Consider the following 68,915-nt stretch of genomic DNA (forward strand, 5'->3'; position numbering starts at 1 on the left):
ATTAAAGCAAACGAGAACCTTCTTCTTAGTAAGGATTCAACTGAGCCCGCTGTGTATCTCTGTCTCCTGAGAGCTGAACATAGACACACACCAACACAATGCTCTTTTTCATTGCTTTTCACAGCCTTGGTGATCCCTGTCCCCTTCCCCTTTGGCTGGGTGCTAGGCAAGTTACATTCTCTCCTGACAGCCTACTTTTCTGTCCCCTCTCCTCTTCTCCTACCTCTCTTTTATTCTGGTGTTCAACCCTGCCCCTATTCCAACTCACAGCAACACCCAAGAAATGAACTGGAACAAATGCAAACCAGAACTAACACCACCTAGCACCAACAGCTTTCATTCTTTTTTCTAATAACCTTTTGGCTGCAGCAAAACATTATCTCCTAGTCCCTGAGGGAATCACGAGCCTAATTTCAACATGTTTTTGGGATGATGATGCATCTTCAGTGAATAGGTTTTCTTTTGGGAAGGGTATAAGCACATGAGTTCAAGACTGCAGGGCAAACCAGTTTTTGTTAGTTAGAAATTTTCGTTATGACCTTCCCATGCATAGTTTTTTAACCTTTCTGTAATATCAAATGACCTCAGTTCTGTGATTATTACATCTGCAATGGCCAAGAGTGTTGAAACACACAGACCCTGGGGGAGGCATCAGGGTATTTATTGTAGCAGCTTCTCCCTGTAAATAACCCCCTGCCAGGCTCAACTTGAGAGAAATTCTCAAATAATAGCCAACCATCAGCTTCTTTTTGGGTGGGATGAGGAACACCCATTAGCCCACTCCAGCACTGGAAATATTTCAATGCAATGAAGAAGCAGTGCCTACAGGAGAGAGACTCTTTGGCTCTGGGCTCTCTCTGGCACTTTCTGCTGCAAGGACATTCCCCTCTGCAGCATTCCTACCCACAGCAGCCCACAGGGGCTGGGGGGCAGAGGCACAGGCTGGGGGTGCTCCCCTCTGGCCAGCCCTGCGGGAAGTAGGCATGGGAAAGGCCCAAACCCAGCCAAGTGCTGCTTCTGGAGGTGCTGGGAGCAGCCAGGGAGCCGGCACCAAATGGACACATCTGAAGGTCTCTTCTGCCCCGGATGAATCCGGGACTCAGGAATTGCTCCGGGCCAGGTGCAGCACCTGGTGCTTGGCCTTGTGGGACCTCATGAAGCTGTCCGATGAGGTTGTCTCCCACTTCTCAAGCTTGTCCAGGTTCCTGTGCATGGCCATATCCTGCCATGGTGCCCCTGCCCGTCTCAGCTCCCCCATCCCCTGCAAACGTGCTGAGGGGGAGATTGATCCACTGCCTGTGCCATTGGGGAAGCCACAAAAGAGCCCCAGGGCCAAGGCAGAGCCCTGAGGGACACCCTCCATCCCCAGCCTGCAGCTGCACATGGAGCCACTGCCCACAAGTCCCTGGCTGTGTCCATCTGGCCAATGGCTGGTGCCCAGAGCAGCCCACTCTCCAAAGCCAGGGCTCTGCAGGGGGCACGTCAGGCTGTCAAGTGGGACCATGGCACAGTGGGCACACTGTGGGACTGCGGGAGGGGCCTGGGCACACCAAGGACTACAAGTGCCCAAGTCCGGGGGCTCCTCCATGCAGTTTCCAGTGGGCTCCGCTGCGGATGGGGCGCTGGGTGTGACCCTTTGTGACACAGGGCCCTTGATGATGCTGAACATAACGGTGCCCACAGACCTTTGTGACATCAGAGGGCCCTTGATGATGCGGAACATGACGGTGCCCACAGACCATTGTGACATCAGAGGGCCCTTGATGATGTGGGACATGACGGTGCCCACAGACCATTGTGACATCAGAGGGCCCTTGATGATGCGGGACATGACGGTGCCCACAGACCATTGTGGCATCAGAGGGCCCTTGATGATGCGGAACATGACGGTGCCCACAGACCATTGTGACATCAGAGGGCCCTTGATGATGTGGGACATGACGGTGCCCACAGACCATTGTGACATCAGAGGGCCCTTGATGATGCAGGACATGACAGTGCCCCCAGACCATTGTGACATCAGAGGGCCCCACCATAGCTGGGGGTATATAAGGGGTGCAGAGCCCTGGGGTGCCCAGTCCCGTGAGAGCCACTCTTGAAGAAGGAAGCGGCTCCCGGGATCTGTCCGTACTACAGGACTGCAGAGATGGAAGTGAACAAGATAAACCTCAACTGCTTCCCCTCACCCAGCCCCCTGCCCAGCTGGGGGCAAGACCAGGCCCTCAGCGGGCACCTGGTGGGGGCAGTGGGTGCCTCAGCCTGGCCACAGTCAGGCACTGAGGAGGAGGAGAAGCCCTTTGTCATCATGGAAGACGAGAACAAACCTGACACAGATGACAACTGGGGAGACACTGGGGCTCGAGAGTATCGCCTTTGGGAAGGAGCGACAGGCTGTGAATTGTACCCGTTGGTACAAGTAATGGCAGCGAAGGCAGCGTCGCCACGCAGAGCTGGGAGTCCCCAAGAGTTGCACCAGTGGGAGGGGGCTGTGAGGGCGGCCTGGGGAGACAGGGCACAGCAAGAGCTGTACCGTGAGGACTGGACCTCAGCTGGGGATGATGAAGACTGGGAATACTACCCCCAGACTGAGCTTTCCCAAGAATATCTAGGTGAGGCAGAGCCAGAGCTGTCCCAAGGAGAGGTCAGCAGCTCTTCCGAATGGGAAGACTGTAGCGAGCCAGAGCTCAAAGCCCTCCAAGACGTTTCCACAGAGGAAGACAACAGCAGCGGCGCAGACCTCACCCAGGACAGCCATGAAAGCACGAGCAACTTTAGCTTCAGGCCCACTCCCTTCCTGAGGGAGGACTACGAGGACGACTGGGACGAAGTCAGCGTCCTCGAGCCGTATGAAGCAGAAGGCAGCGCCCAAAGGCTGTCAGCTTCTGAGGCAGACGAGCTGCCAGTGCCCCTCCCTCTGGAGGCCTGGGTTGAGAGCCGGGCACCGGAGTCTCTGTGCGCCTCGCTTCCCTCCCTGTACAGCGAAGCCTCCGAGGGCCAGCAGGGCTCCGAGGCAGGGCCGCAGAGCCCGGAGCCTGCCCCGCTCAGCCCTCTCGAGGCCTCAGCTCCCCAGCCGGGAGCGCAGGCCCCCAGGCCGCAGCCGGCTGCCCTCAGCAAGCGGTCCGGCCGCCTCAGGCGGGCGCTGCAGGCGCTGTGGGCGCTGTTCCGCTGCCGCTGCCTGGCGCCGCAGCCGCAGGAGTAGCGCCCGCGCCTGCCCAGCCCAGGGCTGCAGATGGCGGCCGGCCCGGGGCCCAGGGAGCCCTGGACATGGCCCCGCAGCCTCAGCTGCCCCGGCAGCCCTGGAGCGGCCTGGGGGCATCTCCCCAACACCCACAGTCACCACAGTGGCCAGCCCCACACAGCACGCGTGGGACACGACTGGAGCCAGGGCGCTCAGCAGTGAATCCCACAGAGTCATCAAGGTGGGAAGAGACCCTGACGGTCACCCAGGGCCACTGGCACCCTGGCAGCACCACCATCGCCGCAAAACCACGTCCCCAAGGGCCACATCTGCACAACTCTTCAACGCCTCAGAGACAGTGGCTCCTCCACCTCCCTGGGCAGCTTCTTCCAATGCCCCTCTGTCAGAGAAAAATTGCTTCAGATATTGAATTGGAACCTCCCCTGGAAATCAATGGCCATTTCCTCTCACCCCGAAAGGACTCCATGCTGGTCTTTTGGGATTGTATCCCTGAAGAATGCCACAAACAAGAGATGTTGCTCCATGGATGTGACTGCAGGACTTGGACTGATACCATTATTCCCATTTAAGAAATAGTTTAAGAGTTTAATAAATAGTAGTAGTAAAAAAAAAAAAAAAAAAAGGGATAAGAAGATGAAGAAGAAGTAGTAGTAGTAGATAAGAGGAAGACAAAGGAGCAGGATAAAAATAATAAGTTTAATAAGAAGAATGAGAATAGGAATAAGAAGATGAAGATGAAAAAATAGTAATTAATATAAGAATATTAAAACATAAGAATTATAGTAAGCATAAGAAGTGAATAAGATTAATTAGAATGAGAATAAGAAGAATATTATAAAGAAGATGAAGAAGAAGAAAGAAGAGTAGCATTTAAGAAGAAGGGGAAGAAGAAAGAAGGGAAAGAAGAAGGAATAGTAATAAGAATATGAAATAAAAATATACATCCGCACATCTTCTAGAATCTCAGAAGGCAGGAGAGGACTTCAAAAAGTATCTACTTCCAACTGATCATCTTCTCAGCTCTCGCTCTCCAAGACCTCTTTCTGATTTCTAGCTCCCTAACTCCCATTTCTTGTTCAATAAAATCCATGTCAAATAAAATCTGGTTTTGTTCTCCTATGGTCTCATTTGTGCCTTCACTGGGGGACAGACACCTCTCCCTCATGGCATCTTAACCCTGGATGGAACCACGGGCAGGGTCCCTTCCAGCCACAAGCCTTCCAGAATTCAGGGACTCCCTTCCCTTCTTCCTTCTGCTTCCAGCTGGAGAATGTGCAGCAAAGCCACCTTTCCTTTGCTGTCTGCTCTGGGAGCCCCCTGCTGCTGGAGCTTGACTCTGCCAAAATGCACAGACCCACCTGGGGATACTGCTGTCAGCCCCTATGCTCTGCAGAACCTCTTCTACCCATTTCAGGCTTCAATATTAAACACTAAGCAAAAGCAAATGTGCCAGATACTGCAAAGGCCATCTCTTGCTATTTCTCCTTGGCTGACGTTTGTGCAGGTGCTTCATCCTGGTGGAGGGGAGGCTGTTGCTGAGTATTCTTCCTCCTGAGCCCCTCAAGTGACAGGAATTTCAGTTGGGTTCACAGCTGTTCACAGCTACCAAATCGGCTGTCACAGACCTGACAAAGTATTGGGGCAGGACACAGCAAGTTTCACACAAAAGACATTACAATCTCACAACATAAGAAGCCACATATGGACAAAAAAAAAAATAAAAATCAAATTTAAACACTGTAATGAGCTTTAAAATAACAAAGTTGCGACAGATGCTCATTTAATGAAATAGCAGCAATCTTGCACATTTTCAAGTGTCTATTTAATAATAACACAGGTTCATCCTCACCACCATCCACTAGATTTCCACAGACATATTGCAGCTTCCTGCAAACGTCATCTAATCACTTCCTCCTCAATTCCAATTAATTTGCCATAGCAAAGCACGAGGAAGCTGTGGCTGCTGCTTTGTTTGCTGAAGTTCAAATGTATCCAACTCTGCCCATGGTTACAGGTGTTGTTTGTCACTGAATTACAGAACCAGGGACTGGGTTAGGGGGACCTTAAAGCCCATCCCGTGCCACCCCTGTCATGGAAGGGACACCTTCCACTGTCCCAGGTTGCTCCAAGCCCCATCCAAACTGGCCTTGGACACTGCCAGGGATCCAGGGGTAGCCACAGCTTCTCTGGACAAAGCATAAGGAAAGTGGTTGTGCTTCTCCACAGATGTAAGTCAACCACAGTGGCAATAAAACCCTGGGCATAAGGATATACTTAAAAACATCAGAGATGGTCCTTGTGCTTTTATAGGTAAAAGAAATCAAATGTTATATGAAAACAGTTGAAGGAGTGTAGGGGGATGCCCCCAATGAGAGAGGGACAAACTAGCCTTTGTCCCCAAAAAAAGGAAGGAAGCCCAGAAGTTTCTGCCAACGATCAGGTGAAAAGACACCTTATAGGACCCCAGAGACTTCACTAAAACCTTGGGGTCACCTAATTGGATGGAAGCCAAAAGGTCCTGCCTGGGCCATAAGGTAGAAAAGGAGAGGACAAAGAAACCACGAGGCTTTTGTGAAGGTGTTTTTACCAGGGGCAAACCACTGTACCTGGATCGGGTTTTCTGTTTATTGTTTTTCCTTTTATTAAACCTTTTTGTTTCTAACACTGCAGCAGAAGCCATCCTGCTCATTATTTGCCTCCAAAGGTAATAGCTAAGCTATCCTTGGGTGTATTAAGTTCCCTTTTAAGGGCTCCTAAAACCCTGGCCCGATAAAACAGAACTTAATAAACAGTCAGGACTTTAATGCGTTCAGAAAGGCCTTTCATGAATGTTAGGCAAGAGGACAGGAATTAGAAAATACCTTCAGCCAAGTAAAACTGGCTCCATTCACTGAAACGATAGTAACCATTGGCTTTTTGTTGCCTCTGTGCTCTTACAATACTGTCCAGAATGACCATGTTCAGAGAAAGTGAACACAGAGCAGGGGGGGGGGGGGGGGGGGGGGAAGAATTATTGACAGCAGTTCTACAACCCTCCTTTTACTTTGATGCTCTATTTAAATATTCTGGCTGTTTCAAGGGCTTGGTAAAACTGGCTTTTGTAGACTGAACACAAAAAACAAACAGGAGAAAAATGCAGCATTTTCCCTCCTCAGCCAGAATACAGTCAAAGCACAGTGGTTAAGCAAAAGCAGAGTAAGTTAATTACCAAGTATACAGCTGCTGCTACCTGGCAGAAAGCAAAGGAAAAAAAAAATCCTATCAGTCATCAAATGCAGTTCCTAAATCTGGAAAAGCCTTACAAAAATAAACTTCCACGAAGAAGGGACCAGCTTCAGAGAAAAAAAGAATGATGCAGATAATAAAGATCATTATTTCAGAACAAAAAACTATTTCCAGTTTGAAAGGAAAAACAATTGTTGGCAAGGCAACTACTAAATATGTCATCTAGTTAAAAACAGCTTCTCTTCTTGTGGTTTGTTGGGGCAGAATGAGCAAAGAGATCTTCTACCAGATTCTTTTTTGATACCAAACACTGAAAGGGGGTGGGAAGGAGTCATTTCTAACCCCAATTTAGAACAACTTTATTCCTCTGCATGATCATCAGCACTTCTTATATCCACTGTCAACACATACAGAGGTCCAGATATTGACTAAGAACTCAGGGTAAGTTTTATGTCCTGCTTGAAACAGGCATGATAATCCTGACTCCCCAGTTTTGCAGACACACAGGGATATAAATACACAACTGTTGATGCTTTGGCAGAACTTCCATTTTGCAAAGCCCTTACTTGTGTAGTTTCTCATATATTTTAGAAAACAGCAAATGAGTCTCTAAATTACTAGTAGCAAAACAAGAGAATTTGTAGCAAGCATTGCTTGAAATTTTTATTTTTCAGTTTTGTGGCTAACTTTAAAGTTTCCCTGAGTTCTTTTGGGAGTTCTTTCTTGCACTCATGCATGGCTACTGCTGAAATTTTATTACATTGGCCAATACATTTCAAGATATTTAATTTTAAAATTAAATTTAAAAAGAGAGGAGCTGTAAACTTCAAATCAGTGAGCTGTTGGGGGAGAAGGGTGTTGTGAGCTTTCTGTGTGTTGGGTGCCAGAGGAAGCAAGTTCTGACCCACCTGTACTCACACGCTAAATGAGCACTGATTGACACAAGAGACACTGCTGCCCACACATTCCCCCACCAAACTCAGGAAGCCAAAACTGCATTTCCTTCAGTTCTCCAAATAGATTTTTTGATTCAAAATTCAAACAGCTTAATTAAAATTATTTTTGAGAAATGCATCAGCTTCACAATCTGATCCCATGAGCTGTTCCATTAGAAGCTGCAAAATATCCTGATCTCAGAAGTCTTTTTCAGCCTAAATTGTTGAGATCGGAAGAAGAAATGCGGCACTCAATATGAGTGATCAGCAAATCTCAAAACTTTATTGATAGGCACACACATTTATATTGGTGTTAATGAGGCTAATACATATTGCAAAAGACAAGCTCAATATTGGTTAGTTACTTATCAGCTAACTACGCCTACCTTAGCATTCTTGTGGCTACTATGTTGCAGCTGTTCTCATCTTTTCTTCATATTTCTAACTAACGATCCTCTCCCCCATCCTGATGTTGCACCAAGGGCACAGTGCCCTTGCCTGATTTAGACACTGACTGCTGGCTCCTATACCTGTCTCCTTCTTGCTTAACTAACGCTATTATGTCAGTGTGACCTTTGTCAGCTAGCTGTCTACAAAATCCTCCACACTTCCCCTGTCTTTCTGTTGCACAAGCATGGTCTGATTAGATGTAGCAAATATCATCCTGAACATGGATGCCAGGGAGAAGAAAGAAGAAGGACAGGGCATGCCCAAATCCTTCCATCTTGGAACCCCTGACCCCCACATACAGAATTCCAAACCCCCTGTACAAGAATCAAAACCCCCCTGTACAGTGCTCCAAAATTTTTCCCTTCACCCTGTGATTGCTACTTAAATTTTGTGACCTGTAATTCTTCATATAAGGTTGGCAATTTGCTCCATGAATAAAGACTGAATTTCCACGGGTCTTTGCCTTCCTGCCAGGGTCTCTGAGCTCCTGTAAGGGCTTTGAGACATCCAGGGCATCCAGAGAGATGTCCTGGGTTCCGACAGCACCAGGAGGCTGGCTCTGTCCAAGGGCCCATTCCACATTTCCTGCACTGCAGAACCGCAAGGACTCCTGCCGCTGCCACTCCTCTGGCTCTGAGAGGAGCTAGAGCCGGCAAATAGTTCCGTGCAGAACCAAGTGCAAAGCTTTCTCTCCAAGTGGCGGCATTCATCCTGCCCCCTTTCTCAATTGTCTGGTGCCCAATAATGTCACTTGATGTTTTCCCTCCTTTGGCCTGCTGAGCTGGTCTCTCACCTCAACACTCCTTCCCTGAAACTTGGAGAAACGGGATGTTTCTCAGGGCAGCTGATGGGGACACACACACTGGGGCAGCCCACCAGCATTGCTGTAGTCAACAGGTCATGCAGAATTTCTAGGTCTCTCTTCCAGCTTCCTTGAAGAAGGGAGAATGTTCATCTCTACTACTCTGGCATTCCTCTACGGAAGGAACACCAAGAGAATTTCTTTTCCACACTAATGGCCTTCAGCTTGGTTTCAATACTTAGGTGCCAGATATGGCAAAACCCAGCCACTTGTACTGCTTTCCTGCCTAAGGTTTAAGCAAAAGCAAATCTTGCTTCCTTCCCAGCCTGCATGTTACACCCACGCCAGCCACCTGCTGGGAAAACATCTGGAACGAGGCCCACTGCAAGGCAGATACTTTGTAGGTTCCAGATCCCACCTGCACTGGCTCCAGCAGGCAAGGGCAAGCTTTGGTCACTTCCCAGAAGCAGCTTGGCCATTCCCCCCTGCCTCGCCACCTCGCCATCTTCCACAGCCCCTGCTGCCAAAGCCTTGCTAGGCAGAGCCATTTGCTGGGCTCGGTAAAAGAGTGACTTGGATTCTTCTTTGGTGCAAATACCAAAGCTGTGAGAAGTGAGAGGATCAGGTTCACAGCTGCTCTGCTTTAGCTAAGGACATTACTGGAGGCTCAGAGCCTGGTCCTTTAAAGCGAAACTGAATCTGAACTCCTGGTGTCTTTGTGGTGCATGTGGATATTTCTTTTCTAGAATCAGAGAGGTTAGAAAAGTCCTCCAAGGTGCTCAAGTCCATCTGTCCCCCAAAATGAAACAAAGTTATGTTGCTGGGCAACAAAAAGGCCTCAAGCCCCTACTTTTATCCCAGCAAGTACAGTGAGACAAGGGCACTCCTTTAGATCCAATGCACTGAATTCAGCAAAGCCTCCCCAGCCACTCCCAGCTGAGATGTTCAGGAATCAAAGGAGGAAGCTCCACCATGATTTCATTGGCAGTAATGGGGACACGCCTCTGGAAGTGCTGCCAGCTGAGCCAGGGGCTGGGCCTGGGGGGGACTCCTGTGCCCCCATTGCTCTCTCAGGGCAAATGCCGTGCATGCAACACCAAGGAAATGTAACGAGCACTGCCTCAGGGATTTCATACAGACAAAAAGGCAAAATGGAACAAACTTTGGTTTAATGATAAACACAGATGATATCTCAACAAAGGCAAAATGTGAAAAGTTGAAGCATAGCAAACACCAAACCTCTTACATTTACCGCTAAATCTAATACTACTAATACATCTTTGTTAATACTAATGTATCTTAACTAATAAACTGGGAGATTCCTATCAGGTAAACTAATAGAAGAATAAACAATCCTAAATCTAACAAAGCAATCTTATTTCTGTGTAGTCCTCCAGACACCTAACTCTTGCTAGTCCTGGACAATTGCTGGGCTAATTTGGTCATTTCTTTTTGGGGAGAGGCTGTGCATCCTTGCGTGGGCGATGTCTTCTCCTGTGCGTGTTCCTCCCCTTGATGGTTGCAAACTCCCTGGAAGACAGGAAACAAACCATCCATTGTTAACTTCATGCACACCGAGATCAAGTGTGTATGAAGTGCATACAAGTGTTGAGATCTCCATTTTTTGATGAATTTCTGTCTTTTCAGGCTGACACATTTATTAAGTGATCAGCACCATGAGTCTGATCTTGCTGGTTTTAATTCTTTGAAATGTCTTCCTCCTTTTGCTTGATCCTAGGTTTAATTGGATCAGCAGCATCAAAGCAAGCTTTCATGCATGTGTTCCTGCTTGTATGAACTGTGTCTTGTTGGGGCATGGCAAGGTTGCACTGGGAATGCTGGGTTTGAACGAAGCTGTTTGGGTTCCAAGTGGGCTGTAAGCTTGAGCAGGGCTGCCAGGGGCCATCCTGCAAGTGGCTTCAGCTTGCCCTGTGGTGCCTTTGGAAAGGGTCAGCGTGCTTTAGGCCAAAGGGGCAGCTGGGAGCAGAAGGAGGAGGAGCTTGCGCACCGTTGGCACTGCCCGCACGGAAAGGGGCCTCCCGCCGGCTGGGGCGGCTGGCGCGGTTGGCAGCAGGGACACTCCGCGCTGCCAGCCCGCTTGCGGCTTCTCTTCCCGGTCTCCCCAGTCTCCTTCCTGGGAGGGCTTTTCCTCCTCTTCCGTTTGCCTGCAGTCTGGAAATCAAAGAATGCTTATCAGTGCTTCCTTCCTCTCAGAAAGTTGGAATTCGCAGCGTCCACCCCAAAAATCTATTGGCCTAAGCAAATTCTTCCAAACCCCGCGGAGCTGAGAAAAGGGCTGGATATGGCAGTGGGCTGCGGCAGGCTGCCAACCATGGAGGTTGGAGGAAAACACTCCCCTTCACTACAGCTCTAAGGGGGTGGGATAAATACGTGGCTATCCATAGTTCTACATGTCTGATTTCTACCTCTCTGCCTAACATCTATTTATCTCTGGTTTTCCTCCCCACATGTCTAGGGCATGGCTTTTACGTTCAGTCACACTAGTGAAGACACATGGTTACCCATTTTCTCCTACCCAAAATAATCTCTCTCTCTCCCTCTCTAAGTTACTCTCTGTGAAACAAATTGCTCTCTGCCGGTAAGGAAAGTATTAAAGGTGCCATAGCAGCGGCAGCTCCTTCTTGGGGATATGCTGGGGTGCTACAAAAGATCCCTGAAAATCTGCAGCATCTCCATGAAGGCGGCTCAGATGGCTGATGTTAGTAAGCAGTGGGGAATGAAGGGTCTGATTGGAATCTGAGGGTGCCAGCCGTTGAGAAACCGATCTGTAGAGAGTCAAAGCCCATTTTGGTGGTGGTGCTGCTTTGTTGGGTCAAAGTTGTGCTCCAGAATTACGTATTTTAGGGTAGCAGCACAACAAAAGTCAGGGCAGCACCTGCTGCGCCTCTCCCAGTGCGTGGGACCAAGGGACCCTGGCAAAGCGGCGTCTGGCGTGGCTTGTCAGCAGGGTTTGTGCCCTTCTGCCAGTTTCTTGACCCTGCTGGCATGTCTGGATTTTCTTCCCACTCACCTGAGCAAGAGTGCTGCTGGCAAGTTTCTGCTCTTTTTTCCAGCAGTAGTAATACTCCACACACTGTGCCACGGTCTTACTCGGGATCTGTTGTGAAGACAAAAAGAAGGAATCTGAAACAGCCATCCTATAGGGTGCATTGGAGAACAATGATAATACAGAGTAAAGTAGGAATTAAAATGATGGAGAAAATTGAGGAGGGTGTAAAATGAAATCAATATGCAGGAGTCAGAGAGGCATTATGCAATGTAATAAACCGAGTATTGTGCTACGTGGCACCACGTGTAATGCACAGATCAACACCAAGTCCCTCTAGCAGAGTTCTTCTTTGCCCCGTTCACTGCAGTTATCCCAGCACAAGGTGTTGTGGAAGCAGCAGCACACCTGGGAGACAAGTCTGACAGAACAGAGCTTTGTCTTCCAAAACAGCCTGGAGAGAAGGGTTGCAGAGGCAGGATCATCATTTTCACACAGGCCTTCCATGTCCTATTTTGTGACTACTTTAACAGTTTTGAGAAAAGAGGGACATAGGTGCAGTATTTGGTACCAGCAATAATTAACATGTCCCTTCTGATGATCTGCCAAGGTGAGGTATGTCCTGTGGCTTTACCTGCTTCTGGATGAGATGGAAATCCTTGCCGTAGGTGTGGAAAGCCTTTTGGAAGGCCTCCTTCTCCTCAGCTGTCCATCTATCAGAGCCTGGCAAGAAAAAGCAGCAGCTGAATTGATCCCTCTAGCCACTTGAAGCAGATCCCACTGGCTGCTGAAAGCAAGCTGGCACCAGCCATCATTCACGTGTGTGCATGTCTGCTCCCTCAGAAGGTGATGAAGACGAGAGCAGGCATTCCCCAGGGAAAAAAGCATGGAAAACGAGTCAAGCTGAAGGAGTAGATGCTGGTGCTTTCCCCATCCCCAGAGAAGGCGAGATCTTGTGCTAGTTTAAAGCACAACTAATTGAAGCAGAAATGCTTGACACGGCCATTAAGGGCACGGCAGCATGTGTCAGTGAAGGAAGAAGCTGGGCTTAGGTTACCTGCATAATGATAATCAGCCAAGGGATGGTCTTGAGCTGTTGGAGGCCCCCCCAAGAGCAACATCTCCAGAGCCTCCTGCAAGATGCAAGGGAAAAAGGCTTGAGCTGCCCCACAACACAAAAAAGGAGCCAAACCCCACCCATGCTGCTTTCAGCCACTTTGCCTCTTCAGCTGAGGATTCAGGCCACTGGCTCTCATATGGGTCAAAGATTGTGCTTTGCTCCCAGTCCCTCATTTCTGCTGCCCATCCCTTGGCTCCTGCTCCCCAAGGGTAGCATTTTCCTCTCCAACTCCATGATTTTGCTCCTGCTGCACCCCAAATTGCCTCAGCTGACTGCGGCTTCTGGGAATTGTGCCTCAAAATGTCTTCAAGAACACAGATCTCCAGGAGGTTTTCAAGGCAGCAGGCTGCAGGACCCTGCGGCGCTGCCTCCAGGAGAGATCTTGTCCCTGCTGGAGCCATTTGGGCTCAGCCCTGCCGCAGCTGGACGAGACACAGCAGGCAGCGAGTGCTCTGCTGCTTGTGAACTCCCTTCTTCAAGGAGCAGCCAGGAAAGGCTGTCCCGCTGCCCGGGTCTTATCAATTCCCTGCCCACTCTTGCCCGCGCTGACACGATCCGTCCTAAGGACGTGATTCTTGGAGGTTCTTTTTCACTGATCTCAGGGTGCAAAACTGACATGACAAGGGGATTTGCAGTAAAATCAAAATACATGTACTTTTATTAAATAGCCATAGAGAAGATGCATTAGAGAGAGGGGAACGAAGAAAGGGAAAAGAATAAGGAAAAGAAAAAAGAAGAGAGGGAGGGCAAGGAGGTATATAGCTATCAGACGTGCAGATGAAAAAGTCCCTCGAAGTCCGGTCGACGAAGAGGCCTGTCGTCTTCACGTCAGGGGAGATCTCAAAGGTATCAGTCAGGTCTAACCTTTTTTATAGTCCTTTTGAAATGGGGGAAGGGGACCCATTTCAAAATAGCCTATTGATAAAGGGTACAAGGAGTCCATCAGTAGTCCACCAGGAACAGGTGTCGTCAGCAGCAGATGTCGTAGGCAGGAACCATTGTGTTCTCGGTCCCGTGGTCGCTTGCAAAACTTGCTTTGGTCCCCACGCACGCCTTCCCTCACCCTACGGTAGGGATTTCAGTCTCAGTCCTTTTGGGAAGAAGAGGGGAGCTTTTCCATGTAGGGGTCGCATGTCCCAGTCCTTGAGGGGAGAGCCCTCTCCCGTCTCAGTCCATCTGTCACGGTGGTTGATGTACGGTGAGTGGAGGGTCCTTTTGTGGTGACCTCCGGGAAGGTCATTCCAGAGAGAAAGTCCAGCCAAGTCAGAAGGGTGGAGAAATTCCAGCACTAGCGTTGCTAGGTGATGCAGGCGAAGGAGAGCACACTGCCCCTTCTTGGGTGCAGTGTTGTTCCATGAGTTGAGCAAACACACCCGTAGGCAATAATCTGGCTTGGTGGACCAGACAGACCTGGATTTTCAGAACAGGATCTTTCCCTTTCCCCGGTGGTCTTGGCTTTCATGACGATCGAGAGGCAAAAAATGAGGGAAGTTTTGGACAGACTCTCACAATAGCAAGAAGCTTCAGAAATTTGCATTTTCCTATGCCCTTTGTACCTTGGCAGAGGTTTCTTAAGTAAAAGGTTAAAATTCAACACATAATTCTACAATTTAAAATTTAAATGCTTAGTCCACATATTGCTAACTTAATTGAACCCCCCAAAACCTCCATTTCAACAGCAGCCCCTGCCTGGCTTCTGCCTGCCCACACCGTGGGCATCCACGGCTCCTCCTGGGCATGGAGCTCAGTCAGTGCTGGTGCTGGGTGGCTTTGCTGCTGCTGCCACCTGGACACTGGGGTGACTTCTTGTTCTAGGTTACAGTATAAACATGTATTCTATTCCCATCCTCAAGAGCTGCTGAAACCAGGAGGGGCATAGTTTTCTTCCTTATCTCCTGTTAATCAACAAGATCACCGCTCTGTCTCCACCTACCAAGGAGAAGAAAACACAAGCTTTCCTAGGTGCCGTAGGCTTTTGGAGAATGCACATTCCCGAGGACAGGCAGATTGTGAGCCCTCTCTACCTTGTCACCCACAAGAAGAACGATTTCCACTGGTGTCCTGAACAGCAACAAGCCCTTGCCCAGATTAAGCAGGCAATCGCTCATGCGGTAGCCTTTGGCCCAGTCAGGATAGGACCAGAGGTGAAGAATGCTCTACTCTGCAGCTGGGAACCATGGTTTGTCCTGGACTCTTTGGTAGAGGTGCCTGGTGAGACTCAAGGCTGACCAGTAGGATTCTGGAGATGGAGCTATGAAGGCTCTGAAGCAAACTACATTCCCAGAGAGAAGGAAATCTTGGCTGCCTACGAAGGAGTTCAAGCTGCCTCAGAAGTAACTGGCACCAAAACGCAGCTGCTTCTGGCACCCCAGCTACCAGTGCTGGGCTGGATGTTTAAAGGAAATGTTCCTTCCACACATCACGCCACCGACACCACATGGAGCAAATGGATTGCCCTCATCACCCAGCGCACCCAGATTGGAAATGCGAATGGCCCTGGCATTCTGGAAATTCTATCAAACTGGCCTGAAGGGGAGATTTTTGGATTGTCTTCTGAAGAAGAAGAGGAGCAAGTGGCACGTGCCAAGGAAGCCCCACCATATAGTGAGCTACCGGAGCCTGACAGACAATATGCCCTCTTCACTAATGGTTCCTGCTGAATTATAGGCACTAACCGGAAATAGAAAGCTGCAGCATGGAACCCCACAGGACAAGTTGCACAAGCTACTGAGGGACAAGCTGGATCGAGTCAGGTTGCAGAGCTTAAAGCCGTCCAGCTGGCTTTGGCTATTGCCAAACGAGAGAAGTGGCCGAGGCTCTATCTCTACGCCGATTCATGGATGGCAGCTAATGCTCTGTGGGGATGGCTGCATTGCTGGAAAAAGGCCAACTGGCAGCGCAGAGGGAAACCCATCTGGGCCACCAAGATTTGGCAGGACATTGCCACCCAAGTAGAGAGGCTGACTGTGAGATTCGACATGTGGATGTGTATGTACCCGAGAGTCGGGCTAATGAAGAGCATCACAACAACAAACAGGTGGACCAAGCTGCCAAGGTGAAAGTATCACAGGTGGATCTAGACTGGCAGCACAAGGGAGAATCATTCCTAGCTCTCTCGTTGGGCCCACGGTGCCTCTGGTCGTCAGGGGAGAGATGCAACATAGCGATGGGCCCGTGACCGAAGGGTGGGCCTTGCTATGGACAACATCTCACAGGTCATCCACAACTGCGAGAGCTGCGCTGCAATCAAACAGGCCAAGCGGGTGAAGCCTCTGTGGTACGGTGGGCGATGGTTGAAGTACAGGTATGGGGAAGCCTGGCAAATTGACTTCATCACGCTTCTCCAAACCTGCCAAGGCAAGCGCTACATGCTGACCATGGTAGAACCTACCACAGAGTGGTTGGAAACCTACCCTGTGCCTCATGCTACTGCCTGGAACACCATCTTGGGCCTAGAAAAGCAAATCCTGTGGAGACAAGGCACCCCTGAGAGAATTGAGTCGGACAATGGAATTCATTTCAAGAACGGCCTTATCAACACCTGGGCCAGAGAACATGGCATTGAAAGGACATATCATATCCCCTATCACACACAAGCTGGCGGGAAAGTTGAACGATGCAACAGACTACTTAATACTATCCTGAAGGCACTTGGTGGAGGAGCCTTCAGGAACTGGGAACTGAACTTAGCAAAAGCCATCTGGGTGGTCAACACCCGAGGACCTATCAATCCTGGTGCTGCCCAGTCTGAACCCCTGCACACAGGGGATGGAGACAAAGTTCCTGTGATACACATGAAAGGTATTTTAGGAAAGACTGTTTGGATTAATCCCACCGCAAGCAGGGGCAAACCCATCTGTGGGAATTTTTGCTCAAGGACCTGGTTGCACTGGCTGGGTAATGCAGAAGGACAGGGAAAGCCATTGTGTACCACAAGGAAATCTAACCTAATTTGAAGCGAGAATTGTGTGTAAAGTTTCATTTTATATTATACATATATATATAGATAGATACATATCTATAGTAAGAGGATATTGGTTTGGGTACAGATGGTAATAGAATAAGGGTTAGATTATGTCCTAGGTTATAATATAAAATTATGTTCTATTCCCATCCTCAAGAGCTGCTGAAACCAGGAGGGGCATTGTTTCTTCCTTATCTCCTGTTAATGGGCCCATCAATGTCTTGCCACATGACTCAGAGATAACTCCCTCCCAGAGCCATTTCTGTTTCATGGCTAATCAAGGACCCACAGCATGAGGCAGAATGATATCAGCCCACTGTGAGATGCTCTGCCCATGGGGGAGGAGCTAAGCATCCCCAGCTGGATATAATCTGGGTTTTGGGACACAACAAGCAGTCTTTCCACTGGATTCCCAGAGGAACCGCTGCCCTTACCCACTGCTTTTCCAGAGGATGAGAGCTACCAGATTGTTTCGACAGGATCACCACTTCCACAAGTCCATTTCAGCTGGACTGCTACCACCACCCTAACTAGCAGGGTGTCAGGCTGTATTCTGACCCTGTCAGTGGTTTTTCTTTTGTATTATTGCATGTATTTTGGTTTTTTTTCCCTTTTCCTAATAAATTGTATTTCTGACTTGGAGTCTCTCACTGGTTTTGCTTTCAAACCACAACAGAGATCCATCTCTTTATTTGAACAGAGGAATGGGCCATTGCCTACCCTGCAAGCGGGGGGGTGGTGGGGGTGGGGTGTCACCTTCAGTGTTGCCTAGAGGGCAAGGCCAGAGGGCTCAGGGGCAGAGGGAGGGATGTGTTGGTCTGAGGAGGGGCTGGAGGTTGCTGGGCTGGTCCTGGGGTCTCTAGAGGAATTCGGATAGGCTGGGATGGGAGAGACTGAGATAAAAAAAGGGATGAAGGCAGCTTGGGGAGGCCAATGGGGAGAGCAGGTGGCAGTGGGATCTACAGTGTAAGAGGAGGCTTCGTCGTAGACGGTTATTCTGGAGTCCTCTTCACAGAACACTTGAGAGGGCTGTCCAGGCCGTTCCTGCTGCTGGAGGGGCTGCTCACGCTGTCTGGGTGTGAGGTGCAGCCACCGTCTTCCAACTCCTGTCCCGAGGTGCTCCTGTGCAGAGAGGAGGTGGCTGAGGCCCCAGCTGCCAGTGGCACACAGGGACCCTCGTGCACAGCAGGGCCCAGAGCTGGCAAGGCTCCCCAGCACGGCTGGAGCTGCTGGCACAGCTGGGCCCAGCTGGACAGCTGCCCCTCAAGGCCCCGGCCAGCAGGGCACGGCTCTGGGCAGGCTCCCTGGCCAGGAGTGGGCCCCAGAGCGCCTCTGCCTTTCAAGGGCAATCTCGGCCCTGCTCTTTCTCCTCCCCACCTCCCTCTGCCTCTGCCCCGTGCCCCTGGGGCTGCTCTTGGCCAGGCAGTCTCAGTGGGAGCCAGCTCTGGCTGCAGCCCCAGCGGGGCCCCCAGGACAAGGCCCAGCAATTGAGAGGCCAATGGAAGCACTGGGCAGCAGCAGAACCCTCAGCAGAGTTATTTGGACAATCATGGACTGGCCACAACCCCACTGCAGTCTCAATGGGAATGTTTCCTGACCACGTTAGACTTTCAAAAGAAGCTGTTTGAGGGGGAGAGCAACAAAACACTCACTGTTTTCTCTTCCAGGAATACCCGATTCCAAAGCAGCACAACATGAAGACAAGCTCCAAAGAAAGCACGCCTCCCAGTAACCCTAGCCAGCAGCCTGTTCCCTGACAGAAACCCCTTCCGAGGCCATCCTGGGCATTGGGAACAGGTCTTGTGGTGCTGGCTGCATCTGTGGGAGTGATGGGGAGCGTGAGCCCATGCTGTGCTGCACTGCTGAGCTGGCAGCACGGTGGATACGGGCAGGACGTTCTCTGTTTCCCCCAGAGCTGGGGCCTGCAGGCACCTTGCCAGCCCTGGGCACAGGCTGTGCCAGCCAACAAAGCCCAGCAGGCCGGGAGGAGAGCCCGGGGGCAGCGCAGCTGCTTGGGCAGTGGCTGCTGCCAGGGACACAGGCCAAAGCCATCCCTGAGCAGCCACTGCCAGCCCTGGCCTTCCCTGCCCCGTGACAGCTCCCCCAGCCCCAGGGGACAGGCTCAGGCCCTGTCAGGACCCAGCGCAGCCCCTGCCCAGTCGGGAGCCAGGGCTGGCTCTGGCCCTGGGCTGGTAGCAGGGCTCCCGCTCGGGGCTGCTCCTGTGCCTTGGGCCTCTGGGCACTCAGGGCCAGCTCCACAGCAGCTGCAGCGCCAGGGACGTTGCTGCACCCGTCCCGTTTCCCCGGGGCTCTGAACAAGCTCCAGAGGCCTGGAAGCCGAGGCGCCTCCAGCTTTGGCTGCTGCCGGGCCAGGCAAGGGCAGGCCCTGGGGGAAGAGCTGCTGCCACACAGCCCCGGCCAGGGCTGAGCCTGGCACAGCAATTACCTGCTGTGCCTGTGCCCGTGTCTGGCATCGCCTTCCTTCCTGCAGCTAGGGCTGCCAATGAGCCACTGCTTCTCCCTGAGTGTTCCTCCTCCTGAACAGCCTTTTGGTCCATCACTTGAAAAAGGAAAAAAGGGACAACTCGATCAAATGGAAATATTCCCCACTGGGGAGGTGGCACCTTCAGGAGGCAATGCTTGCCAAAGTCAAAGGTAAAGATCAGGAAAAAGCCCAGGTAATTGGGGCTGGGCCAGTGCACTCCCTTGTGCAAACAGCTGCACCGCCTGATCTTCTCAGAGACTGGGAAATGGCAGGGGATCTCAGGCCCACAGTACAGTGGGGGCACCCTATCAGCTACTGCCAAATTCCATCCTGCAGAGGCTGGGGAGGAATTGCAGCCAGGCCAGGCTGGGAAACAGCCCTGCAGGGCGTGAAAGCAGCAGCGGGGCAGTGAGGCTGCCATGGATCCCTTCCCGCTGTGCCGGGCACGGCGTGTCCAGATGTGCAGCCAAAGCCCCCGGCTGCTGAGTCCCAGGGGAAGCATGAGGGAAAGGCACCCACCTTGTCCTCCGGGTGCTTCCTTCTGTGTTTGTCTCAGGAATTCATCTGAGTCATGAGACTTTTTGGCTGCAAAAACTTGGGTCTTTCCTTTTGGAGGACCTTAAGAGAAAGTAGTTCCATTTCCCAGGAATGGATCCCACAAAAGCGGGGCTCAGCCTGTGGGGTCAGCAGGGTCACACTACTCACCCCTGCCATGGGAGCTGGGTTGGGGCCAAGCATCCAGCCCTGGAGCTTGAGAAGTCCTCCCCGCAGACACACCTGTAACTCAACAGCCACAGAAGCTTCTGCCATCTCTGCTGATCTGCACGGGCACCACTGAGCCGCAGCAGCGGTGAGGGGATCGTGCAGGGCGCGGGCACACACGTGCATGGTTCTGTGCTGGCACCTGCAGTGCTGCCTCCCTGGCCCAGCTTTGGGCTCTGAGCTGGCAGCTCTCCCAGGGGAAAGGCCTTGACCTACCCTCAGCATCTCCCAGAGCCTCAGTCCTGGATGTGGGACCTTCACCGGCAGGTTCAGCTGCAAAAAAGGCAGGACAGAAGAGCTCCTGTGGCACTGCAGGAGATCCTCAGGCTGCCCACAAGGCTCAGCCCCGGGGCACAGCCCTGGGCCCGGCCCCTTCCCTCTCTGCTCTTCTGTGTGACTGCACAGAGCACACGGAAGGACACACTGGCACAGCACACGGGAGGAGGACTGAAAGATCAATGCTCCTTCCTCCCACTGACAGCGATCCTGTGGGATCCCTCAGGGCTCCAGAAGGGAGCAGGGAAAGATTCTCAGAATCCTTCAGCCCTTACATAATGTTAAGGGAAATGGTTTGTAAGTGACCTTTTGTTGCATTGATCCTGATTATTCACTCAGGAAAGGCAGAATGAAAACTTGCCTCCAGCATCCTCCAGGAACTTCAAACCATCCTTCATCAGGACTTCCTGAAAACCCATGTCACGATTCCAGTCTAAAAGGGAGCAGAGATCAGAACCATATCTGTGGCATGCTGGGATCCCCTAATGCTACAGGGAAAAGGGCACTGCCAGGGGGTCGGGTAAGGCTATGGGACCCAGATGGGAATGGACATGGCCAAAGGTGCACAGGGGCCTGGGGAGCTCTGGGCTGGCTCCTGATCACTCTCCACACTCTTTCCCTGCCCTCAGCAACACCCCTGGGAGGGGTGGCTGGAGTAGCCCAGGGCCCTGGGGCTCTCTCCCTCAAACTCACAGAGAATCCTCCCTAAAGCCCTGGGGAAAACTGCAGCAGGCAGTGCCACAGCTATCCCTCCCTCCTACACTCCCTCCTGCCCTCCTTCTGCTGGGACAGCTCCCAGATCCCAAGGGCAAACAGCCAGGCTCTCTCAGGACACACTGGAGCCTTGCTCTCCCCCTCTGTCCTTTCCCCACCGTGGGCACCCCGTGCAGTCACTGCCAGGTTTCAGGACATGTCTCCCATGGAGGGACCCCAGCAGGACTGCTCAGGGCCCGAGTGCCCTGAGCCTGCTCGGGATAATTCCCCTGGGCTGTGCCGCTCTAGTCCAGGCTGTGCCCGCACTGCCAAGCAGCAGAGAGGGCAGCTCAAGCCTCAGCAGGGCTCAGGCCCAGAGGCACAGCAATTACCTCCTGTGTCTGTGCCTGGCATGGCCTCCCTTCCTGCAGCAGAGGCTGGCACGGAACCACTGCTTCCTCCGGGAAATGCTTCCTTCTGCACAGGCTCTCCTTTCATTTCTGGAAAATGGAAAAGAGACAGCTGGATCAGATGGAAACATTCCTCACTGGGAATGGGAAAGGTGAGACATCACTTGTGAAAGGAATGGATAAGGATCAGAAAACACCCAGGATTTTGGGACAACCCAAGGCTGCTTCCTTCCCCAAACAGCCCCAACATCTGATCTGCCTGGACACCAGGAAATTGCAGGGGATCTGAGGGTGGGCATGGACTGTGGTGCAATTGGGGCTGCCTGTCAGCTGATGCCAAATGCCTTCCTGCAGAGGCTGGGCAGAAGCTGCAGCCAGGCCAGGCTGGGAAACAGCTCTGCAGGGCGTGAAAGCAGCAGCGGGGCAGTGAGGCTGCCATGGATCCCTTCCCGCTGTGCCGGGCACGGCGTGTCCAGATGTGCAGCCAAAGCCCCCGGCTGCTGAGTCCCAGGGGAAGCATGAGGGAAATGCACCCACCTTGTCTTCTCTGCAGACATTCCTTCAGCATTTGCCACATGATTTCTAATGGGTCCTGGAATTTCTTGCCTGCCATGTCTTTGGTTTCTCCTGTCGTAGGACCTTAAGAGAAAGTAGTTCCATTTCCCAGGAATGGACCCCACAAAAGCAAGGCTCAGCCTGAGAGGTCAGCAGGGACACACTACTCACCCCTGCCATGGGAGCTGGGCTTTTGTGCAGCATCCAAGGTAGGAGTTGGTGAAGTCGTCCCTGCAGACACATCTGTAACACAACAGCCACAGAAGCTTCTGTCACCTGGTCCTGACCAGTCAGTCAAACATTACGCCTTGTTGGGATAGTGAGAACATACCTGCAGAATGCTCGGACGGCTTCACAACTTCAGAGCGCCAGGCTAATGGAGAATCCTTCCAGCCTCCCAGTCTGGAAGCAAACCAAGATGAGAACTGTTTCCATTGTGTGCCAGGGCTGGCTCTGGCCCTGGGCTGGCAGCAGGGCTCCCGCTCGGGGCTGCTCCTGTGCCTTGGGCCTCTGGGCACTCAGGGCCAGCTCCGCAGCAGCTGCAGCGCCAGGGACGTTGCTGCACCCGTCCCGTTTCCCCGGGCCTCTGAACCAGCTCCAGAGGCCTGGAAGCCGAGGCACCTCCAGCTTTGGCTGCTGCCGGGCTGGGCAAGGGCAGGCCCTGGGGGAAGAGCTGCTGCCACACAGCCCCGGCCAGGGCTGAGCCCGGCACAGCAATTACCTGCTGTGCCTGTGCCCGTGTCTGGCTTTGCCTTCCTTCCTGCAGCAGGGGCTCGCACCGAAGATGGAGTGCTTCCTTCAAGAAATGCCAACTTCCACTGAAGCACTATGTCCATCTCTTGACAAAAGAAGGGAGACAGCTGCATCAGATGGAGCTGTTCCCCACTTGGGCGGTGGCATCAGAGGTAATATTTGTGAAATTTATGGAGCAGGAAAATGGCCAGATTACAGTGGCATGATGTGAGCACTTCCACCTCCAAACAGCCACCCTTTTCCTAATCTGCAGGGCTGGATATAGTGGGGGATCTCAGGGTGTGTTACAGTTTGGGCTGCCTGTCAGCTGATGCCAAATGCCTTCCGGCAGAGGCTGGGCAGAAGCTGCAGCCAGGCCAGGCTGGGAAACAGCCCTGCAGGGCGTGAAAGCAGCAGCGGGGCAGTGAGGCTGCCATGGATCCCTTCCCGCTGTGCCAGGCACGGCGTGTCCAGATGTGCAGCCAAAGCCCCCGGCTCCTGAGTCCCAGGGGAAGCATGAGAGAAATGTACCCACCTTCTCTTGTCTGCAGGGGTTCCTTCAGCTCTTGCCTAATCTGTTTGGAAGTTTGCAGGGACATCTTATCTGTTGTATCTTGGACTTTCCCTGTTGGAGTACCTTAGAGAAAAATATTTCCATTTCCCAGGAATGGATCCTACAAAGGCAAGGCTCAGCCTTTGAGGTCAGCAGGGACACACTACTCACCACTGTGATGGGAGCTGGGCTTGCGTATAGCATCCAAGGTAGGAGCTGGAGAAGCTGGAGAAGTCCTCCCCGTAGATACATCTGTAACACAACAGCCACAGAAGCTTCTGTCACCTGGTTCCTGCTCGCTTGTCTACAATTCTTCCATGGTGGCACACTGAGAACATACCTGCAGGAGGCTCCAAGGGCTTCAAAACTTTATTCATCCAAGCTGATGGAGAAGCCTTCCCAGCAACCTCATCTAGAACGGAGCACAGCTGAGAACACTTTCCAGAGTGTGCTGGGATCCCCTTCTGCCACAGGGAACTGGGCACTGCAAGGGGGTCGGCTAAGGCCGTGGGAGCCAGATGTGAATAGACATGGCCAAAGGTGCACAGGGGCCTGGGGAGCTCTGGGCTGGCTCCTGGTCACTCTCCACACTCTTTCCCTGCCCTCAGCAACATCCCAGGGAGGGGTGGCTGGAGCAGCACAGGGCCCTGGGGCTCTCTCCCTCAGACACAGAGGAAATCCTCCCTAAAGCCCTGGGGCAGACTGCAGCAGGCAGTGCCACAGCTATGCCTCCCTACCTCCCTCTGTCCCTCCTGCCCTCCTTCTGTGGGGACAACCCCAGATCCCAAGGGCAAACAGCCAGGCCCTCTCAGGACACACTGGAGCCTTGCTCTCCCTCTCTGTCCTATCCCCACCATGGGCACCCCGTGCAGTCGCTGCCAGGTTTCAGGACATGTCTCCCATGGAGGGACCCCAGAAGGACTGTTCAGTACCCGAGTGCCCTGAGCCTGCTCGGGATAATTCCCCTGGGCTGTGCCGCTCTAGTCCAGGCTGTGCCCGCACTGCCAAGCAGCAGAGAGGGCAGCTCAAGCCTCAGCAGGGCTCAGGCCCAGAGGCACAGCAATTACCTCCTGTGTCTGTGCCTGGCATGGCCTCCCTTCCTGCAGCAGAGGCTGGCACGGAACCACTGCTTCCTCTGGGAAATGCTTCCTTCTGCACAGGCTCTCCTTTCATTTCTGGAAAATGGAAAAGAGACAGCTGGATCAGATGGAAACATTCCTCACTGGGAATGGGGAAGGGGACAATTTCAGGAGGCATCACTTGTGAAAGGAATGGATAAGGATCAGAAAACACCCAGGATTTTGGGACAACCCATGGCTGCTTCCTTCCTCAAACAGCCCCAACATCTGATCTGCCTGGACACCAGGAAATTGCAGGGGATCTGAGGGTGGGCATGTCCGTTGGTCCAGTTTGGGCTGTCTGTCAGCTGATGCCAAATGCCTTCCTGCAGAGGCTGGGCAGAAGCTGCAGCCAGGCCAGCCTGGAAACAGCCCTGCAGGGCGTGAAAGCAGCAGCGGGGCAGCGAGGCTGCCATGGATCCCTTCCAGCTGTGCCAGGCACGGCGTCTCCAGATGTGCAGCCAAAGTCCCCGGCTGCTGAGTCCCAGGGGAAGTATGAGGGAAATGCACCCACCTTGCCTTCTTTGCAGACGTTCCTTCAGCATTTGCCACATGATTTCTAATGGGTCCTGGAATTTCTTGCCTGCCATGTCTTTGGTTTCTCCTGTCGTAGGACCTTAAGAGAAAGTAGTTCCATTTCCCAGGAATGGACCCCACAAAAGCAGGGCTCAGCCTTTGGGGTCAGCAGGGACACACTACTCACCCCTGTGATGGGAGCTGGGCTTTTGTGCAGCATCCAAGGTAGGAGTTGGTGGAGTTGTCCCTTCAGACATGGCTGTAAAACAACAGCCACAGAAGCTTCTGTCACCTAGTTCTTACCAGTCAGTCAAACATTACGCCTTGGTGGGACAGTGAGAACATACCTGCAGAATGCTCAGAGGGCTTCACAACTTCAGAGGGCCACGCTAATGGAGGAACCGTCCCAGCATCCCAGTCTGGAAGCAAACCAAGATGAGAACTGTTTCCATTGTGTGCCAGGGCTGGCTCTGGCCCTGGGCTGGCGGCAGGGCTCCCGCTCGGGGCTGCTCCTGTGCCTTGGGCCTCTGGGCACTCAGGGCCAGCTCCGCAGCAGCTGCAGCGCCAGGGACGTTGCTGCACCAGTCCCATTTCCCCGGGGCTCTGAACCAGCTCCAGAGCCTCGAAGCCGAGGCGCCTCCAGCTTTGGCTGCTGCTGGGCCAGGCAAGGGCAGGCCCTGGGGGAAGAGCTGCTGCCACACAGCCCCGGCCAGGGCTGAGCCCGGCACAGCAATTACCTGCTGTGCCTGTGCCCATGTCTGGCATTGCCTTCTTTCCTGCATCAGGAGCTTGCACCGAAGATGGAGTGCTTCCTTCAGGAAATGCCAACTTCCACTGAAGCTCTATGTCCATCTCTTGACAAAGGAAGGGAGACAGCTGCATCAGATGGAGCTGTTCCCCACTTGGGCGGTGGCATCAGAGGTAATATTTGTGAAATTTATGGAGCAGGAAAATGGCCAGATTACAGTGGCATGATGTGAGCACTTCCACCTCCAAACAGACACCCTTTTCCTAATCTGCAGGGCTGGATATAGTGGGGGATCTCAGGGTGTGTTACAGTTTGGGCTGCCTGTCAGCTGATGCCAAATGCCTTCCGGCAGAGGCTGGGCAGAAGCTGCAGCCAGGCCAGGCTGGGAAACAGCCCTACAGGATGTGAAAGCAGCAGCGGGGCAGCGAGGCTGCCATGGATCCCTTCCCGCTGTGCCAGGCATGGCGTGTCCAGATGTGCAGCCAAAGCCCCTGGCTGTTGAGTCCCAGGGGAAGCATGAGAGAAATGCACCCACCTTCTCTTGTCTGCAGGGGTGCCTTCAGCTCTTGCCTAATCTGTTTGGATGGTTGCAGGGACATCTTATCTGTTGTATCTTGGACTTTCCCTGTTGGAGTACCTTAGAGAAAAATATTTCCAATTCCCAGGAATGGATCCTACAAAAGCAAGGCTCAGCCTCTGAGGTCAGCAGGGACACACTACTCACCACTGTGATGGGAGCTGGGCTTGCGTATAGCATCCAAGGTAGGAGCTGGAGAAGCTGGAGAAGTCCTCCCTGTAGATACATCTGTAACACAACAGCCACAGAAGCTTCTGTCACCTGGTTCCTGCCCGCTTGTCTACAATTCTTCCTTGGTGGCACACTGAGAACATACCTGCAGGAGGCTCCAAGGGCTTCAAAACTTTATTCATCCATGCTGATGGAGAAGCCTTCCCAGCAACTTCATCTAGAATGGAGCACAGATGAGAACACTTTCCAGGGTGTGCTGGGATCCCGTTTTGCCACAGGAAACTGGGCACTGCAAGGGGGTCGGCTAAGGCCGTGGGAGCCAGATGTGAATAGACATGGCCAAAGGTGCACAGGGGCCTGGGGAGCTCTGGGCTGGCTCCTGGTCACTCTCCACACCCTTTCCCTGCCCTCAGCAACATCCCAGGGAGGAGTGGCTGGAGCAGCACAGGGGCCTGGGGCTCTCTCCCTCAGACACAGAGGAAATCCTCCCTAAAGCCCTGGGGCAAACTGCAGCAGGCAGTGCCACATCTATGCCTCCCTACCTCCCTCTGTCCCTCCTGCCCTCCTTCTGTGGGGACACCCCCCAGATCCCAAGGGCAAACAGCCAGGCCCTCTCAGGACACACTGGAGCCTTGCTCTCCCCCTCTGTCCTTTCCCCACCGTGGGCACCCCGTGCAGTCGCTGCCAGGTTTCAGGACATGTCTCCCAAGGAGGGACCCCAGCAGGACTGCTCAGGACCCGAGTGCCCTGAGCCTGCTCGGGATAATTCCCCTGGGCTGTGCCGCTCTAGTCCAGGCTGTGCCCGCACTGCCAAGCAGCAGAGAGGGCAGCTCAAGCCTCAGCAGGGCTCAGGCCCAGAGGCACAGCAATTACCTCCTGTGTCTGTGCCTGGCATGGCCTCCCTTCCTGCAGCAGAGGCTGGCACAGAACCACTGCTTCCTCTGGGAAATGCTTCCTTCTGCACAGGCTCTCCTTTCATTTCTGGAAAATGGAAAAGAGACAGCTGGATCAGATGGAAACATTCCTCACTGGGAATGGGGAAGGGGACAATTTCAGGAGGCATCACTTGTGAAAGGAATGGATAAGGATCAGAAAACACCCAGGATTTTGGGACAACCCAAGGCTGCTTCCTTCCCCAAAGAGCCCCAACATCTGATCTGCCTGGACACCAGGAAGTGCAGGGGATCTGAGGGTGGGCATGTCCGGTGGTCCAGTTTGGGCTGTCTGTCAGCTGATGCCAAATGCCTTCCTGCAGAGGCTGGGCAGAAGCTGCAGCCAGGCCAGGCTGGGAAACAGCCCTGCAGGGCGTGAAAGCAGCAGCGGGGCAGCGAGGCTGCCATGGATCCCTTCCAGCTGTGCCAGGCACGGCGTGTCTAGATGTGCAGCCAAAGTCTTCCCCAGCTGCTGAGACCCAGGGGAAGCATGAGGGAAATGCACCCACCTTGTCTTCTCTGCAGACGTTCCTTCAGCATTTGCCACATGATTACTAATGGGTCCTGGAATTTCTTGCCTGCCATGTCTTTGGTTTCTCCTGTCGGAGGACCTTAAGAGAAAGTAGTTCCATTTCCCAGGAATGGATCCCACAAAAGCAGGGCTCAGCCTGTGGGGTCAGCAGGGACACACTACTCACCCCTGCCATGGGAGCTGGGTTGGGGCCAAGCATCCAGCCCTGGAGCTGGAGAAGTCCTCCCTGCAGACACACCTGTAACTCAACAGCCACAGAAGCTTCTGCCATCTCTGCTGATCTGCACGGGCACCACTGAGCCGCAGCAGCGGTGAGGGGATCGTGCAGGGCGCGGGCACACACGTGCGTGGTTCTGTGCTGGCACCTGCAGCGCTGCCTCCCTGGCCCAGCTTTGGGCTCTGAGCTGGCAGCTCTCTCAGGGGAAAGGCCTTGACCTACCCTCAGCATCTCCCAGAGCCTCAGTCCTGGATGTGGGACCTTCACCAGCAGGTTCAGCTGCAAAGAAAGGCAGGACAGAAGAGCTCCTGTGGCACTGCAGGAGATCCTCAGGCTGCCCACAAGGCTCAGCCCCGAGGCACAGCCCTGGGCCCGGCCCCTTCCCTCTCTGCTCTTCTCTGTGACTGCACAGAGCACACGGAAGGACACACTGGCACAGCACACGGGAGGAAGATTGAAAGCTAAATGCTCCTTCCTCCCACTGACAGTGATCCTGTGGGAGCCCGCAGGCCTCCAGAAGGGAGCAGGGCAAGATTTCCAGATTCTTTTAATCTTAAGATTATATTAAGGGAAATGGTTTATAAGTGAGCTTCTGTTGCACTGACCCTGATTATTCACTAAGGAAAGGCAGAATGAAAACTTGCCTCCAGCATCCTCCAGGAACTTCAAACCATCATTCATCAGGATTTCCTGAGAACCCATGTCACGATTCCAGTCTAAAAGGGAGCGGAGATCAGAACCATATCTGTGGCATGCTGGGATCCCCTTCTACCACAGGGAACTGGGCAATGCAGGGGTGTTGGGTAAGGCTGTGGGAGCCAGATGTGAATGGACATGGCCAAAGCTACAGGGGCCTGGGGAGCTCTGGGCTGGCTCCTGGTCACTCTCCAACCTCTTTGCAGGCCCTTTGCAACATCTCTGGAGGGGTGGCTGGAGTAGCCCACGGCCCGTGGGGTCTCTCTCCCTCAGACACAGAGGAAACCCTCCCTAAAGCCCTGGGCAAAACCATCCCCAGCGCTTCCCAGGGAGCCGGGAGCGCTGTCCCGGGAAAGGGCAGCCAGGCTGCCGGCTCACCTGCTCGCCACGCTTGCAGCAGAGCAGCCTGGGCAGCCCTGGCAGGCAGGGCCACGGCCAGGAGCAGCAGGAGTAGGAGGCGCAGAGCAAGGGCCATGGTGCCTTGTCCTCCGCCAGTCCCGCAGCTCTTGCTGCCACCGCTGTCCCGACACCGCTGTCCCAACGTCAGCACCGCTGCTGCCACCGCCGCTGCTGCCGCAACAGTTGTGCTCAGGGACTGACTGCTGGCTCCTTGTGCTGCTGTGCAACCACGGAGCTCTGTCACCTCTGGCACCTCTGTGACTTCAGGGCCTGCTGAGAGCTCAGCCTGCTGTGACCCCAGAGCCCTGCTGTGACCTCATGGCCTCAGCTGTACCCCCAGAGTGTGCGCCCGTCCGCATGAATGGACTGCCCTGATTGTCAATGTTTTGCTTCATCAAAGGGCCATTGCTCAGCAAAACCTTTCTTTTGCCTGCTGACATTGCTGGTCAGGCTGTGTCCCTCAAGATGCTCTTATTGTTGCAGTTCAAATTTATTTTATTGATTTCATTTCAAGTCTTGTTTAAGGGCTCTGTTGTGCCCCCATGTTTTTCCTGAGTTGGTTTACCTGTGGGTTTTACCCTCCCTCCAAACTGTCCCTCGTGCACTTCCCCACCCCTTGTTCCAGCTCTTTCCCTGCCTGTCAAGGCAACCCAGCCCTGTGGTTCCCAAACCTTTGGGCCAATCCCTGACTGCAACTCCCCTTTGGAATTCCCCTACTCCTGGAAGCCCCATTGGCCCTTGTGACCCGTCCTCTCCACCCTCCTACCCCAACTGGCCCCAGACACTTGATGTAATCCCCTCACTCCTCTCCTGAGCATTCCCTATTGGTTCATTGTTTGCATCCGCCCCATGACTTGTATGTGTACAAAACCCCTTGGGCAGTACAGCTAGGGGCTTTTCATCCTGTTCTCTTCGCCTGGACTAAGGTGTTCCTTGCGGAACCTGAAGACGGGACGCCTCCTCCTTTCTCCTGTGCCTCGTCCCTGTCGTGGCTTGTGTCTGGCACTGGAGAGCAAGTGGCACTAAAGGTTCTGCCTCTGGTAAATCCCCATAGCGAGGCAGTTCCCGACTCCTGCCGTAGTGCCGGAGTTCTAAGAGCTAGCCCAGGTTCCAGCACTCACTTCACTAATGTACCGAATGCCCCTTCTTCAGTGCCAGCTTGTTGCTCTGCCATCTCACACAGCAGAGTGTGATTCACATACTGCAGCCCAGAGTTAGGTTGTTGCAACATTGAAATGGGTGTGGTTGGCAGGATGGCTGGGCATAAATCACTACAGAACTAAAGCAAATGTGTGCACTGTCCCCATCTCCTGCAGATGTTCAGAACAGGAGGAAGCAAGAGATAACTATGATTAAATTTAGTGGAAGAGAGGAGAATTTGGTTGGACACCAGGCAAATGTTGATTATATGAGATTCACTGCTTTAATGTTAGAACACACTATTGGCTTATACTGTAGCAGCTTGGTGCGCATGTGTAATCCAAAAGGTGAACTACAGGACATGGAGGAAGAGGAGAGGCCTTCCTCAAAGAAGATCCCCAAAGAGTGGTACAACTTACTTAAAGAAGTGTGGAGCATGAGTGGTAAAGGTGATGATGAGGGCGGTGATACAAGTGTGATGAATTGAAAATGGGAGGAGATGGTAATGACATACAGCATAAAAAGGAAAATTTTGGCTTGACACGCTAGTACGTGAGGTGACAGGGGTCCAAAAGCCATGCACTCCGTACCCCACGCATACCCCGCATGGTTATTTTTGCTTATACGCTATTATCAGGACCAAATTATTCGTTACTTCCAGCAAATGATACTGTCAATATTTTGATTGTATTCAATTGTATATATATTAAGCTACATAATTCAAATTGCTGTTTTGTTTCATTTTGTTTGGTTGTTTTTGTGGCTTTTTTTTTTAATTGGATAATTGGGCAAATATAACATGTGGAATGTCCTCCACAGCAGAGTGTCAGACCTCTGGATCTTTTTAAACAATTTTATCAAGGTGGAACTGTGGCAGCTTCAGCTGGTGCCTCTGGAGGACCTTGAACAAAGAAGCCCTGAGCTTTTCTACCCTCCCAGGTGAAGTGTGATAGTCTGGGGTCTTGCTGCTGTGTCCGAGTGCCGGGCCACTGGCTGGCACCACAGGTCCCCAGACCCTCTGCTGAGGCATCCCTCTCCTAGAGTCATGTTTAGTCTGTCACATTTGGCTTTTCTCTCTGATCCACCACCAGGACCAAAGATCACACGGTCGTGAGGATGTAAAAATGCCTGTTCCTTCTGGAACATTGCTGTTGTGTTACAGCCGTGCAGGCAGAGCGGGCAGCTGTAGGGATACTGACTCAATTCCCTGGTGCCAGCCGTGCTGCATACATCGAGCTGCAGGTGTTGGTGCTCGCTGGGACGCGGCCCGGCCCGGCACCACGGGAGTTAGGAAGGGTCTTGAAGGAATCCCCACGCGTTAAAGCAGACGATTTAGCCTGGGATTTTAAGTTGTTTCTCAGTTAACCGTGTAAAAGGCCAAAATAAGTCTCCTATGAATTCTGTCCCTGTCAAGTTCAGTTCCGCCACAAAAGCCCCTCAGCATTCTCAGGGCAGTGGCAGGAGCCGGGTGCTGGCCCGGAGCCCCGCTGGCCGGGGAGAGCACGGCCCAGAGCGAGCCCCTGCTGCCCGGGATGGCCACAGGCCCGGGGGAGCCGGGCGGGCAACGCCAGGGCCCTGTCCAGGGCTCCTGGGGCTCCTCTGGCATCTGTTCCGTCCCCTCAGGTGCTGAGCGGTGCCCGTCCCACGGGGCTGTCTGTGCCTGGCCCCAAAAGAGGCAGGGCCGGGGCTGTGGCCCCTGGGCTGGTGGTGCCGACTGCCCGGCGCTCAGCACCGCCCGTGCCGTGCCGGTGCAGCGTGACCCGGCGGGGCAGCTCCGCCTCGGCGCCTCGCCACCGCCATCCCGGCACGGCGGCTGGCCCTGGGCCGCGGCAGCCCCGAGCCGCACGGGCCCGGGAGGGACTGCCGGAGGTCCCCGTCCCCTGCGTGCCTCAGCAGACACTCCGGCCCCACTGTGTACAGCAGGAGGGACACAAAGCACCTGCACGCTTACGAGAGTCCACAGCCCTTTCTACATGTGAAATGAGACCCCAGGACCCCGACATGTGCCTCAGGAGAGATCCCAGCACCCTGCACACCTTGGGAGAGATCCCAAACCCTCTACATGCCTCACACAGGATTCCAAATCCCTTGCATGACTTGAAGTGGACCCCATTGCCCTCCCTGCCTCAGAGGAAACCTAAAATATCCCTGGGTGTGTCACAAGGGGCCCCACCCCGTCGTGCACCTTACGGGGGACTCCAAAGCCCCCACGTGCCTTACAGGGAAGTCCAGGCCAGCTATGCCGAGTGTTTCGACCTGGAAATCAAGTCTGGTTGCACCTGGGTTGTTGTGTCTCTGGGGCTGATCACCAGCCCTGTCGGACCCTGAGGCTACACAGCCCTTCCCTTCCCTTCCCTTCCCTTCCCTTCCCTTCCCTTCCCTTCCCTTCCCTTCCCTTCCCTTCCCTTCCCTTCCCTTCCCTTCCCTTCCCTTCCCTTCCCTTCCCTTCCCTTCCCTTCCCTTCCCTTCCCTTCCCTTCCCTTCCCTTCCCTTCCCTTCCCTTCCCTTCCCTTCCCTTCCCTTCCCTTCCCTTCCCTTCCCTTCCCTTCCCACCGCTGGTCACAGTGAAGCCATATGCAGAATAAATAGACTCCACTGTCGCCCTGGTTTTTAATGTTCTGTCCTGGATTAGGGTCACTCTGGGAGAAAACCTCCAAAGGGGCCCCCCAGAAAGCAACCCCACATGGCCCCTTCCCCCCAGCAGTTCGGGTAGGATTCCTTGCAGAGAAGTGGAAAGAACCTGTTTATTTGACAGGAAAAACACCCCCAGCACACAAAATGAACAATAGCAGATGACAATGCTTTCACCCATCTGAAAAGGATGACAAATTCAGAAAGTCTTTCCTGGCAGTGGTGGCTCTGCTGTCGCTCCCTCCGGCGCTGGGGATAGCTGCTGCAGGCCACAGGATGCAAACTCTCGGTGTTTCCCAGGTCCCAGTCTGGAGCAGGTGTGAGTGGTTTCAAAAAGGGAAAGGAAAAACAGTCCAGGGAAAAATCTGTACTGCTTAGCTAAACTGACTAACAAGCAGAAGCCAAAAAGCAAAAGCAAAGCAGGAGCACAGCAGAAGCAAGAGCAAAGCAAGCAACAGCAAGCAAAGCAAAAAGCAAAAGCTGCATTATGAACTGAGCTGTCTGTGTGTCCTGCCAGCCGTGGGGGAGCAGGCTGATAACAAACCAAAACAAACCTTGCTCTTCAGGGCCAGTCGTGAAGGCACAGTACGTAATATCCAGCATTAACAGAACACACGATTGGGGATGCAAGCATCATAACCTCACCCTAGGACAAGTTTTTCTAAACCTTCTGATGTTTACATTCTTGTAACAAACTTTCTCACACACGTTATGCAAATAACGTATTGTTATGCATTCTTTTCTGCAGGAGGAGAAATTTGATGGACTGTTGGTTTGTCCAGTGTCATTGGAGAAGTGGCACTTTCACCCTCCAATCCACTGTCACTTTTGGAAATCTGTAAATGTTGGAGTCAGAAATTCAACTGCCCCCTTTTTTACCTTGGAGAGATGCGTGTCTGCGTTGTTACATTTCATGTCCTGTAGCGCCACTCCACAAACTGATGTAGTTATGAAGTGGGGATGCGTGTCAGGGCCTGGCACAGGTGAGATGGCTCTCGTGAAAACTTGTGCCCCGAGCCCTGGTCCGAGCCACATCTTTGTTCACAAACCTGTTCCATATGCAATGCATTACACAATCTCTTCATGCACATTCAACCCCTGGCCCCGCCTGTCCTCCCCTCACATGGCGATGAGATCCACGCCCTTCTGGGCACGCGTTGTTTCCTGTGGTGGTCACACTGGGGTCTTTGGTGGTCTCTGAGGCCGAAGGCTGTGGTCTTGCTCATGGCTGAACTTTTGAACTTTTCTCCTTTGTGCGTGCACTGTGGTCCCCTGGTGCTTATCTGAGTACGTCTGTTGGTTTGGATCAGCTTGGAGACAGAGGAGCTCCTTAGTCTAGGCTTCCTGCATTCCCTGGTCTTCTCCTGGTGTTATGAGTAAAAAAGTTATCTGTAGCTATGATATTTTATTAAAAATCCTTTCCTAGGATTTTTCCCCTCCTGAGGAGCTGAGGGCCTCAGGAAAGAAATGTAAACAATAACTATCTGCTGCTGTGGAATGCAACAGGTGCATCTTCCATTGGTCCATGTGGATTGGTTTCACTTGATGACCAATCACAGCCAACTGTGTTGAGCCTGTGAGCAGTCACAAGATTTTTGTTATGCATTCCATTCTATTCTTCTTCTTTGTAGCCTTCTGGTCATTTTTTCCTCTCTGTTCTTTTAGTATAGTTTTAATGTAGTATTTTAATAGAATATATAATAAATCAGCCTTCTGAAATGGAGTCAAGCCTCGTTTCTCCACACCTGGTGTGTTCGCCCCAACAAATTATCCATTTTTTGTAAGGCTGCAAAGTTAAACTGGTTGGGCCAGTTGTTGAGAGTTGAAGGGTTGACTATTTGTTGTTGATAGCTTCATGTTGCAATCACCTCTTGTTAATAGTTTTTCTTCAATTACCTGTCAATGGTTAGAAATCAAGCGCAGTTGTCCCCCTGCTGCTTCCCAGGAGCCTGCAGGTAGCAGGGTGGGGGTGACATCAGAGCTAGTATGTAGATGAGAATGCATTTCACCAAATTTTGCAATTTTCCAGGAAAAAAACCCCTAAAACCAAGAAGCCAACATGGAATTATGAAACCTAAGTAAGGTCTAAAGGTGAGGAACTTAATCCAGTACCTGCTAAGATCCTTTTTACTTTTCACCCTAACCTGAAAGGATGTCAGCTAGGAAGAGGACCTGGAATGTTAGACCAAAAAAGCGGAATTCCCACTACTCCCTCGAGGACGGAAGCCCCAGCTCTGCCTGCATACCAGCGGGCACAGCTGCATCATCCTCCTCCTCCGTGCCACTCCTGGGAGCAGCGGGAGTGCGGGCGACCTGTCGTTTCTCCCCAACCTGAGCTGAATTTTTTAAATAAAGGCATTAAAAAGGAGAAAGATCTCCTGCCCTATTTATTATGCTAGGGTCTCGTCCAGGAGATCCACACCTGAAGAGGACACCAGGACTGGGACGGCCGCCCGCCCTGGACCTGCAGGACAGCTGGCTCTCAGGATCAGAGAAGATCGGCTTGGGACAGTGACAGGGAGCAGCGCCGGACTGGTGAGAGTATCCGGCGGCAGGAGAGGGAGGCGAGCGAGTGTGTGTGAGTGAGACGAGGGCCGGCAGCTCGGGCCCTCGAAGCGAGTGAGGACCCCTCAGTACCGCGGTTCCGCACCCCCGCCAGGGGGCCGGCCGGGAACAGGGGGAAGCGAGTGGAATTGGTGATTGAGGCGCCTCCAAAGGGGTAAAGAGGACCCCCCTCCGGGCGTGCGGAGGAAATAGTATGTGAGTGGCACGCATCCCAAAAGCCCTGATACAGGTCCTAATGAAAGAAGTTACGCAATTTAGAAAATCAGGCAGTTTTGTTATTAAGTCCTGACGACGGAAGTCAAAGCAAAAGGTCTGGCAGAGGAAGCCTATCCTGAGTTTTTTAAAGCTCTGGTAATGTAAGTCCTGACAGGGGGAAGTCAGGCAAACTAAAAATCAGGCCATACTTTTGTTTTAAGTCCTGACAAGGGACGTCAGGCAAATTCAGAAGTCCTGAGTAGGATTTGGGCAAGTCCAAAAGTCCTGTAGGCAAACGAAGTCCTGACGAAAGGAGGTCAGGCAAACTCAGCCTCAGAGGCCAGGGTCTTGAGGTTTTTTTTGTTGAGTCTTGGCAAAGGAGGCCGAGGTCTCAACAAAGTCCTGACGAAAAGGGTCAGGCATATTGGAGTTTCGGCAGAGGAGGCTGGGACTTCACAAATAGGATTTACTTTTGAGCTGCCTGTCAGTAGCAGAAGCACCTTTGTAATTTTTGAGGCCCGAAAAAATGGAAGGGTGTAATAGTAAGGAAAGTGGCCAGAGACTGGGGAATATAACTCCCCATATTCCCCTAGGTGAACTGTTAGAGAGATGGGACTCTATAGAGGCCACAGAGGGCTTAGATAAATTTAAGATGATTCACTACTGTTCAGAAGCGTGGCCAGAATTGGACGTGCAAGGTGGATGGCTCTGGTGTGGGACAAAAGACAAGTGGATGTGTCAACAGCTGAGTCAGTGTGTGACAGCTCGAGAGGATACTGATCCCCAGCAATTATTATATGTAGCTTGTTGGTTAAAGAGTGCTTTCGAGGATGAAGGAGTGGGAATTTGTAAGGTGCAGAGGACAAAAGAGGGGAATGAAGGAGGGGATGCTGGAATTAAAGAGATTAGTAAAAGGTGGCACCCCCTGGACTACTTGCCTCCTGATGCCCCTCCACCTTAGAACCCTCTCCTTCGGGCACCTCAAATAGCAGATCCGTCTCTTCCCCCGGCGGCCATGGGGGCCATTCCCTCACCACCCCCTTCGACTCCTTTAGCTGCTTCTGCACCCCCACTAGTGCCTCCTTCAGCTGCTGCACGCACCACCCCTTCTCCAGCTCCACTTAACATGCACTCAAGCTCTTCTCCCCCTCCTACTGCTGTCCCTCCACCTCCTCCTAACTGGGAGACAAATGCCTCCTTACCTGGTAACCTCTTATCACCAGATACAGCTGTTGGCCTACAGCAGGTCCAGGTTAATGCTAATACCCCTCAAATGAGTAATTTTGTGTCTGAAGATGGGCCACACTGCGGTACCCGATCCATGACCTCCAAGGTAGAGAGACTTTTTCCCCTTAGAGAAGTTCCTATGGGAGGAGTAGCAGGAGGTGTTGGTTTTGTGAATGCTCCTCTAACTGCTTCTGAGGTGAGAGGATTCAAGAGGGAGTTAGGGAATTTAGTTGAAGACCCTGTGGGTATTGCAAACCAAGTGGATCAATTCTTAGGTCTAAATATCTGCACTTGGGGGAAATGAATTCCATTCTAAATATATTATTTTCCCCAGAAGAGTTCCGAATTATTAGAGGTGCTAGCATAAGAATTTGGGACAAAGATAATCATCCAGGGCCCCAAGTGCCATCAGGTGCAGAAAAATTGCCACTAGTGGATCCCAATTGGAACCCTAATCAGGAGGAAGGAAGCAAGGAAGGCCGTGATAGAGTACAGGTCTTTGATAATCAGGGGGAATCAGAGAATCAGTTCCCAATGCAACTAATACAAAATTAGCATTCAAGAGTGCACAAGAGAAGGATGAAACTCCTGCTACTTGGCTTAATTGCCTAAAGCAGAACTTCCAGTTGTACTCCAGAACAGACCCGGACACCAAGGAGGGTCAGGCGCTACTAAAGGTCCAATTTCTTACTACATCTTGGCCTGATAAACAGAGAAAACTGGAAAAGATTGAAGATTGGCCAGAGAAGGACATTAATGAGTTATTGAAAGAAGCATTGAAGGTATATTTAAGGAGGCAAGAAGAAAAAGCAAAGGCCAAGGCTAGTATCATGGTCGCTATAGCTAGAGGAAATGTGGGGGGCAAGCAACTCTATCCTACAATCCAAGGTAACAAAAGAGTGGGAGAGTCCACCACCAGGAGCAGGCAAGGAAACGCCAGTACCGTCAGGGACAGGAGGAATGGAGAGGCCTCAAGCCCCTTTGAGCGAAAGGCGCTGCTGGTACTGTGGAGCAACTGGACCCCCAAAACTGTTCAGCCTAAAGTTGTGAAACCGTGGCTAGCTGATCAGGAGAGCAAAGGAAGCAGCTTTAGAACCAGGGGATCCGGTAGAAGTTTTTAAAGCAGAAACCATGCCTGAGGAGGGAGGAAGATAAGAACCTATATTTAGTAAAAAAAAAAGTAAAGGCTATAAAAGATTTAAAGTTGCACCAAGGGCAGCGAGGGGAGTGGTTAAGATCAGATGGACGGGTGTTTCTAAACAAAGCACTTGCTGGGACAGTGCTAACAGGACCACATAATTTAACTCACTGAGGAGTCCAAGGACTATGTGATCATTTCCTAAGAAATAACTTGTGCATAAGTGTATATGACCTAGCAAAAGCAATTAGAAAAGGCTGTTTAATTTGCCAAAAAGTGAACCAGAAGGTTATGAAAAAGGTAGCAGCTGGAGGGAGGGAATTGACTCTCAGGCCTTTCCAGAGCATAGAGATGGATTTCACTAAGATGCCCCCAGAGTAAGGATAGAAGCATCTACTGGTTATAGTAGATCATCTCACCCATTGGGTAGAAGCCTTCCCGACAAAAAAGGAAACAGCCCAGGTTGTGGCAAGGGTAATCTTGGAGAACATCATCCCCAGATATGGAATGGTGAATACCATAGACTCAGACCGAGGTCCACATTTTGTGGCCCAAACATTGCAAAATATAATTGAAGTTTTAGGAATAAAATGGAGATTACATACTCCGTGGCACCCCCAGAGTTCTGGGAGGATGGAACGGATGAACAAAACTCTCAAAAATTAGTATTAACTAAACTGATCGAAGAAACAAAAATGAATTGGCTAAAGTGTTTGCCCCTAATGCTTTTGCGCATCAGAACAAGACCCCGGTCTGATATAGGGATTTCACCCTATGAAATGATGCTTGGACTGCCATTCTTGTTAACACCCTGTAGCACAGGAGACTATTTGGAAGAAGAAGCAGCTACCAGAAAATATTTAGAAGTCATTGGAAGAACCCTGGAAGGACTTAGAAAAAGAGGATACCTCCCCCAAACCTCCCCTCTTGACAGAAAAGCACGTAACATTAACCCAGGAGATTGGGTTTTGAAATAATCCTGCAATAGTAGACCATTAATGCCTAAATTTGAAGGCCCCTTTCAGGTACTCCTCATCGCTAATTCAGCTGTGCGGACCAGAGAAAAGGCTTGGACCCACATCACGAGAATTAAAGGACCAGTCCCACCCGCCAGCATTGGACAAGATTGGTCAGTGTTTCCCTCTGGTATTGGATCAGATTCCACACCACCCTCACCCCCTAACTCAGGACAGGATTCAGCCACATCAGGAGTTAATTCAGCTGAGTATACCATTGTAAAAGGACCAAAAGACTTAAAGTTGACACTCAAAAGGAAGAGCCAAAAAGACTGATGAACTGCATAAGAAAAGAGTTTAGAATCATAACATATCCTAAAGTGTTTTAAGAGATTTGTAAAAGTTAAAAATTGTTAATAGGTAATTCTGGTGAAGTCCTCCCAACTTAGTACCAAAGACTGAGGGTTAATCTTCTGCAGAGTACTCCCCTAAGAGAGACCAAATCAGTAAGGACAGATCAAGAGAGGTTTAACCAGGGAAGCAAATAGAAGAGACTCTAAAGAGCTTGGGAACTTCTCCTTAGTAAAATCCCCAAGAAGCAAGGCCGGGTGGGCAGGCTGTGCAAGATGACCCATACCGGACTCTTGGGAAGGGTAGTAATAATGGCTTTCATTGCTAGTGGTGCTCTGGGGAGCCCAAGAGAGCCGTGCAGTGAGTACTACCAACCCCTCTGTGAGGAAGAAGAAGTAAGTTCTTTGTTGAGAGTCCACACCAATTTAAGCCGTAATTGTGTTAACCTCTCCCAGTTGATCTTTTATCAAGAGAATGAGAAAATCTATTGGATGGCCCGGAACACCGCCACCTCTAGGCAGCAACTCCTGGCAGAGCACCCTGTAGAAGAGGCCTGGTGGTACTTTGAACATGATGCTACTGAAGCAAGCCTGGTAAATCTGGTCAGAGGAAAAGAAATAGTAAAAGCAAGAAGAGAACAAGACCATTTAGCAACACCCCCAAGTAAAAATCTAATAAGAGAAGAATGTATGTTAAGGAAAGGAAGGGGTACAGTACGCCAGTAGGAAGAATGGCTTGTAAAAGGTATTTAGCAGTAAAAGACTCTGCTACGCGGTGGATCCCAAGAGATCCAAATAGAATTTGGCCTGTTAAGAAAAAAGAGAACAAGTGCATTTACAATAAAACATATAGACTTTATGAGTATGATAAAAAAGAGATAAACCTCTTTTGGAGAATGAAAGAAATTTCTAAATATTGGCAGGGCCCAACAGAAACTAATCATACATTTCGGGAGACCCCTAAACACCTGTTTTGGATCTATGCTACTACAGCATCCACTAAATTGCCAAGAGACTGGTCTGGCAGTTGCATCATTAGGATTATAAAACAAGCTTTCTTTATATTACCCAAAGAATCTGGATCAAGTTGAACAGTTCCTATATACAGCGATTTAAGAAAAACCAAATGGAAGAAGCAATATATAGTAAACAAAATTATGAAGCTACAAGCAGTATTAGAGATAATATCTAATCAGACCGCATTAGCTCTTAATCATATTAATGACCAACTCACCTAAACCAAAACAGTAATTTATCAAATCAAATTAGTTGTAGCAGTCGTTTGAAGCATCTTAAACGAAATAAGAAAACTAGCATATGTAAGAAATCAAGAAAGGACTCCTGCACTGGATTCCACTTGTGGGATAACCCATGGACTTTCAAAAGAGGTTGGAAAACTAAAGCCTTCTTCACAGTGTGTACACATGTTAGTTTGCTCTTCTTATTTCCCTGCTTATTTAAAATAGTGACATCTGCCGTACAGAATAACCTACGGATCTCTAAAGAAATTAACCTGAAAAAAAAACAAAAAAAGGAATGAAATTGAGTAACTATGATCACCAAAGTGCTCAGGAATTTTATAATCAATATAAAAATTATAAGAAATTCTATGCTAATGAGCCAAAAATTGCAAGTTGATGCAAGCTTAAGCTTCAGCCTATCAAAGAAAAAAAGGGGGGACTGTTATGTGTAAAAAAGTTGTCCTTTTTTTTTAAGGCTGCAAAGTTAAACAGGTAGGGCCAGTTGTTGTGAGTTGAAGTTTTGACTGTTTCTTGTTGGTAGCTTCACATTGCAATCACCTCTTGTTAATAGTTTTTCTTCAATTACCTGTTAATGGTTAGAAATCAAGCGCAATTGTCCCCCTGCTGATTCACCTGAGCCTGCAGGTAGCAGGGTGGGGGGGATGACACCAGAGCTAGTATGCAGATGAGAATGCATTTCACCAAATTTTGCAATTTTCCAGGAAAAAAACCCTAAAAACAATGAGCCAACATGGAACTAAGAAACCTAAGTAATGTCCAAAGGTGAGGAACTTAATCCAGTATCTGCTAAGATCCTTTTTACTTTTCACCCTAACCTGAAAGGATGTCAGCTAGGAAGAGGACCTGGAATGTTAGACCAAAAAAGTGGAATTCCCACTACTCCCTCGAGGACGGAAGCCCCAGCTCTGCCTGCATACCAGCGGGCACAGCTGCATCATCCTCCTCCTCCGTGCCACTCCTGGGAGCAGTGGGGTGCGGGTGACCTGTCCTTTCTCCCCAACCTGAGCTGAATTTTTTAAATAAAGGCATTAAAAAGGAGAAAGATCTCCTACCCTATTTATTACGCTGGTATTGTCCTTCATAGCAAGAAGCTTCAGAAATTTGCATTTTCCTATGCCCTTTGTACCATGGCAGAGGTTTCTTAAGTAAAAGGTTAAAATTCAACACATAATTCTACAATTTAAAATTTAAATGCTTAGTCCATATTGCTAACTTAATTGAACCCCCCAAAACCTCCATTTCAACAGCAGCCCCTGCCTGGCTTCTGCCTGCCCACACCGTGGGCATCCACGGCTCCTCCTGGGCATGGAGCTCAGTCAGTGCTGGTGCTGGGTGGGCTTTGCTGCTGCTGCCACCTGGACACTGGGGTGACCGCTTGTCCTGGGTTGCAGTGTAAAGATGCATTCTAATGCCATCCTGAAGAGCTGCTGAAACCAGGAGGGGCATGGTTTCTTCCTTATCTCCTGTTAATGGGCCCATCAATGTCTTGCCACATGACTCAGAGATAACTCCCTCCCAGAGCCATTTCTGTTTCATGGCTAATCAAGGACCCACAGCATGAGGCAGAATGATATCAGCCCACTGTGAGATGCTCTGCCCATGGGGGAGGAGCTAAGCATCCCCAGCTGGATATAATCTGGGTTTTGGGACACAACAAGCAGTCTCTCCACTGGATTCCCAGAGGAACCGCCGCCCTTACCCACTGCTTTTCCAGAGGATGAGAGCTACCAGATTGTTTCGACAGGATCACCACTTCCACAAGTCCATTTCATCTGGACTGCTACCACCACCCTAACTAGCAGGGTGTCAGGCTGTATTCTGACCCTGTCAGTGGTTTTTCTTTTGTATTATTGCATGTATTTTAGTTTTTTTTCCCGTTTCCTAATAAATTGTATTTCTGACTTGGAGCCTCTCACTGGTTTTGCTTTCAAACTAGGACACAAATCCATCTCTTTATTTCAACACAGGAATGGGCCATTGCCTACCCTGCAAGCGGGAGTTGGAGGTGGGGGGAGGGTGGGGTGGGGTGGGGTGGGGTGGGGTGGGGTGGGGTGGGGTGGGGTGTCACCTTCAGTATTGCCTAGAGGGCAAGGCCAGGGGGCTCAGGGGCAGGGGAAGGGATGTGTTGGTCTGAGGAGGTGCTGGAAGGTGCTGGGCTGGTCCTGGGGTCCCTAGCGGAACTCGGGTTGGCTGGGATGGGACAGACTGAGATAAAAAAAGGAATGAAGGCAGCTTGGGGAGGCCAATGGGGAGAGCAGGTGGCAGTGGGATCTACGGGGCAATAAGAGGCTTCCTTGTCGACGGTTGTTCTGGGGTCCTCTTCACAGAACACTTGAGAGGGCTGTCCAGGCCGTTACTGCTGCTGGAGAAGCTGCTCACGCTGTCGGTGTGAGGTGCAGCCACTGTCTTCCAACTCCTGTCCCAAGGCGCTCCTGTGCAGAGAGGAGGTGGCTGAGGCCCCAGCTGCCAGTGGCACACAGGGACCCTCGTGCACAGCAGGGCCCAGAGCTGGCAAGGCTCCCCAGCACGGCTGGAGCTGCTGGCACAGCTGGGCCCCGCTGGACAGCTGCCCCTCAAGGCCCCGGCCAGCAGGGCACGGCTCTGGGCAGGGTCCCTGGCCAGGAGCGGGCCCCAGAGCGCCTCTGCCTTTCAAGGGCAATCTCGGCCCTGCTCTTTCTCCTCCCCTCCTCCCTCTGCCTCTGCCCCGTGCCCCTGGGGCTGCTCTTGGCCAGGCAGACTCAGTGGGAGCCAGCTCTGGCTGCAGCCCCAGCGGGCCCCCCAGGACAAGGCCCAGCAATTGAGAGGCCAATGGAAGCACTGGGCAGCAGCAGAACCCTCAGCAGAGTTATTTGGACAATCATGGACTGGCCACAACCCCACTGCAGTCTCAATGGGAATGTTCCCTGACCACGTTAGACTTTCAAAAGAAGCTGTTTGAGGGGGAGAGCAACAAAACACTCACTGTTTTCTCTTCCAGGAATACCCGATTCCAAAGCAGCCCAACATGAAGACAAGCTCCAAAGAAAGCACGCCTCCCAGTAACCCTAGCCAGCAGACTGTTCCCTGACAGAAACCCCATCTGAGGCCATCCTGGGCATGGGTAACAGGTCTTGTGGTGCCGGCTGCATCTGTGGGAGCGATGGGGAGCGTGAGCCCGTGCTGTGCTGCACTGCTGAGCTGGCAGCACGGTGGATACGGGCAGGACGTTCTCTGTTTCCCCCAGAGCTGGGGCCTGCAGGCACCTTGCCGGCCCTTGGCACAGGCTGTGCCAGCCAAGAAAGCCCAGCAGGCCGGGAGGAGAGCCCGGGGGCAGCGCAGCTGCTTGGGCAGTGGCTGCTGCCAGGGACACGGGCCAAAGCCATCCCTGAGCAGCCAATGCCAGCCCTGGCCCTCCCTGCCCCGTGACAGCTCCCCCAGCCCCAGGGGACAGGCTCAGGCCCTGTCAGGACCCAGCGCAGCCCCTGCCCAGTCGGGAGCCAGGGCTGGCTCTGGCCCTGGGCTGGCGGCAGGGCTCCCGCTCGGGGCTGCTCCTGTGCCTTGGGCCTCTGGGCACTCAGGGCCAGCTCCGCAGCAGCTGCAGCGCCAGGGACCTTGCTGCACCAGTCCCGTTTCCCCGGGGCTCTGAACCAGCTCCAGAGGCCTGGAAGCCCAGGCGCCTCCAGCTTTGGCTGCTGCCGGGCCGGGCAAGGGCAGGCCCTGGGGGAAGAGCTGCTGCCACACAGCCCCGGCCAGGGCTGAGCCCGGCACAGCAATTACCTGCTGTGCCTGTGCCCGTGTCTGGCATCGCCTTCCTTCCCGCAGCAGGGGCTGCCAATGAGCCACTGCTTCTCCCTGAGTGTTCCTCCTCCTGAACAGCCTTTTGGTCCATCACTTGAAAAAGGAAAAAAGGGACAACTGGATCAAATGGAAATATTGCCTACTGGGGAGGTGGCACCTTCAGGAGGCAATGCTTGTCTAAGTCACAGGTAAAGATCAGGAAAAAGCCCAGGTAATTGGGGCTGGGCCAGTGCACTCCCTTGTGCAAACAGCTGCACCGCCTGATCTTCTCAGAGACTGGGAAATGGCAGGGGATCTCAGGCCCACAGTACAGTTGGGGCACCCTGTCAGCTAATGCCAAATTCCATCCTGCAGAGGCTGGGGAGGAATTGCAGCCAGGCCAGGCTGGGAAACAGCCCTGCAGGATGTGAAAGCAGCAGCAGGGCAGCGAGGCTGCCATGGATCCCTTCACGCTGTGCCGGGCACGGCGTGTCCAGATGTGCAGCCAAAGCCCCCGGCTGCTGAGTCCCAGGGGAAGCATGAAGGAAAGGCACCCACCTTGTCCTCCGGGTGCTTCCTTCTGTGTTTGTCTCAGGAATTCATCTGAGTCATGAGACTTTTTGGCTGCAGTATCTTGGGTCTTTCCTTTTGGAGGACCTTAAGAGAAAGTAGTTCCATTTCCCAGGAATGCATCCCACAAAAGCGGGGCTCAGCCTGTGGGGTCAGCAGGGACACACTACTCACCCCTGCCATGGGAGCTGGGTTGGGGCCAAGCATCCAGCCCTGGAGCTTGAGAAGTCCTCCCTGCAGACACACCTGTAACTCAACAGCCACAGAAGCTTCTGCCATCTCTGCTGATCTGCACGGGCACCACTGAGCCGCAGCAGCGGTGAGGGGATCGTGCAGGGCGCGGGCACACACATGCATGGTTCTGTGCTGGCACCTGCAGCGATGCCTCCCTGGCCCAGCTTTGGGCTCTGAGCTGGCAGCTCTCCCAGGGGAAAGGCCTTGACCTACCCTCAGCATCTCCCAGAGCCTCAGTCCTGGATGTGGGGCCTTCACCCACAGGTACAGCTGCAAAGAAGGCAGGACAGAAGAGCTCCTGTGGCACTGCAGGAGATCCTCAGGCTGCCCACAAGGCTCAGCCCCGGGGCACAGCCCTGGGCCCGGCCCCTTCCCTCTCTGCTCTTCTCTGTGACTGCACAGAGCACACGGAAGGACACACTGGCACAGCACACGGGAGGAGGACTGAAAGATCAATGCTCCTTCCTCCCACTGACAGTGATCCTGTGGGATCCCTCAGGGATCCAGAAGGGAGCAGGGAAAGATTCTCAGAATCCTTCAGCCCTTACATAATGTTAAGGGAAATGCTTTATAAATGAGCTTTTGTTGCATTGATCCTGATTATTCACTCAGGAAAGGCAGAATGAAAACTTGCCTCCAGCATCCTCCAGGAACTTCAAACCATCCTTCATCAGGACTTCCTGAAAACCCATGTCACGATTCCAGTCTAAAAAGGAGCAGAGATCAGAACCATATCTGTGGCATGCTGGGATCCCCTAATGCTACAGGGAAAAAGGCATTGCAAGGGGGTCGGGTAAGGCTATGGGACCCAGATGGGAATGGACATGGCCAAAGGTGCACAGGGGCCTGGGGAGCTCTGGGCTGGCTCCTGATCACTCTCCACACTCTTTCCCTGCCCTCAGCAACATCCCTGGGAGGGGTGGCTGGAGTAGCCCAGGGCCCTGGGGCTCTCTCCCTCAAACTCACAGAAAATCCTCCCTAAAGCCCTGGGGCAAACTGCAGCAGGCAGTGCCACAGCTATCCCTCCCTCCTACACTCCCTCCTGCCCTCCTTCTGCTGGGACAGCTCCCAGATCCCAAGGGCAAACAGCCAGGCTCTCTCAGGACACACTGGAGCCTTGCTCTCCCCCTCTGTCCTTTCCCCACCATGGGCACCCCATGCAGTCACTGCCAGGTTTCAGGACATGTCTCCCAAGGAGGGACCCCAGCCAGGACTGCTCAGGACCCGAGTGCCCTGAGCCTGCTCGGGATAATTCCCCTGGGCTGTGCCGCTCTAGTCCAGGCTGTGTCCACACTGCCAAGCAGCAGAGAGGGCAGCTCAAGCCTCAGCAGGGCTCAGGCCCAGAGGCACAGCAATTACCTCCTGTGTCTGTGCCTGGCATGGCCTCCCTTCCTGCAGCAGAGGCTGGCACGGAACCACTGCTTCCTCCGGGAAATGCTTCCTTCTGCACAGGCTCTCCTTTGATTTCTGGAGAATGGAAAAGAGACAGCTGGATCAGATGGAAACATTCCTGACTGGGAATGGGGAAGGTGAGGCATCACTTGTGAAAGGAATGGATAAGGATCAGAAAACACCCAGGATTTTGGGACAACCCAAGGCTGCTTCCTTCCTCAAACAGCCCCAACATCTGATCTGCCTGGACATCAGGAAATTGCAGGTGATCTGAGGGTGGGCATGGCCTGTGGTGCAATTGGGGCTGCCTGTCAGCTGATGCCAAATGCCTTCCTGCAGAGGCTGGGCAGAAGCTGCAGCCAGGCCAGGCTGGGAAACAGCCCTGCAGGGCGTGAAAGCAGCAGCGGGGCAGCGAGGCTGCCATGGATCCCTTCCCGCTGTGCCGGGCATGGCGTGTCCAGATGTGCAGCCAAAGTCCCCGGCTGCTGAGTCCCAGGGGCAGCATGAGGGAAATGCACCCACCTTGTCTTCTCTGCAGACATTCCTTCAGCATTTGCCACATGATTTCTAATGGGTCCTGGAATTTCTTGCCGGCCAAGTCTTTGGTTTCTCCTGTCGTAGGACCTTAAGAGAAAGTAGTTCCATTTCCCAGGAATGGACCCCACAAAAGCAGGGCTCAGCCTGAGGGTTCAGCAGGGACACACTACTCACCCCTGCCATAGGAGCTGGGCTTTTGTGCAGCATCCAGGGTAGGAGTTGGTGAAGTCGTCCCTGCAGACACATCTGTAACACAACACCAAGGAAGCTTCTGTCACCTGGTCCTGACCAGTCAGTCAAACATTTCGCCTTGGTGGGACAGTGAGAACATACCTGCAGAATGCTCGGAGGGCTTCACAACTTCAGAGCGCCAGGCTAATGCAGAATCATTCCCAGCATCCCAGTCTGGAAGCAAACCAAGATGAGAACTGTTTCCATTGTGTGCTAGGGCTGGCTCTGGCCCTGGGCTGGCGGCAGGGCTCCCGCTCGGGGCTGCTCCTGTGCCTTGGGCCTCTGGGCACTCAGGGCCAGCTCCGCAGCAGCTGCAGCGCCAGGGACCTTGCTGCACCAGTCCCATTTCCCCGGGGCTCTGAACCAGCTCCAGAGGCCTGGAAGCCGAGGCACCTCCAGCTTTGGCTGCTGCCGGGCCGGGCAAGGGCAGGCCCTGGGGGAAGAGCTGCTGCCACACAGCCCCGGCCAGGGCTGAGCCCAGCACAGCAATTACCTGCTGTGCCTGTGCCCGTGTCTGGCATTGCCTTCCTTCCTGCAGCTGGGGCTCGCACCGAAGATGGAGTGCTTCCTTCAAGAAATGCCAACTTCCACTGAAGCATTATGTCCATCTCTTGACAAAGGAAGGGAGACAGCTGCATCAGATGGAGCTGTTCCCCACTTGGGCGGTGGCATCAGAGGTAATATTTGTGAAATTTATGGAGCAGGAAAATGGCCAGATTCCAGTGGCATGATGTGAGCACTTCCACCTCCAAACAGCCACCCTTTTCCTAATCTGCAGGGCTGGATATAGTGGGGGATCTCAGGGTGTGTTACAGTTTGGGCTGCCTGTCAGCTGATGCCAAATGCCTTCCGGCAGAGGCTGGGCAGAAGCTGCAGCCAGGCCAGGCTGGGAAACAGCCCTGCAGGATGTGAAAGCAGCAGCGGGGCAGCGAGGCTGCCATGGATCCCTTCCCGCTGTGCCAGGCATGGCGTGTCCAGATGTGCAGCCAAAGCCCCTGGCTGCTGAGTCCCAGGGGAAGCATGAGAGAAATGCACCCACCTTCTCTTGTCTGCAGGGGTGCCTTCAGCTCTTGCCTAATCTGTTTGGATGGTTGCAGGGACATCTTATCTGTTGTATCTTGGACTTTCCCTGTTGGAGTACCTTAGAGAAAAATATTTCCAATTCCCAGGAATGGATCCTACAAAAGCAAGGCTCAGCCTCTGAGGTCAGCAGGGACACACTACTCACCACTGTGATGGGAGCTGGGCTTGCGTATAGCATCCAAGGTAGGAGCTGGAGAAGCTGGAGAAGTCCTCCCTGTAGATACATCTGTAACACAACAGCCACAGAAGCTTCTGTCACCTGGTTCCTGCCCGCTTGTCTACAATTCTTCCTTGGTGGCACACTGAGAACATACCTGCAGGAGGCTCCAAGGGCTTCAAAACTTTATTCATCCAAGCTGATGGAGAAGCCTTCCCAGCAACTTCATCTAGAATGGAGCAGAGATGAGAACACTTTCCAGGGTGTGCTGGGATCCCGTTTTGCCACAGGAAACTGGGCACTGCAAGGGGGTCGGCTAAGGCCGTGGGAGCCAGATGTGAATAGACATGGCCAAAGGTGCACAGGGGCCTGGGGAGCTCTGGGCTGGCTCCTGGTCACTCTCCACACCCTTTCCCTGCCCTCAGCAACATCCCAGGGAGGAGTGGCTGGAGTAGCACAGGGCCCTGGGGCTCTCTCCCTCAGACACAGAGGAAATCCTCCCTAAAGCCCTGGGGCAAACTGCAGCAGGCAGTGCCACAGCTATGCCTCCCTAGCTCCCTCTGTCCCTCCTGCCCTCCTTCTGTGGGGACACCCCCCAGATCCCAAGGGCAACAAGCCAGGCCCTCTCAGGACACACTGGAGCCTTGCTCTCCCCCTCTGTCCTTTCCCCACCGTGGGCACCCCATGCAGTCGCTGCCAGGTTTCAGGACATGTCTCCCAAGGAGGGACCCCAGCAGGACTGCTCAGGACCCGAGTGCCCTGAGCCTGCTCGGGATAATTCCCCTGGGCTGTGCCGCTCTAGTCCAGGCTGTGCCCGCACTGCCAAGCAGCAGAGAGGGCAGCTCAAGCCTCAGCAGGGCTCAGGCCCAGAGGCACAGCAATTACCTCCTGTGTCTGTGCCTGGCATGGCCTCCCTTCCTGCAGCAGAGGCTGGCACAGAACCACTGCTTCCTCTGGGAAATGCTTCCTTCTGCACAGGCTCTCCTTTGATTTCTGGAGAATGGAAAAGAGACAGCTGGATCAGATGGAAACATTCCTCACTGGGAATGGGGAAGGGGACAATTTCAGGAGGCATCACTTGTGAAAGGAATGGATAAGGATCAGAAAACACCCAGGATTTTGGGACAACCCAAGGCTGCTTCCTTCCCCAAAGAGCCCCAACATCTGATCTGCCTGGACACCAGGAAGTGCAGGGGATCTGAGGGTGGGCATGTCCGGTGGTCCAGTTTGGGCTGTCTGTCAGCTGATGCCAAATGCCTTCCTGCAGAGGCTGGGCAGAAGCTGCAGCCAGGCCAGGCTGGGAAACAGCCCTGCAGGGCGTGAAAGCAGCAGCGGGGCAGCGAGGCTGCCATGGATCCCTTCCAGCTGTGCCAGGCACAGCGTGTCTAGATGTGCAGCCAAAGTCTTCCCCAGCTGCTGAGACCCAGGGGAAGAATGAGGGAAATGCACCCACCTTGTCTTCTCTGCAGACGTTCCTTCAGCATTTGCCACATGATTACTAATGGGTCCTGGAATTTCTTGCCTGCCATGTCTTTGGTTTCTCCTGTCGGAGGACCTTAAGAGAAAGTAGTTCCATTTCCCAGGAATGGATCCCACAAAAGCAGGGCTCAGCCTGTGGGGTCAGCAGGGACACACTACTCACCCCTGCCATGGGAGCTGGGTTGGGGCCAAGCATCCAGCCCTGGAGCTGGAGAAGTCCTCCCTGCAGACACACCTGTAACTCAACAGCCACAGAAGCTTCTTCCATCTCTGCTGATCTGCACGGGCACCACTGAGCCGCAGCAGCGGTGAGGGGATCGTGCAGGGCGAGGGCACACACGTGCATGGTTCTGTGCTGGCACCTGCAGCGCTGCCTCCCTGGCCCAGCTTTGGGCTCTGAGCTGGCAGCTCTCCCAGGGGAAAGGCCTTGACCTACCCTCAGCATCTCCCAGAGCCTCAGTCCTGGATGTGGGCCCTTCACCGGCAGGTTCAGCTGCAAAGAAAGGCAGGACAGAAGAGCTCCTGTGGCACTGCAGGAGATCCTCAGGCTGCCCACAAGGCTCAGCCCCGGGGCACAGCCCTGGGCCCGGCCCCTTCCCTCTCTGCTCTTCTCTGTGACTGCACAGAGCACACGGAAGGACACACTGGCACAGCACACGGGAGGAAGATTGAAAGCTAAATGCTCCTTCCTCCCACTGACAGTGATCCTGTGGGAGCCCGCAGGCCTCCAGAAGGGAGCAGGGCAAGGTTTCCAGATTCTTTTAATCTTAAGATTTTGTTAAGGGAAATGGTTTATAAGTGAGCTTCTGTTGCACTGACCCTTATTATTCACTAAGGAAAGGCAGAATGAAAACTTGCCTCCAGCATCCTCCAGGAACTTCAAACCATCATTCATCAGGACGTCCTGAAAACCCATGTCACGATTCCAGGCTAGAAGGGAGCAGAGACCAGAACCATTTCCATGGTGTGCTGGGATCCCCTTCTGCCACAGGGAACTGGGCAATGCAGGGGTGTTGGGTAAGGCTGTGGGAGCCAGATGTGAATGGACATGGCCAAAGCTGCACAGGGGCCTGGGGAGCTCTGGGCTGGCTCCTGGTCACTCTCCAACATCTTTGCAGGCCCTTTGCAACATCTCTGGAGGGGTGGCTGGAGTAGCCCAGGGCCCGTGGGGTCTCTCTCCCTCCCACAGAGGAAACCCTCCCAAAAGCCCTGGGCAAAACCATCCCCAGCGCTTCCCAGGGAGCCGGGAGCGCTGTCCCGGGAAAGGGCAGCCAGGCTGCCGGCTCACCTGCTCGCCGCGCTTGCAGCGGAGCAGCCTGGGCAGCCCTGGCAGGCAGGGCCACGGCCAGGAGCAGCAGGAGTAGGAGGCGCAGAGCAAGGGCCATGGTGCCTTGTCCTCCGCCAGTCCCGCAGCTCTTGCTGCCACCGCTGTCCCGACACCGCTGTCCCAACGTCAGCACCGCTGCTGCCACCGCCGCTGCTGCCGCAACAGTTGTGCTCAGGGACTGAGTGCTGGCTCCTTGTGCTGCTCTGCAACCACGGGGCTCTGGCACCTCTGGCACCTCTGTGACCTCAGGGCCTGCTGAGAGCTCAGCCTGCTGTGACCCCAGAGCCCTGCTGTGACCTCATGGCCTCAGCTCTACCCCCAGAGTGTGCGCCCGTCCGCATGAATGGACTGCCCTGATTGTCAATGTTTTGCTTCATCAAAGGGCCATTGCTTAGCAAAACCTTTCTTTTGCCTGCTGACATTGCTGGTCAGGCTGCGTCCCTCAAGATGCTCTTATTGTTGCAGTTCAAATTTATTTTATTGATTTCATTTTAAGTGTTGTTTAAGGGCTCTGTTATCCCCCATTTTTTTTCCTGACTTGGTTCACCTGTGGGTTTTACCCTCCCTCCAAACTGTCCCTCGTGCCCTTCCCCACCCCTTGTTCCAGCTCTTTCCCTGCCTGTCAAGGCAACCCAGCCCCTTGGTTCCCAAACCTTTGGGCCAATCCCTGACTGCAACTCCCCTTTGGAATTCCCCTACTCCTGGGAGCCCCATTGGCCCTTGTGACCCATCCTCTCCACCCTCCTACCCCAACTGGCCCCAGACACTTGATGTAATCCCCTCACTCCTCTCCTGAGCATTCCCTATTGGTTCATTGTTTGCATCCACCCCATGACTTGTATGTGTACAAAACCCCTTGGGCAGTACAGCTAGGGGCTTTTCATCCTGTTCTCTTCGCCTGGACTAAGGTGTTCCTTGCGGAACCTGAAGACGGGACGCCTCCTCCTTTCTCCTGTGCCTCGTCCCTGTCGTGGCTTGTGTCTGGCACTGGAGAGCAAGTGGCACTACAGGTTCTGCCTCTGGTAAATCCCCATAGCGAGGCAGTTCCCGACTCCTGCCGTAGTGCCGCAGTTCTAAGAGCTAGCCCAGGTTCCAGCACTCACTTCACTAATGTACCGAATGCCCCTTCTTCAGAGCCTGCTCTGGTGCTCTGCCATCTCACACAGCCGAGTGTGATTCACATACTGCAGCCCAGAGTTAGGTTGTTGCAACATTGAAATGGGTGTGGTTGGCAGGATGGCTGGGCATAAATCACTACAGAACTAAAGCAAATGCGTGCACGGTCCCAGGCTGGACTTGAATAGACACAGGACTTGTGGAAAGATGAGGACAAGATAGCAGAGAAAAATGGAAAAACCAGCTGAAAAGGAGGATATGCGAAAGGAGTTATTTGTGCACATTTGGGGGTATATTTTTCTTGGGTGCAAAGCAAAATGAAAAGCTCCTAAATGCCCAAAAGATGAGAACTGTGTGTGGTAAATAGATATCATTCATGCTGACAAATTTGAAAGAGTAATCAATATTAATAAAGTAATTAATATTTGGAAATAATAAAACAGTTAAAGGTGTCATGCCAAGCAAGAAAGGGAGAGGAGGGTTTATCCCTCTCCCTACAGGTCTCCTGCAGATGTTCAGAAGAGGAGGAAGCAAGAGATAACTATGATTAAATTTAGTGGAAGAGAGGAGAATTTGGATGGACACCAGGAAAATGTTGATTATATGAGATCCACTGCTTTAATGTTAGAACAAAGTATTGGCTTATACTGTAGCAGCTTGGTGCGCATGTGTAATCCAAAAGGTGAACTACAGGACATGGAGGAAGAGGAGAGGCCTTCCTCAAAGAATATCCCCAAACAGTGGTACAACTTACTTAAAGAAGTGTGGAGCATGCGTGGTAAAGGTGATGATGAGGGCAGTGATACAAGTGTGATGAATTGAAAATGGGAGGAGATGGTAATGACATACAGCATAAAAAGGGGAATTTTGGCTTGACACGCTAGTACGTGAGGTGACGGGGGTCCAAAAGCCCTGCACTCCGTACCCCACGCATACCCCGCATGGTTATTTTTGCTTATACGCTATTATCAGGACCAAATTATTCGTTACTTCCAGCAAATGATACTGTCAATATTTTGAATGTATTCAATTGTATATATATTAAGCTACATAATTCAAATTGCTGTTTCGTTTCATTTTGTTTGGTTGTTTTTGTGGCTTCTTTTAAAATTGGATAATTGGGCAAATATAACATGTGGAATGTCCTCCACAGCAGAGTGTCAGACCTCTGGATCTTTTTAAACAGTTTTATCAAGGTGGAACTGTGGCAGCTTCAGCTGGTGCCTCTGGAGGACCTTGAACAAAGAACCCCTGAGCTTTTCTACCCTCCCAGGTGAAGTGTGATAGTCTGGGGTCTTGCTGCTGTGTCCAAGTGCCGGGCCACTGGCTGGCACCACAGGTCCCCAGACCCTCTGCTGAGGCATCCCTCTCCTAGAGTCACGTTTACTCTGTCACATTTGGCTTTTCTCTCTGATCCACCGCCAGGACCAAAGATCACACGGTCGTGAGGATGTAAAAATGCCTGTTCCTTCTGTAACATTGCTGTTGTGTGACAGCCGTGCAGGCAGAGCAGGCAGCTGTAGGGACACTGACTCATTTCCCTGGTGCCAGCGGTGCTGCATCCATCGAGCTGCTGGGTCTTGGTGCTCGCTGGGACGTGGCCCAGCCCGGCACCACGGGAATTAGGAAGGGTCTTGAAGGAATCCCCACACGTTAAAGCAGACGATTTAGCCTGGGATTTTAAGTTGTTTCTCAGTTAAACTTGTAAAAGGCCAGAACAAGTCTCCTATGAATTCTGTCCCTGTCAAGTTCAGTTCCGCCGCGAAAGCCCCTCAGCATTCTCAGGGCAGTGGCAGGAGCCGGGTGCTGGCCCGGAGCCCCGCTGGCCGGGGAGAGCACGGCCCAGAGCGAGCCCCTGCTGCCCGGGATGGCCACAGGCCCGGGGGAGCCGGGCGGGCAACGCCAGGGCCCTGTCCAGGGCTCCTGGGGCTCCTCTGGCATCTGTTCCGTCCCCTCAGGCGCTGAGCGGTGCCCGTCCCACGGGGCTGTCTGTGCCTGGCCCCAAAAGAGGCAGGGCCGGGGCTGTGGCCCCTGGGCTGGTGGTGCCGACTGCCCGGCGCTCAGCACCGCCCGTGCCGTGCCGGTGCAGCGTGACCCGGCGGGGCAGCTCTGCCTCGGCGCCTCGCCACCGCCATCCCGGCACGGCGGCTGGCCCTGGGCCGCGGCAGCCCCGAGCCGCACGGGCCCGGGAGGGACTGCCGGAGGTCCCCGTCCCCTGCGTGCCTCAGCAGACACTCCAGCCCCACTGCGTGCAGCAGGAGGGACACAAAGCACCTGCACGCTTACGAGAGTCCACAGCCCATTCTACATGTGAAATGAGACCCCAGAACCGTGACATGTGCCTCAGGAGAGATCCCAGCACCCTGCACACCTTGGGAGAGATCCCAAACCCTCTGCATGCCTCACACAGGATTCCAAATCCCTTGCATGACTTGAAGTGGACCCCGATGATCTCCATGCCTCAGAGGAAACCTAAAATATCCCTGGGTGTGTCACAAGAGACCCCACCCCGTCGTGCACCTTACGGGGGACTCCAAAGCCCCCACGTGCCCTACAGGGAAGTCCAGGCCAGCTACGCCGAGTGTTTCGACCTGGAAATCAAGTCTGGTTGCACCTGGGTTGTTGTGTCTCTGGGGCTGATCACCAGCCCTGTCGGACCCTGAGGCTACACAGCCCTTCCCTTCCCTTCCCTTCCCTTCCCTTCCCTTCCCTTCCCTTCCCTTCCCTTCCCTTCCCTTCCCTTCCCTTCCCTTCCCTTCCCTTCCCTTCCCTTCCCTTCCCTTCCCTTCCCTTCCCTTCCCTTCCCTTCCCTTCCCTTCCCTTCCCTTCCCTTCTCTTCCCTTCCCTTCCCTTCCCTTCCCACCGCTGGTCACAGTGAAGCCATATGCAGAATAAATAGACTCCACTGTCGCCCTGGTTTTTAATGTTCTGTCCTGGATTAGGGTCACTCTGGGAGAAAACCTCCAAAGGGGCCCCCCAGAAAGCAACCCCACATGGCCCCTTCCCCCCAGCAGTTCGGGTAGGATTCCTTGCAGAGAAGTGGAAAGAACCTGTTTATTTGACAGGCAAAACACCCCCAGCACACAAAATGAACAATACCAGATGACAATGCTTTCACCCATCTGAAAAGGATGACAAATTCAGAAAGTCTTTCCTGGCAGTGGTGGCTCTGTTGTCGCTCCCTCCAGCGCTGGGGATAGCTGCTGCAGCCACAGGATGCAAACTCTCGGTGTTTCCCAGGTCCCAGTCTGGAGCAGGTGTGAGTGGTTTCAAAAAGGGAAATGAAAAACAGTCCAGGGAAAAATTTGGACTGCTTAGCTAAACTAACTAACAAGCAGAAGCCAAAAAGCAAAAGCAAAGCCGGAGCACAGCAGAAGCAAGAGCAAAGCAAGCAACAGAAAGCAAAGCAAAAACCAAAAGCTGCACTATGAACTGCACCGTCTGTCTGTCCTGCCAGCCGTGGGGGAGCAGGCTGATAACAAACCAAAACAAACCTTGCTCTTCAGGGCCAGTCGTGAAGGCACAGTACGTAATATCCAGCATTAACAGAACACACGACTGGGGATGCAAGCACCATAACCTCACCCTAGGACAAGTTCTTCTAAACCTTCTGATGTTTACATCCTTGTAACAAACTTTCTCACAGACTTTATGCAAATAACGTATTGTTATGCATTCTTTTCTGCAGGAGGAGAAATTTGATGGATTGTTGGTTTGTCCAGTGTCATTGGAGAGGTGGCACTTTCACCCTCCAATCCACTCTCACATTTGGAAATCTGTAAATGTTGGAGTCAGAAATTCAACTGCCCCCTTTTTTACCTTGGAGAGATGCGTGTCTGTGTTGTTTTATTTCATGTCCTATAGCGACACTCCACGACCTGATGTAGTTATGAAGTGGGTATGCGTGTCAGGGCCTGGCACAGGCGAGATGGCTCTCGTGAAAACTTGTGCCCCGAGCCCTGGTCCGAGCCACATCTTTGTTCACAAACCTGTTTCATATGTAATGCATTATACAATCTCTTCATGCACATTCAACCCCTGGCCCCGCCTGTCCTCCCCTCACATGGCAATGAGATCCACGCCCTTCTGGGCACGCGTTGTTTCCTGTGGTGGTCACACTGGGGTCTTTGGTGGTCTCTGAGGCCGAAGGCTGTGGTCTTGGTCATGACTGAACTTTTGAACTTTTCTCCTTTGTGCGTGCACTGTGGTCCCTTGGTGCTTATCTGAGTACGTCTGTTGGTTTGGATCAGCTTGGAGACAGAGGAGCTCCTTAGTCTAGGCTTCCTGCATTCCCTGGTCTTCTCCTGGTGTTATGAGTAAAAAAGTTATCTGTAGCTATGATATTTTATTAAAAATCCTTTCCTAGGATTTTTCCCCTCCTGAGGAGCTGAGGGCCTCAGGAAAGAAATGTAAACAATAACTATCTGCTGCTGTGGAATGCAACAGGTGCATCTTCCATTGGTCCATGTGGATTGGTTTCACTTGATGACCAATCACAGCCAACTGTGTTGAGCCTGTGAGCAGTCACAAGATTTTTGTTATGCATTCCATTCTATTCTTCTTCTTTGTAGCCTTCTGGTCATTTTTTCCTCTCTGTTCTTTTAGTATAGTTTTAATGTAGTATTTTAATAGAATATATAATAAATCAGCCTTCTGAAATGGAGTCAAGCCTCGTGTCTCCACACCTGGGGTGTTCGCCCCAACAAATTATCCATTTTTTTTAAGGCTGCAAAGTTAAACCGGTTGGGCCAGTTGTTGTGAGTTGAAATGTTGACTATTTGTTGTTGATAGCTTCATATTGCAATCACCTCTTGTTAATAGTTTTTCTTCAATTACCTGTTAATGGTTAGAAATCAAGCGCAATTGTCCCCCTGCTGCTTCCCCAGAGCCTGCAGGTAGCAGGGGGAGGTGACATCAGAGCTAGTATGCAGATGAGAATGCATTTCACCAAATTTTGCAATTTTCCAGGAAAAAACCCCTAAAAACAATGAGCCGACATAAAATTAAGTAACCTAAATGAGGTCTAAAGGTGAGGAACGTAATCCAGTATCTGCTAAGATCCTTTTTACTCCTCACCCTAACCTGAAAGGATGTCAGCTAGAAAGAGGATCTGGAATGTTAGTCCAAAAAAGCGGAATTCCCACTACTCCCTCAAGGATGGAAGCCCCAGCTCTGCCTGCATACCAGCGGGCACAGCTGCATCATCCTCCTCCTCCGTGCCACTCCTGGGAGCAGCGGGGGTGCGGGTGACCTGTCCTTTCTCCCCAACCTGAGCTGAATGTTTTTAATAAAGGCATTAAAAAGGAGAAAGATCTCCTGCCCTATTTATGACACTGGTATTGTCCTTCATAGCAAGAAGCTTCAGAAATTTGCATTTTCCTATGCCCTTTGTACCATGGCAGAGGTTTCTTAAGTAGAAGGTTAAAATTCAACACATAATTCTACAATTTAAAATTTAAATGCTTAGTCCATATATTGCTAACTTAATTGAACCCCCCAAAACCTCCATTTCAACAGCAGCCCCTGCCTGGCTTCTGCCTGCCCACACCGTGGGCATCCACGGCTCCTCCTGGGCATGGAGCTCAGTCAGTGCTGGTGCTGGGTGGGCTTTGCTGCTGCTGCCACCTGGACACTGGGGTGACCGCTTGTCCTGGGTTGCAGTGTAAAGATGTATTCTAATGCCATCCTGAAGAGCTGCTGAAACCAGGAGGGGCATTGTTTCTTCCTTATCTCCTGTTAATGGGCCCATCACTGTCTTGCCACATGACTCAGAGATAACTCCCTCCCAGAGCCATTTCTGTTTCATGGCTAATCAAGGACCCACAGCATGAGGCAGAATGATATCAGCCCACTGTGAGATGCTCTGCCCATGGGGGAGGAGCTAAGCATCCCCAGCTGGATATAATCTGGGATTTGGGACACAACAAGCAGTCTTTCCACTGGATTCCCAGAGGAACCGCCGCCCTTACCCACTGCTTTTCCAGAGGATGAGAGCTACCAGATTGTTTCGACAGGATCACCACTTCCACAAGTCCATTTCATCTGGACTGCTACCACCACCCTAACTAGCAGGGTGTCAGGCTGTATTCTGACCCTGTCAGTGGTTTTTCTTTTGTATTATTGCATGTATTTTGGGTTTTTTTCCCTTTTCCTAATAAATTGTATTTCTGACTTGGAGCCTTGTTGCCATGATAATTTAGGGAAAAAGCCTCGTGTCCTCATCCGAGGGACCCAAGTTTAAACAAGAATTGGTGACCCCTAAACTTGTAAAACTGATAATCACCCCAAGAGTGACCATAGAATCTAGCCTAGAGCTGAAAAAATGAAACCCTGAAGATAAGCAGAGTTCACAGCCAAGGCAAACAGGAGAACCTGTTAGACTTTCCTGGACATTGTGTCCAGAGACCGCAGAGCAGCAGAGCTGCACAGCTAGATCCACAAAAACACTGTCTAAAGGTACTGTTATTTTTTCCCTTCCTGAACATCCTACCATTCACAAAAGGTGGGAAGAAAGATAGAAAAATGTACCTTCAAAAGGTCAGGTTCTGTTTACTGCATCAGAGAAGAAAGTTATTAAATTTTAGTGCAGATGGAGACGCGAAGACAGAAATACTCATCATATGTGAGAAAGAGAGTGTTATGAGTTTTTCAGATGGGCAAAATTTCATAGATTTTTTAGAAATGTCATATACTCCCTTAATTTACATCTATGAAAATTCATAGACGCTGCCTTTTCGTGGACAATAGTCCAGCGTGTTTCATCCCCAATGATGTATGAAATATACGTACAGATTTATTTCTTTATTTTGAAAAGATAGCACAATGCGAGAGACATCCTGGCTCGGGCGCGCAGTCGCTTTCTGTCCCCGCCTGCTTCAACACGAAAAAAGCCTCTCAAAGTAGACAAACCACAGGTTTGCAGCCCCCCTGCATTGCCCACAGCTGAACAAAAGTTTTTCTCCGCTCCCTTGGAGCAAACAGATCTACCTTCCCCCCCTGCTCCTTCTCCTGGGGGGGATGAAAAAACGATCCCGCCGCTTTCCGGGCCGGCCCCGCCCGCTTCGCCGCGAAATTCTCCGCTTCCCCCACCCCGGGAGGGAGCGGATCCGATTCCGCCTCAGCCAGCCCCGCAGGAGGTGCCTAGGCCGGAGGCTCCGCCTCAGGCAGCCCCGCGGGAGGCGCCTCAGCCGGAGGCTCCGCCTCAGCCAGCCCCGCAGGAGGCGCCTCAGCCGGAGGCTCCGCCTCAGCCGGCTCCGCCCGCGGCCCCGCAGCCGCCCGAGCCAGCTCCGCCGGCTCTGATAACTGCGCCTGCGCCGCGGCACTCGGAACCGCCTCCCGCCGATCCGCCCGTGTTGCCAGGCAACGCGATCAACAACAGTGATTCCCCGGCTGTGCTGCTGTTCCCGGGAGCTGCAGGAGCTGCCTCCGTGTCTTCTTCCTCTGCATCCCAGCCGGCAACTGAATTCGCAACGGTGCAGGCGGCGCCTGCGCGGGCCGACCCCGCTCCGAGCCCGCCGCCCCCGCCTGTCCCGCCGCTCCCTGCCGATCCAATTGCAGTGCAAGAGCTTGCTGAGAATGGTGCTGAGCCCACGGGATCACCTCAAGAGCCGACACCAGCGCCCGTGCTGCCCGCACCGCCCACCCCAGTTGTCCCGCTGGTTTCCGAAGCTCCGTCATTCACATCGGACCCTGCGAAGAGCCTGTCCTTCTGTGGAGGAGGCGTGGCCCTCCAGCTGACTGCAGGAGCAGTTCGGCTGGCTGTGTTCAAAATCAGTATGGTTTCTGGGTCACTTCGCGTGTGGTCGGGGGCTTCTCCCTGGGGGTTGGGGTGCCTGCCTTCCCCCGAGCGCCCCAGCAGCGTGGGGGAGTGGGCTCCTGTGGCATCTGCCTCTGGTTCCTAGCCCAGTGGGGATGGGGGTGGTGCCGAGGGGCAGAATGCAGGAGAAGTGGCATTTGCATTGCAGGAGCAAGGGAAACAGAGCAAAGCAAGCATTGCTTGCTTGCTCTGGGGACAAGAAACCCTCACATCTGGGATGACAATTCCTGAGAAAACTTCTCTTCCCGAGCTGCCGGTGTGCAGCGGTGCTGCTGGGGGGAGGAAGCATTGGGTCATTTCTGCTCTGAAGACACTGGCAGCATGGTCCTGCCAGGTTCTGAGCATGCAGAGCCCGCCTCACAGGCTGGTTCTGGGCCGTTTGGCTCATTTCCCTGGGCCGGGGCCACTGCCCCATCCAGTGCTGGGTTTGGGGACTTTGCTTTCCCCACAGGGACCTGGGCCACCATTCTGTGAGCCAGGTCTGGGTTCTCTGGTCCGCCCACCAGGACCAGGGCCACCCAAGGGTCCTAGAGACCCTCTGCTGCTGCTGTTGCTCTTCTTTTGAAAAAAAAAGAAAAAAAAAGAAAAAAAAAAAAAAAGAAAAGTGGAAAGAGCTAGCAGTTCAAAAGCATTGAAAAGTCAAAAATTAGCCTCAGCCCAAGTGGTTCAGTGAAGGGCTGTGGCCAGGGCATTCCAGAATTTTCTCTCTCAATTGTTTCATGACTGTCAATGAATTGTTTGATGACTCTTGTTTTCTTTAGCAGTTCTTTGTTTCAGAATTCTGCAAGCCTGTTTCAGGACCAAAGGGGACTTCCAGAGATGTCAAAGAAGAACATCTTCAGTCCATGGACTTTGTCCTGAAATTCAGCTGCTTGGACTTGAAACAATGAACTTTCCTTGCATGAGTTTTTGCATTTTCTTATATTTTAAGATTGTTTTAGTGATGTGATAGAATTTGATGTTTGTTAAGTGAAGAATTTCCCTGAATGTTTTACAGGTGAAGAATTTCCCTAACCATTCCACATCAGCAGATGATTGAGATTTTGATTGGCAACAGATGAACCTCAAGAGGTGTTGTTCTCTCTTCTGCAAAGCCCCAGTAGAAGAGATTGCAAACATTTCTTTTTCTATTTAATTTAATAAATTTAAAAGGGTGAGATGTTGCCATGATATTTTAGAGAAAAAGCCTCTGCTAGGATTTTTCCTGTCCTGAGGAGCTGAGAGCCTCAGGAAAGAAATGTAAACAATAACTATCTGCTGCTGTGGAGTGCCACGGGTGCATCTTCCATTAGTTCATGTGGATTGTTTTCAATCAGTGACCAATCACAGCCACCTGTGTCAAGGCTGTGAGCAGTCACATGTTTTTGTTATTTCATTCCTATTCTATTCTTGTCTTTGTAGCCTTATGATCTTCCTCTCTCTGTTCTTTTAGTATAGTTGTAATGTAGTATTTTAGTATAATATATATCATAATAAATCAGCCCTCTGATGAAAATGGAGTCAAGCCTCGTGTCCTCGTCCAAGGGAACCGAGTCTAAACAAGACCACCAAACAAACAACAACAACAAAAAAAAAACCCTAAAAAAAAAAACCCAAACAAAAACAGAGTACTTGAAGCATTTCAAGAAGTTCCCAGACTTAAATTTGTGCCCCAACATGACAGCCTCAAAGTCTCTGTGGCGAGTCAGGAAGCTCAGGAATGAATCTGCAGGGCTTGGATAAACATCATTGGTGTGCGTCCCTCAGAGAAGAAGCAGCTCCTCAACAAGACTTCAAGGCTGAGGGGCAAAGCTTCCCCCTTCAGCTCTCCACTGTGGAGGATTTTGTGAACAGCTGGCTAGCTGACAAAAGTCACACTGATATAATACCGTTAGTTAAGCAAGAAGGAGATGGGTATAGGAGCCAGCAGTCAGTGTCTAAATCAGGCAAGGGCACTGTGCCCTTGGTGCAACATCAGGATGGGGGAGAGGATCGTTAGTTAGAAATATGAAGAAAAGATGTGGACAGCTGCAACATAGTAGCCACAAGAATGCTAAGGTAGGCGTAGTTAGCTGATAAGTAACTAACCAATATTGAGCTTGTCTTTTGCAATATGTATTAGCCTCATTAACACCAATATAAATGTGTGTGCCTATCAATAAAGTTTTGAGATTTGCTGATCACTCATATTGAGTGCCGCATTTTTCCGCCGATTACCACAAACTTTGATGTGATCTTTTGCTTGAGAGATTGTGGCAGTTGGAGGCTCCTTTATCCCTGTTTTTGGACTTGACTTAACTTTTAGTTCAGGGAAATGAAGACTCAGGCAATATAGATGGGGGTATTTCCTGCTGGATTTCTGAAGTGATGGAATGTAGGAAGGCCTTCCAGGTGGAAAGAAGTGACGGAGTGCCTGTCTCAGATGAAGAAAGCGAGGCACTGCAAGAAACCAGCATGCCAGGGCACTGCTGTCCTGGGCTCACGAGTCCGACTGACGGTGGTCCTGCAGGCCTTTGCCCATGCCTGCTCCAGCTGGGCCATCTGCAGCCAAAGCTGGAGGTGTGAGTGCAGCAAAGCTGCTGTCCAAGGAACGCAGCACAGCTGCTGTTGAGGCTGACTGTTGCCTGCAGTGTGTGGGGAGGATATTGCCGGCAGCAATTGCCGGAGAGATGCTTGAAGGCATCTCTGGACAGTGGGCTTTTGGGGGGGTCCTTCTACTTCTTGCTCGGGTGGTAAAGACTGTCCCAAGACAATGCTCTTCCCTTTGAAGTGATGAAGAGGAACCACTGAGCTCCTCAGCCTTGTTCCTCTCCTCTGCTTTCCACAGCAGCTCCAGCTGCGCCTCTGCGCTGTCTCTCATGGGCCTGTCTGAGATAGCAGCAGCTCTGAGATAGCCACCTCCTGAGAGGGCAGCCCAAGGCTCTGTTGAGAAGAGAGCTGTGCCTCAAGCCTTGAAGCAAGCCTCACAAACTCTTCTCATATAGACACCCACACTTGCAGCCTTCCAGATGCACAACTGAGAGCTGTGGGACATATGCACGCTCATGCCCTGCAGTGCCCTTTCTGAAATGCCTCGGCTGCTTCTGAGGGAGCTGACATGCCACTGCAGCAGCAAAAGAGCTCTGGATTCAATGGGGTCCGGCAAAAAGCGTGCCTGGCATTTGCCTTGTGTGTTGCTCTGTCCAGTGGCCAGTGCCTTGGTTTGCCACCTCATCCCTGCTCTCTGCCACTGGGGCCGGGAGGGGCGGGCCCGGGGCTGTGGGGCTGTGCCGGCCCCGCTTCCCGGGCCGCAGCTCCAGCTGCCGCCGCTGCCTGGGAGCGGCCCCGCTCCGGCACGAGGGCCGAGGCGCCGGTGCCGGGCCCCATTGGCCGCTGTCGTGGCGCCGCAGGAGAGCTCCCCGCCGTGTCCCGGCTGCAGAGAGCGGCTGCTGGGGCGGTTCGCCTGGGAGTCTGAAGCGAGCAAGGCCCAGGGAGCGGAGCCGAGAAATAGAGACCCAAGAGACAGGGGCAGGAAGCAGAACGGAGAGACAAGGGGAGCAAAAGAGCGCCAGGGAACGGGGCCGGAGCTGTGGGAAGGGGCAGCAGGACAGAGGAAGAGACGCAGAATGAGCAGGAGTGAGCAGGAGAGAGCGAACTCTGGGCGGGGGCGGGATGGAGACTGTTGAAGAAGCTTTGGAGGGACAACAAAATAGAGAGCGAGTGGCGAAGAACAGGGCTATAGCGGGCAAGCAAGGGACGGGCCAGTGGCTAGAGCAACACACAAGGAGAAGCCCAGGGGCAGTTTTTGTATGCACTCCAGTAAAGCCCGAGGTGTTTTCCTGCTGCAGTGGTTGCTGCCAGCCAGCGGCAGCAGCTGGGGCTGAGGCCCGGCAAGCGGGGCCGGCACAGCCCCGCAGCCCCGTGCCCGCCCCTCAGGGCCCCGTGCGCAATGGCGGCAGCAGGGGACGAGGAGGCCGCGGGCTGCGGGCGGCGCTGCCGCCCCGCCGGGCCACACGCCGCAGGCGGCTTCAGCAGCAGCACAGGAGCTCTGGGGACACTGGTGCCACAGCTGGTGACGGACCGCCGAGCAGCACAATGGCGCGGAGCGCGGTAAGGGAGAGCCTGGGCGTCTGGCCCTTTAAGGAACAAAGGAGGGCCGTGTTCATCGGTGCCTCCCCTGGGGCAGGAATGGAGGGCCCCAGATGGCGCTCAGAGCCAAGGCCGAGGCAGCTGGGCAGCCTGCCTGGGTCCTACGTAGGAAGGAGATGTCACCAAGACACCCTCCAGCCTGCTCTGGCCCTCTGCTCATTATGGGCTGTGGCCTTCACGGTGGTCATTGATGTGTGCTTGATTCCAGAGGATGCCATGGGCTGAGTTTCTGCAGCTTGTCAGCTGCATAGGACTCTTACGAGCCTTGGAGAGAGACCCGAGGGGTGGAAATCTGTCAGTGCCTCTTTGCTTGCAGCTAGAAACACCTGGGGGTTAAGTGGTGCTTCAGGGACAACTGTACCAAAGGTGCTCTAGAAGGCTGTCCAAGAGCTTCTGAGCGGAGGTTGCCTGGCACACATAAGTCATGCATATTTATTTGCCAGAAGAGCTGCTCGGCTAAAAGCCCAGCAGTGTTACCTGATATCTGCAGCAACCAAGACATTTGTGTGTGTCCCGTGGCGGTGCCTGATGGTGTCCGAGGACAAGGCAGAGGGAGCTCAGGGGCTCTGGATGACTGCTTGAGGGATCTGGGCCGCATGTGGTATTTTCTTCCGCCATGTGCAGTGAGCCAGACCCAGGAAGGCTCTAGAGGTGAATAGGCGGCAGCCTGGTGTTCCCAGCAACAGTGTGGGAGTTTGAGCGTGGGTTACTCTACAGGACAGCAGGCCTGATGGTGGCACATGGGCTACATCTGCCTGAAAGGGAAAAAGGCTCTTGGCTCCAGAGTTAGCAGGGCTCCCTGAGAGAGCTTTAAGCAGCATTGGAAGTGGAAAAGGGAGTAAACCAGGCTGACGGGGGAGATGCGTCAGCACTGCACAGCCATGTTTGCGTGACAGTGGAGGATGGAAGCAGTGCTGCCATCAAAGGTCATGAAAGTGTAGCAGAAGTCATGGGAAAAGCAGGTTTTTGCCACAATTCTTTCAGACCAAAATACTACCAAAGAAACACTCTTGAATTTAGGCTTTTTACAGCAGCCTTCATGCAGGTCTTCTTCTAGGGAATTTCTGAGGAATAAGACATGAGTGCCTCTGCATTCCCATGCACAATGCTGCCTCCAAAATACTCCAGCCCTTCTCCATTTGGCTCCTTCCATTCCTGTGCAGAAGAAGGAAATTCAGTAGAGGGGAGGTGCAGGAATTCACAGGCAACGTGGGTGTACATTGGGGCCTTCACAGCCATCACTTTGGTATGAGGTCACAGAGCTCTGTTTGATGTCACGTTCCAGAGCCCCACTGTGCTCTTCAGTGCTCACTCTGGGCAACACTGCAGCAGCAGCAGCAGCAGCAGCAGCAGAGTGTTGCTAGCAGGGGGGATCATGGTCCTGAGCTGCTACCTCCTGCTGCTCTTTCTCGTGGCCCTGCCAGCCCAGAATGCCCAGAGTGCTGCAGCAGTTGGGCAGGGAGCAGGTAGGCAGGCAAGGGCCAGCACACAGCCCTGGCTGGCAGCAGCGGGGCCGGGAGCAGGGATGGCTGAGCCAGGAAGGCACCGCAGGGCAGGCAGAGGGGCAGAGGCTCCAGGGGAGGTGTGAGGGGCTGCAGCTGCTTTAGGGTGCAGCATGGAGAGAGCTTCCTAAGGAGCAAGGATGTGGGGAGGGTCGGGTCAGGCCCGGAAGCTCAGCACCAGTTCTCCATCACTCAGCAGTGGCTGTCCGTCCCTCCGCTCTGGTTGTCCAGCCTTCTGGCCCGGCTCCAGGGCTGACCCGCACACAGATCATGCGAGCACGCCACGGCTTTTCCCTTCATGTGGGAGCTGCCAGCTCAGTGTCCCAAGGGCAGCCAGACCCCCCTGCAGCTGTGAGGATGCAGACCTGCCTGAGCGTGCCCTAGCAGTGCCTTCCACATCCAGGCCTTGAGGTGTGCCCATGAGGGCAGTGCACGTGATGGTAACTTCTTGTGGGTGTTTGCTTGTAGTTGTGGACACAGAGAGTGCTCTTTCAGCCCCTGAGCGAGGGGCAGATACCGTGCTGACTCCGAGCTGGTACCTCAAGCGTGAGTAGTCAGTCTGTCCTGCCTTCACAAAAAGGAGCGCCCCTTTTCCCTATTTTATTCACGAGAAAAATACCGTCATATGTTAACGTGCTTTTGTAAATCTAACAATAGGGATGAATGATGACAAGGTTCCTGAAGAGTTCCCTGAAGGATTGCCGGATGTTCCAGAGGAGCTCCTGGCAGCCTTGCATGAAGCCCCGTCTGGTTAGTATATCCCACTCTGTTAACCCTGGCAGCCGGGAAGCTGAGCTTTTGCTTCCTGTAGGCATGTGCTGTATCCTGGACAGCCAGAAGCACTCAGTCAGAGTCTTGCTGCAGGCCCACTCCATTTCACAGCTCCTGCAGGGAGCCCTAGAGATGGTCCAGCACAGCCTCTGCTCGCAGCTGTGCTTCCAGATGACTGCCAGGGGCTTCTCCAGCTGCTGCTGCAGTTGTAGCATTCCTGGCCAGGGCTGCTCTGTGCAGACATTGGCATCCAGATGTTGGGCAAAGGCCAGTGCTGAATTTGGGTTCGCCACACGCTCAGCACCGCATGGAGGCAGCAATGACATCAGAGCAAGCCTTGGCTGCCCCTTGCAAAGCTCAGGCTCAGGGACGGCTTGAAGCTGGAGTCCAAGGGTGAGGGGGAACCTGAAGGTACTCCTTCTGTGGGTCATTTGGTTGATTAAGTCTTGGCTGGTTTGGGTCTGCACTTCTTGTTGCACTGCAGAAAATCCAGCTGTCGATTCCTCCTGTCTTGGGGGGGACAGCGGCCTCGTCAGCGCCGCTTGCCGCAATGCCCAGGCCATGGTACCCTGCTTGTGCTGAGGGGCAGTGGCTTCTGCTTAATGTGTGCAATGTCTTGTTTTTCTGAAGAGACAGATTCTGAGACTGTGCCGGAGACCTTAGCTGTGGAAGAAAGTGACATTGTGCCAGGCTCACATGAAAAAAGAGAATCAATAGAGGACACCAGGACACTTGCTGAGCCTGAGGAATATTCAGGTGAGTGCTTGCTAGATGCTGTCTTGGGCAAAGAGCAGCATTTCTGCTGTATCCCTGCAGTGCTCTCCATGGGTGAATTGCAGGTGCCCAGCACGCAGCCCGGGCCTGCAGCCCGGAGGAGTAGATGGGGCAGTGCTGCTCCCTGGCACACACTGGGCTCTTGTGCATGAGAGCTTGATGGGATCCCTCTTGGTCCCTGATGCTAAGACACCAGAGCCAGAGGAAGCCATCTCTGAAGACAGCATCAGATGTCAGTTCTGATCCACTAGCAGTGCCAGTCCTTGGGCATCTGAAGCACACTGTGGGGTTATGCCTAGTGCAGAGCACAAACGCTGACTCTTGCATTGTCTCTTCTCCTGCCAGGGTCATCCGGTGGGCAAAAAGCCGAGACAGCTGGACGCTGTGACCCGAGCAAGTACTACATCCTAGTAGGGACAGTAGCAGCCCCAGCTTTGCTTCTGCTTGGGGCAGTGTCTGGCTATCTAGTCATGCATCAGCTGCTGAAGAGAGACAGGTGAGTTATTAATTGCTGCCATTGGCAAGGAAGTCTTTGCAGCATGCAGGAGCGCCCAGGCAGCTCCTAGCAGGGCTCTGAGGAAACTGTGCTCCAAATTCCTATCTGTGAGGAGTCTTCTTGGAAATCTGTTTCTACAGGAGGAGCCAGGAGGACAAAGAGGCAACAGGACAGGACTGGGACTCTTCCTGGGAAAGCTGTGGTCAGCCTAGAGGTGAAGCAGAGTCAGGAGAAGGAGCGGGAAGCGGCGAGAGAGCCCAAGGCAACGGGTTCAGGGACAGCTGCCGCCTGTTTCCTGAGCTCTTTGCAGCAGAGCTCGCCCAGCTGTACAAGAACATGAGCGCAGACCCGTCACCTCTGCCCACCTGCTCCTTCTGTGCTCTGGCTGACAACGCCTCTTCACGGGACCACTGGATTTCCCTGGAGTCACCTCAGCCCACAGCATACTCTTGGCCCTCCTACCAATACCAGCAGGACTACTATCTGTTAGAGGATGATGATTAGTGATAGTGATAGATGATTAGTGATAGTGATAGCCATAAATAGTGATAGTGGTAGTGATTCTTTTAGTGATAGTGATAGGGACACGATATTAGAGGGTGATGGTTGTTTTAATAATAGTGATAGTTAATATTAGAGGATAGTGATGGTTTTAATGATAGTGTTAGTTAATATTAGGGGATAGTGATTGTTTTAATGATAGCGTTACTTGATATTAGAGGAGGGTGATTGTATTAGTGATAGTGATAGTCATAAATAGTGATAGTGGTAGTGATTCTTTTAGTGATAGTTATAGGGACACTTGCTATTAGAGGGTGGTGGTTGTTTTAATGATAGTGATAGTTAATATTAGAGGATAGTGATGGTTTTAATGATAGCGTTATTTGATATTAGAGGACAGTGATTGTATTAGCGATAGTGATAGTTAATATTGGAGGATGGTGATTGTTTTTGTGATAGTGGTACATTTAGTGATAGTGATACTTGGTATTAGCAGACAATGATTGTTTTCTTGATCTTGATAAATAA

General features: G+C 52.5%; 2 protein-coding genes and 3 long non-coding RNA genes across 5 annotated transcripts in view; 1 reads left to right on the plus strand and 4 right to left on the minus strand.

Moving 5' to 3' along the window:
- Positions 1–19,153: 19,153 nt before the first annotated feature.
- LOC135293068 (uncharacterized) lies at positions 19,154–19,965 on the minus strand. The gene is made up of 3 exons (XR_010355208.1): positions 19,893–19,965; positions 19,707–19,805; positions 19,154–19,262 (listed from the first exon to the last, which is right to left on the minus strand). It is a non-coding gene; the product is annotated as an uncharacterized LOC135293068 (long non-coding RNA).
- A 595-nt stretch (positions 19,966–20,560) lies between these two features.
- On the minus strand, positions 20,561–47,429 carry LOC135293069 (uncharacterized). The gene is made up of 22 exons (XM_064407077.1): positions 47,361–47,429; positions 47,202–47,273; positions 47,013–47,114; positions 46,458–46,565; positions 45,733–45,804; positions 28,202–28,258; positions 27,929–28,000; positions 27,740–27,841; positions 27,172–27,279; positions 26,444–26,515; positions 26,275–26,355; positions 26,086–26,187; positions 25,540–25,656; positions 25,150–25,221; positions 24,990–25,061; positions 24,801–24,902; positions 24,236–24,343; positions 23,509–23,580; positions 23,340–23,420; positions 23,151–23,252; positions 21,311–21,418; positions 20,561–20,658 (listed from the first exon to the last, which is right to left on the minus strand). Exons 3-22 carry the CDS (start codon positions 47,050–47,052, stop codon positions 20,561–20,563), a joined length of 1,746 nt encoding a protein of 581 aa, XP_064263147.1. The 5' UTR covers positions 47,053–47,114; positions 47,202–47,273; positions 47,361–47,429.
- Positions 44,301–45,122, minus strand: LOC135293101 (uncharacterized). Its single transcript, XR_010355235.1, has 3 exons — positions 45,039–45,122; positions 44,853–44,951; positions 44,301–44,408 (listed from the first exon to the last, which is right to left on the minus strand). It is a non-coding gene; the product is annotated as an uncharacterized LOC135293101 (long non-coding RNA).
- Positions 47,430–48,297: 868 nt separating the features above from the next.
- On the minus strand, positions 48,298–49,483 carry LOC135293079 (uncharacterized). The gene is made up of 4 exons (XR_010355211.1): positions 49,384–49,483; positions 48,656–48,727; positions 48,487–48,567; positions 48,298–48,399 (listed from the first exon to the last, which is right to left on the minus strand). It is a non-coding gene; the product is annotated as an uncharacterized LOC135293079 (long non-coding RNA).
- A 14,998-nt stretch (positions 49,484–64,481) lies between these two features.
- LOC135293087 (uncharacterized) overlaps positions 64,482–68,915 on the plus strand; it is a 4,455-nt gene continuing 21 nt past the window's right edge. The window contains exons 1-6 of the mRNA XM_064407087.1: positions 64,482–65,809; positions 66,314–66,391; positions 66,503–66,595; positions 67,247–67,372; positions 67,736–67,886; positions 68,027–68,915. The exon at positions 68,027–68,915 is cut by the window's right edge and continues 21 nt beyond it. Of these exons, the coding sequence (XP_064263157.1) occupies positions 65,719–65,809; positions 66,314–66,391; positions 66,503–66,595; positions 67,247–67,372; positions 67,736–67,886; positions 68,027–68,390 (903 nt within the window). The 5' untranslated portion in view covers positions 64,482–65,718 and the 3' untranslated portion in view covers positions 68,391–68,915. The remainder of the gene's footprint in view (positions 65,810–66,313; positions 66,392–66,502; positions 66,596–67,246; positions 67,373–67,735; positions 67,887–68,026) is intronic.

This window comes from Passer domesticus, unplaced genomic scaffold (genome assembly GCF_036417665.1).
Source record: "Passer domesticus isolate bPasDom1 unplaced genomic scaffold, bPasDom1.hap1 HAP1_SCAFFOLD_67, whole genome shotgun sequence".
Lineage (NCBI taxonomy): Eukaryota > Metazoa > Chordata > Aves > Passeriformes > Passeridae > Passer > Passer domesticus.

Excerpts from the sequence above, each read along its gene's own strand:
- LOC135293069 (XM_064407077.1), bottom strand. The coding sequence starts at position 47,052 with ATGTGGCAAATGCTGAAGGAATGTCTGCAGAGAAGACAAG. Across the intron at positions 28,259-45,732 it reads GTTCCTGGAGGATGCTGGAG|CTGAACCTGCTGGTGAAGGT; the intron begins GCAAGTTTTCAT and ends CTTTCTTTGCAG. Across the intron at positions 25,222-25,539 it reads CATGGGCACAGGCACAGCAG|ACTGGGATGCTGGGACGGTT; the intron begins GTAATTGCTGTG and ends GTTTGCTTCCAG.